The following is a 58,989-nucleotide window of genomic DNA, read 5'->3' as shown; positions in this document are numbered from 1 at the left end:
ATAGTTATAATATCATGCAACAGCCACCCAGAGTATTGTAATAAGATTAGATTTCACCAGGGCTGTTGAGACCAAAGTGTACTGTAAATCTGAGATGGGAGACTCGTTCTCAGAGTTGGACGTCAAGCGGCTGTTATGCAACTTAATGGAATGGGATCCAACCCCCAACAGATGGTGCCGTTTCAGCCTGGATGAGTCAGATGCACACCTGGCAACTACCTTGAAAGGTGTGAGAGCTTTACTTAGTTTTTGGACAACACTTGCAGAAGTTTGCCATGCCAGGGAAATTTCTCCCTGCACTGAAATGGGAGGGAAAGTACATTTATTGCTCAATTTATATCCTTCTGTGTGAGCCATTGGAAACCACATTGCATTGCAGGTAAGGGCAAACCTTGTGCAGGTATATTGTCTTTATTATTTTCTCATAGTCACTGTTCTGTAAGAGGCAGTTCTGTAAGAGGCAGTTGGCTGTACATCTGGGAGACTTTGAGGTCGTTCTCATGATCAGCTGGGCAGGGCGGCAGGCATGCAGAGGGGAAGGCAGCAGAAGCCCGCCTTCCCCACAGACTATCTGGCTGCCGGGTCTGGATGGGTCAGGGCACACAGAACAATCTGCTGCTTCCCCAGGCGGCGTGGAGGTTCGGGGTCCAGGACATGTTGTCCTGGCCCCCCGGAAATCCCACAATGCACTGCCCAAGTGCGTGGCGCATTGTGGAGATCCCCCTGGTGACAGACGGAAGCCCGCTCCTGTGACAGCACCGGTTGGGAGCAGCTGGCGCTCGCACATGAGCAGTTAGCCCACATTAAGGGCACACTCACACCAGTGTTCCCTCTAACAGTGCTCGGTTCTCACACCCATTCTTTTTAACATCTACATGAACCTGCAGGGACACATCATCCGCCACTTTTGGGGTGTGATTCCATCAATAAGCCAAGGAAACCCAGCTGTATACTGCCACCCCAGGCCACTCCGGAGATGCTGTTTCTGGGCTTGCCCAGTGTCTGGAGGCTGTTAGGGTCTGGATGGGTTTTGTTTTAATGTAAACCACCCTGAGCTATTGTGGAAGGGTGGTACAGAAATCAAATCAAATCAAATCAAATCAAATCAAATCAATCAATGCAGGCAAGATAGGGTGGGAGATGGATGGAGATGGAGTGGAATTTTGTAGCGTTCTGGAGACGGAAGGAATTAGAAGGCTGTCCATGTCACTGTAGTGTCACCCTGAGAAAGTCTCAGTGTCGTATGGTGAATCAAGCGCTAAAATTGGGTTGGGGAGAGCTGGGTTCAAATCCCACCTCAGCCTTAAGGCTGGTCTTGGGTGAGTCAAAAATCTCTCAGCCTAACCTACCTCATTGGGCTGTACAGGCAACATACAAACGTGATAAGCAGTAATATTGCCCCAGGCTATGGAACTTGGGTCCGCTGGGACCTGCATGGCTTCGTCTCTCCTGGCCTTTAGGAGGAAAGTTATCCTTGTTATCTAGGCTTTTGGCCAATGAGCTGCTGTCTCCTGCTCTTTTTAAAATTTGTAGCTCATTTGTTTTGCTTTCATGTTGTTTTTATTGAATCTTATTGTTTTTATCTTGCTGTTAACGGCCCTGGGGTCTTAGGATGAAAAGCAGTATGTTGTTGTTGTTGTTGTTGATGATGATGATGATGATGATAACAAGGAGGAGGAGGAGGAGGAGGAGGAGGAGGAGGAGGAGGAGGAGAAGAAGAAGAAGAAGAAGAAGAAGAAGAAGAAGAAGAAGAAGAAGAAGAAGAAGAAGAAGAAGAAGAAGAAGAAGAAGAAGAAGATACCGCCCTTCATCCTAAGACCCCGGGACAGTTAACAGCAAGATAAAAACAATAAGATTCAACAACAACATAGTCCAAACTCCCACAGAGAAGTCTACATGAGAAATAGGAGGAGCCAGGTTGCTTCCCACTTGCCACCAGTAGTGACTTCATATCTGTTGAAAGTTGAAAGCTGTGGGCTTTTAGTTGTCTGCCATTAGCTCTGTGCTTGAATTACAGAGGGGCAGTGCTGTCTGTTGAACTTTGACTCAGGCCTCACTCAGGTGTTGGTCACTTCCTTTATCTATTTACTAGGTTATCTATAACTCCCCAGAAGGGTTCCTAGTACAGGTCTGCAGCAGGGTTTCTCCTAATCCGGGGGAGAGAAAGAGATGAAGACCAGATGGTATTTAAGGGGATGGAGGTGAAGCCTGGAGGTGAAGACTGGACGGTATTTAAGGGGATGGTGCCTAAATTCAGTGCACCCTTCTGCTCTTGCCTGGTTCACACAAGCATTCACATCTAGGTTTAATGTGGGTTACCAACATTTACATGGTTGGGTGGACTCTCACCGAGGTGGTTTGTGGCCTGAAATGAAGCTGAGATTTACACCTTGGCATGGGTTCACACAAGCACACTAATGTTGGTAACCTACATTAAACCTAGATTCGAACAATTGCATGAACCAGACCAACTCTGTTTGTGATGGCCACCTTGGCTAATACTTTAGAAGGCCTAAGAGGCGAGATTTGGCTGACATTTGGAGGAATCAGGAAGTGATGCTTCTCAATTTTGTCATGCCACCCTATGTTTCTCCTCATAATTTAAGCACTGCCTTATACTGAATCAGACCATTCATCCATCTAGCTCAGTATTGTCTTCACAGACCGGCAGCGGCTTCTCCAAGGTTGCAGGCAGGAATCTCTCTCACCCCTATCTTGGAGATGCTACCAGGGAGGGAACTTTGAACCCCCTGCATGTAAGCATGCAGATGCTCTTCCCAGAGTGGCTCCATCCCCTGAGGGAAAGATCTTGTAGTGCTCACACATGAAGTCTCCCATTCAAATGCAACCAGGGTGGACCCTGCTTATCAAAGAGTACAATTCATACTTGCTACCACAAGACCAGCTCTCCTCTCTAGCTGGACAAAATCTACTCCACATAATTCAACAACCAGATGCATTGCAGGAAGGGGTTTACTGAGCAAATAAGTCCAGTGGATTCGTTCAAGCGAGCCAAACTGCAGATGTGCAAACTGCAGAAGACAAATTATTTTTTAATTACTGAAAAAAACCCCACGATATCCCGCTCTTCCTCTAAGGAGCTCCAAGGTGTACATGGTTATGTTTATCCTCACAACAACCCTGTGTGGTGGGTTAGACTGAGAGAGAAGTGCCTGGCCCACTGTCACACAAGTGGGTTTCACTGGCTGAATGGAGGATTTGAACTCGGTCTCCTCGGTCCTAGTCCAACACTCTAATCACAACACCATGCCCAGGGGCGGATTAAGCTTTTTGCCGCCCATAGGCAAAAAGGCTTTTGCCACCCTTTTACCTTAAACAAAAAAGGTTTGCCTTTTTAAAAAATTTGGTAAAAAGGGGGACTTTCTCCTCGCCCACTCCACCCTTGCTGCAGCTGCCGCTGTCCACAGAGAGGGGCAGCAAAATTTGAGAAGGGGCAAAATTTGCTGCTTCCCAAATTTTGCCGCCGTAGGCAAATGCCTCCTCTGCCTCTCTGTTAAACCACCACTGACCATGCCAGCTTCCAAATACAAACACTAGCCCCACCCACCCCACAAAGCACCCTAACCATTAGGTCCCCTCCCCTGCTTACAACTGGAAGACTCTGAAACGACAGTGTCCGGCCATCTTCTTCTGAGAATCCCTTTTTGGTCCCAGAAAACCAGATTCTTCCCATTCATCGCAAGACGTGTTCGGAAGCCGCCCAGATTGCTAGCGTCTGTGCCCTCTCCTGCCCACCCTGTCGCTGAGCGCAGAGAAATCGCTTCCAACAGAAGAAACCCAATGGGCCAGACAAAGTGATGTTTCAGCACGCTGGCCCACTGAAGCAGCAGGCCGTGCGGCAATTTCCTGGGACTTAACCCAGCTGGATGGTAGGGAAGCTTTTTCTCAAAGCAAATGTATAGTTCCGAGAGCTCCTGGGAGCTGGAGTAGAAAGAGACAAATGCAACTTCAGCTGGCAGCAGGAAAAGGACGTAGGAATATAGGAAGCTGCCATATACTGAGTCAGACCATAGGTCTATCTAGCTCGGCATTGTCTTCACAGACTGGCAGCGGCTTCTCCAAGGTTGCAGGCAGGAATCTCTCTTAGCTCTATCTTGGAGATGCTGCCAGGGAGGGAACTTGGAACCGAGATGCTCTTCCCAGAGCGGCTCCATCTCCCGAGGGGAATATCTCACAATGCTCACACATGGAGTCTCCCATTCATATGCAACCAGGGTGGGCCCTGCTCAGCTAAGGGGACAAGTCGTGCTTGCTACCACAAGACCAGCTCTCCTCTCCTCCTATCTCTAGTATGTAAATACTCATTGTAGTAGTCACTTGTACTGTCATAAGATTAGCCCTGCTGGATCAGGCCCAAGAAGGCCCATCCAGTCCAGCATCCTGTTTCACACAGTGGCCCACCAGATGCCTCTGGGGAGCCCAAAGGCAAGAGGTGAGGGCTTTCTCTCTCTCCTGCTGTTGCTCCCCTGCAACTACTATTTAGAGGCATCTTGCCCTATAGCCACAGGCTAGTAGCCATTGATAGACCACTCCTCCATGGACTTGTCTAAGCCCCGCTTAAAGCCATCCAAGCCTAGAGTCCATCACTACATCCTTGGGCAGAGAATTCCATAAATGAATTATGCACGGTGTGAAAAGTGCTTCCTTTTGCCAACCCTAAATTTTCCAACCTTTAGTTTCATGGTATGACCCCTGGCTCTAGTGCTGTGAGAGAAGGAGAAAGTTCTCTCTCTCTCTCCCTCCATGACATACAAGACCTTTTAAAATGATTAAAATTAAATAATTGTAAAGACCTTTATCATGTCCTCCATTATTGGTCTTTTCCCCTCACCCCAACCCCCAACCCCCCAACCCCCCAGATGCTGTAACTTAATAAGAACATAAGAACGGCCCTGCTGGATCAGGCCCAAGGAGGCCCATCTAGTCCAGCATCCTGTTTCACACAGTGTCTCACCAGATGCTGCTGGAAGCCACAGGCAGGAGTTGAGGGCATGCCCTCGCTCCTGCTGTTCTTCCCCTGCAACTGGTACTCAGAGAGGCATCCTGCCTTTGAGGCTGGAGGTGGCCCACAGCCCTCTGACTAGTAGCCATTGATAGACCTCTCCTCCATGAAGTTCTCCAAACCCCTCTTCAAGCTATCCAGGTTGTTGGCTGTCACCACATCTCGTGGCAGAGAATTCCACAAATTGATCATGTGTTGTGTGAAATAGTACTTTCGTTTGTTGGTCCTAGATTTCCCGCCAATCAATTTCATGGGATGACCCCTGGTTCTAGTGTGATGGGAGAGGGAGAAGAATCTCTCTCTCTCCACTTTCTCCACACCATGCATGATTTTATAGACCTCTATCATGTCTCCCCGCAGTCACCTCATAGGAAGGTGCTTTAGGCCGCTGATCAGCTTGATTGCCCTTTGCTGCACCTTCTCCAGTTTGGCAATATCCCTTTTGAGATAAACTGACCTGACCTGACAAGATTTGTATGAGGGCCCAAGATATTGTGGTGTCTCAGGCAGGGCAGTAAATACTGCTTTCTCCCATGACCCTGGTGGGGGCCAGCCCATTTTCAAAACCAATTTTTGCAGGCTTTGAAAGTGGCGTGGAGGATGGAGAAGAGGGCAGGCCACAAGCAGCCTCCTCGTCTCCCCTCCTACTTCCTGCAAGGAGGGCGAGGAGAGTGTCTCCTTGCAAAGCTTGTGAGGGTCAGATGCCCCCCCCCCTGCAACTGTTCTCATGGCAGTAGTTGTTGGGGGATCTCACCACTCGGCTGGCCTCCCACAAATAATCTGCCACTCAATGGGACTGCCTCACCTGGCCTCATAAATGGGCCGCCCCTGTGTACTGTCCACAAACAAACACAGCCCTGAAAATGGCTGCTTTTCCTCCTCAAAGATGTGCTGATATGAAGCCTCATTTGCAATCCTACCTGTAACTCGTCTCAGGAAACTAACCATAGTTCTCTTCCTCTCCCTGCCCTCCCCACGCCTTGTTTGTTCACCTGTGCCAGCAAGTTATTTTTTGCTGAAAATTGACTCATCGCTGTGGCTCTCGATGCCTTCCCTGCATCGTTAAAATACAGGATCTCGGTTGCTGATGCTTCGCTTTGCACTGGCATATTCGCCCAGGCTGATAAGGAAATCGAATCTCCGCTCTCTGAGCATCGTGCTATCTCGATCCAGATTGCCCGGCATCCCACCGTGGCGGAGGGAGCCAGCCAACAAGTGAACACCTTGTTCGAGCAGAATGTTTTTAAAATGCCATTTGCAAAGCTGAGAGATATCTTGCGAACCTGCTCCTTCCCTCTTTCCCATTTGTTTGGTCTCTGTTCAGGATAGGGCTGTTGGTAGTGAATTATTCATCTGATGACAGGAGATGGGAGTGTTGTGGTGGGGGGAAAAGAAGCAGGGCGAAAGATCCATGCCTGTCTCCTACAGGTTTTAACCAATTTTACTAGGACTTTTTTGTCCTTGAGAATTTCGGGTAATGGTCTTCAGTCCCCAGAGGAAGGCTGCATTGATTGTATTTAAAATATTTATGTTGCATAATGGTGCAGAGATGCATATCAGCCAAGGAAGGCAGTTGTGCATATTCATAACAAGTTTCTGCTGAAAGAAGAAGTTGAGAAGGTTGCATCTGCAAACATGAAACAGGCTCGTTTGCTGTTAATTACAGACACCTGCAGTGGAAATAGCTTTTCACGAAAAAGAAGCGTTGCAGACAAGTGTGTGTGTGTGTGTGTGTGTGTGTTTGTGTGCTGTTGTTAGAGATGTAAGATGTGCATTTCCCTACTGCCAGGGAAAGGACGTCTTTCTCATGCAACACACGGCAGAGGAGGAGGGGATGATGCTACTGGGTCTTGGTGCTTTCTGTGTCATTTATAGTAGGAGGGCAGCCAGAATAACTTTCCATGCTGTGGTTGTTTTCCTGTACAGGACACTGGCGCTGCCTGGTAATAAGGCAGCCGTGGCATAAACACGCACAGCTATTTGTAATCTTCCGCTGTTCCTGCCAGGCTGTGGCCAGAATTCTGCAGCCCCTGCTGGGGATTTGCTTGACAATTGACTGCGTCTCTAAGAATCAGGGGCTCGGGTTTTCATTCAGAAGCTGCAAACGGCCAGAAAGGCACCTGGTGGCCCAGGCAATCTTCTAGAAAGGGAGCTGGACCTTTCAGCCCCAATTGTCAAATCAAGATGAAAACAAGCGGGCATCCTGTGGAGTTCAGGTACTGATACTCGGAGGCTCTGTCAAGTTAGGAACACAGGAAGCTGCCTTGTACTGAGCCAGACTATTGGTGCATCAAGCTCAGCATTGTCTACACTGACTGGCAGCAGCTTCTCCAAGGTTTCGGACAGGAGCCTCCCCCTGCCCTACCTGAAGATGCTACCAGGGAGTAAACCTGGGACCTTCTGCATGCAGTCAGGCACTCTGCTCAGAGCAACGGTCCCATCCCCTGAGGGGAATATCTTACAGCACTCACATGTCAGAGCCAGTGTTGTGTAGTGGTTAGAGTGCTGGACTAGGACCAGGGAGACCCGAGTTCAAATCCCCATTCAGCCATGAGACTTGCTGGGTGACTTTGGGCCGGTCACTTCTCTCTCAGCCTAGCCTATTTCACAGGGTTGTCGTGAGGAGAAACTTAAGTATGTAGTACACTGCTCTGGGCTCCTTGGAGGAAGAGCAGGATATAAAATGTAATGAACAAACAAACAAATAAAGTTCCAGCAGACCTTAAGGTCGTTCAGATGACCTAAGGGTGTGGGGCTGGAGAGCAGGGGAGGAGAGGCAGGATCATACCCACCGTCCCCCCCAGAAGATCATCTTCTTCTTGGCAGTGCCACCCACGGTTGGTTGGTTGGTTGGTTGGTTATTTATTTATTTATTTATTGTTAAATTTATATTCCGCCTTTCATTAAAACAATCCCAAGGCAGTTTACACAGAATTTAAAAACAAGATTGTAAAAAAAAAAATGACACCATTAAAATATTAAGCTAAAAATAGAAAACAAAATCTGATCAAAAATTTAAAACACAAGCATAAAAACAGTACAAAATACAAAGCAGCAGCAGCAGCAGCAGCAGAGACAATCCTATAAAAGCCTGGAGAAAATGCCGAGATTTAACACGCTTTCTTAAAAAACATGATCTGCACTGTCAGGAAACGAATCCCGGCCTCCAGAAATCCCACAATACACCATATGCGGAGTAGAGTACATTGGGGGATTTCCCTGCTGCTGGACACTCTAGCTGCCCAGCTCTGTGGCTGCCCAGGCTGCAGGCAGACGGAGCAGCCACATGATTGGGTACTGGGGTAGAATGGCATGCTGGCACCCTTCTACCTCATTAAAAGCCCAGGTTGGAAAGTGCAGGCTACCTGGCACGTTTGAGCAAAAAAACAAAACACCTTGATCCCAGTGCTCTACACAAGCAGCCCTACCCAGGTAGGTCTGTGAAAGCCCAGGGAGGGCTGCTCGTGTGAACAAGCCCTCCCTCCCTCCTCCCTGCTTAGCAAAGGGGACGATTCAGGCTTGCTCCTGCAACACCTCTCCTTCCCAAAGTTCTGCATTTGGAAATAAAAAGGCTATGCCTTCTATTGACAATGGAGACGTTGAAGTGGTGGGGAGCTTCTGCCTTTTAGGATCAACCATCAACTGTAAAGGATCCAGCAGTCAAGAAATATGCCGCAGACTAGCACTTGGTAGGGTTGCAATGAAGGCCTTGGAAAGGATATTTAGATGCCGTGACGTGTCTACACCTACAAAGATTAGAATCGTTTGGACAATGTTTTTTTTTTTTCCTGTGACGCTCTATGGATTTGAAAGCTGGACTTTGAAGAAGCAAGACAGAAAAAGCATTGACACTTTTGAACTTTGGTGCTGGAGAAGACTTTTGAGACCATGGTCAGCCGGGAAAACAAACAAATGGATCCTAGAATAAATCAATCCAGAATTTTTTCACTCGAGGCACAAATGACCAGGCTCAAACTATCATGATGCCAAGACCCAGCTCCCTTGAGAAGTCCACCATGCTGGGAAAGTTTGAAGGAAAGAGAAGAAGAGGATGACCAGCAGCAAGGTGGATGGACTTGATTACAACAGCAGTGAATGCACCACTGACTGAAAGACCTTAAAGACCAAACTGAAGACAGATAATCCTTTAGAGAATCTACCTATGTGGTGCTAAGAGTCAACACCAACTTGACGGCACTTCATCAATCAATCAATCAATCAATCAATGCCTTCTGGGGTGGCATGAGACTCTGATGTGGGGAGGATGTTTTCCCAGCCTTGAGAGTCCTTGTGCCTCTTCTACCCAGCTATTGGCACTCAACAAGCCCTCCGCTGCATGGAAATGATAGAGAGCTGTGCCCAGAGTAGCCGCCACCAGCGGACAAGCTACTCTGTCCAGCGCATTCTATGATCCTGAAGCTGGAGCAGCTTTGTCAGGGCTTGCTGCTACCAGCTGTGCATGTTCTATCTGTTCTTCCCCTTGCTCTGAGTGAAGGAGAGAACAAACAAAACATTCAACCAGCAACAAGCACAGCTAGGAAATGAGCTCTGCGGGGCTTGGATGGCCTTTCTGGGGCTCTGCCCATGCCCCCTTGTGTGTGAAGTCTGCATAAAACAGTATGTGGGCAGGCAGGAAGGAGTGTTTGGGTACGTACATCTGAAAATGGATTTCCAAGGGGGGAGAAAACCATTCCAGACAAAGAACTCTAGCAGAATATGGAAGCAATGTTGATCTGGATGTGGTTTTTCCCACTTCAGTCATGGCTCAAAGCTGTAGTTATTCAGTTAAGGTAGGATCGTGTTCTGTGCCGTTATTCCATCGGCTTCCATGGGCCACCCAGGCAATTCTGCGGTTCAGCTTCCCTTTGCTTGGGATGAGCGTCAACAGCTTCCCCTTATTGTATTTATTCATTGTTAGCTTTATATATTGCCTTTCATAATCAAATCCCTAGGTGGTTCGCCACACATACATTAAAAAAAAACCTATAACATCTATAAAAATTAAAGCTACACAATCAACAAAACAATAAAATGCTGCACACAAAAACAGCACCATCAGCAAGAAAAGGGAAACGGCACCCCTTAAAGGACAGAGCCATGAGTAAACGGCCAGGCTTTCACCTGCCTCTTAAAGGCAACCAGAGAAACTGTCCATCGGGAGAGCATTCCAAAGCCTGGGGGCAATGATGAAGAAGGCCCTGTCCTGTTCACATGGCAACTGAGCCTCCCTCAACTATGGCACAGGATTACATGTAGACTTACGAATATTCTAAACAACATCTGGAATTTGCAGGATGCCTTTCTGAGGTCGTCCAATGAGCATGTGGCATTGGCAACAAGTTCTGCTGGAAATAAAGTGACCGTATCCTCAGGTCATAGGAACACAGCAAGCTGCCATATACTGAGTCAGGCCCTTGGTCCATCTAGCTCAGTATTGTCCGCACAAACTGGCAGCGGCTTCTCCAAGGCTGCAGGCAGGAATCTTTCTCAGCCCTATCTTGGACTTGGAACCTTCTGCTCTTCCCAGAGCGGCTCCATCCCCTGAGGGGAATATCTTACAGTGCTCACACATGGTCATGGTATCCTCCCCCAATTTTCCTCAGGCCGTGGCATTTCCCCAAGTTCCCTCCCCCAATATTGTGTCCCCCCCCCATCACCCAATTTTCCTGCTGCACTCCAGGCCTGATGTCACACACAAGGGGCAGGGGCAGATTAAGCTTTTTGCCACCCTTTTATTTTAAACAAAAAAGATTTGCACGTGTGTGTGTGTGTGTGTGTGTGTGTGTGTGTGTGTGATAAGGTAAAAGGGATGGACTTTCTCCTTGCCCACTCCACCCTTGCTGCAGTGGCCACTACCCACAGAGAGGGATGGCAAATGCCTACTCTGCCTCTCGGTTAATCCACCACTGACAAGGGGGCGTGGCCAGAGCCCCAGAAGGGCCACAAAAGACCTCGGGAGCTCATTTGGGGTCAGTGGGGTATGTTTCCCTTTCTCTCCCTCAAGCTACCCTTCTGAGTCTCTGTCCACACCCCTTGCATGTACTGTTACACACAGGAGGCGTTGCTGGTGCATGTACACACACACACACACACACACACACACACACACACACACACACACACACACCATCCCCACTGGGGATGGGGGTGAACAAAGGGCCCCCCCTCTACTAGCTACGCTACTATTCCCACGCTCAACTGGTCATTCGAACAAGCCTATCGTGCTCCTTCCTCGTGTTAAAATGAAGCATGTCTTCTTTCGGAAACCTTCCCTGAGTCTCTGTCTTTCTGAACGCCGATCTCCGACTGATAGCTCTCTGCCAGCATCCAGCTGGCTGTGATCTTAACATTTTTTGATTTGTTTTGTGTCTGAACATAACTTCTCCCCTGCATGTGTAAGGCCTGCTTTTGCAAATGATTATAAAGCCGTCTATGATCACTAATATGAAACATGTTGCATAAAATAAATGGTGTCTGTATTTTGTACTTCTTATTTCTTTATCGTGCTTTTGAGCCCTCCATCATTTTTAAGAACCCCTTTGTTTGACAGCTAAGTGCATTAGTGTACGCTTCTATGCGGATTGGGAATCTTTTTCCTCTGGCAAAGTAATTATTATTTCCTCCGGTACTTCCTGTGAATTATATCATGTGCGCTAATGTTATTCTATAGCTCCTACATATATATTTTTTCATTATGCCTTTTAAGGCACAAACCGATCTCGAGAATGGAGCTGCATCGCTAAGCAGATGATATCGGCTAAATTGAGTTGCCCTATGCAAATAACTTAATAAGGAATTTGAAAGAAATAATCACGTTTAACCACAGTGGAACGGGGCACGTTCCTGCCACGCAGGAAAAGATGTTTCCGAGATTGTCACCGTTTGCCAATCTAGCAGGGACCACTAAACCAACCGGAGTGTCAACATTTTGGGCAGCTTGTTAACATCTTTAATTATAATGTAAATCTTTATTGCTCTAACCTCATTATCACTTACAGCATGCTTGCTTATGCAACGTTTTAAGAGTCGCCAAGGAATTCTTCCACCCCAGACCTTTAGAACATTTAATGAAATGCCACACACTTTGGATCAATCTTCCACAGAGCTGAAAACAGATCCCTGCTCACAAAACACCCATATGGCTGAGGTTGCTCTCGAGTCCATGCACACATGCAACAAGCCGTCCCTGTATGTCCCTGCCTGTGACGTTGATGGATATTCATGCTTGCTCGAATGCCCCTGAGCCCATTAGATGGCACTCTTGGGCTGCTAATCTTGCGGGTGTGTCACTGAAGCAGTTTCTAAACAAAAGGTGGCCTGCCGAGAGCTTTATGGTTATAGGGAATGAAGCAAAGAGACTGTTAAATAAACAATGACAACAAAGATGTTGGAACATCAGCTCTGGGAATATTTTGGAGCATACAAACCAGCGAGTGCAGTTTTCTAACAGCCCGGGTGGAACCATTTGCCGTTATATAGTTGATAGTAATTCTAAGAACGGCACCATTCTTCCTTGGTAACGGACTCTGCCACAAGGGTGCCCAAGCACTTATTCATGCTTTTGTTTACATACAATTGAATCTGGTACAATGTGACGCTCAGCCGTCTGATTCCCCACTAGATTTCTTGATCACTGGGTTCGCTCTGTGGCTGGCAGCTGAAGATGTCAGTTGACTCTTTTGGAAGTCCTGGGGAAGGATAGGGCTGTAGTTTCATGCTAGAGCATCTACATTGCATGCAGACGGTCTCAGGTTCATCTCCAGGTAAAGGTGGGAAAGACTCCTGCCTGAAATATTGGAGAACCTGCTGCCAGTCATTGTAGAAGATGCTGAACTAGATGGACCAATGGTAGAAGGCAGCTTCCTATCCTCCTATGAAAGCATTGCATCTGTGGTGATGGGACTGTTCTCTCTATAGTGTCATACCTACACAGCTCCATCCATGCACATGTGAGAAAAAAAAATCACTGGATGCGGAATTCATTCAGTGCTGAACATGCAAGTGCGAACCAACAACCTCCACCGTTGTTTCCAGGTTGGGTTCTCATCACCTTCCACATTGCACTTTTAGGACCCTGGACTCCACACCTGGGGGATCAGGTGGACAGTTTAGGGGGTGAGACAGGGTGGGGAGCCTAAACCTTGCAGGGGAGGCAATTCAGTATTGGGGGGGGGCATGGAGGAACACCATGATCCAAGGTGCTCTTACCCCTGGACTTCGGGGCTGAAGTCCAGGGCCTCCACACCCCCTGGGGGCCTTCAAATCCTCTTTAGTCTGTCCTGGGTGGTGTGGTCATGTTAAAAATATGTTTAAAATACTGTTTGTGTGTGTGGGGGGGGGGGGGCTCTCCAAAAGCCTTTTGGTCCAGGCTGCAAGATTACCTAGGCGCACCTCTGACCATGACCCAAGGAAAATTGGAGGGACACCATGACCTAAAGACACGGTCACACTGTTTCCAGCAGAACCTGTTACTAACACCATGTGCTCATTAGACGACCTCAGAAAGTCACCCTGCAGATACCAGATGTTATTTAAAATCATCATAATTCTGCATGTAATCCTGTGCCATAGTTGAGGGAGGCTCAGTTGCCGTGAGAACAGGACAGGGCCTGCTTCGTCATTGCCCTCAGGCTTTGGAATGCTCTCCCGATGGACAGTTTCCCTGGTTGCCTTTAAGAGGCAGGTAAAGGCCTAGCTGTTTACTCAGGCCTTTGTCCTTTAAGGGATGCTGTTTCCCTTTTCTTGCTGATGGTGCTGTTTTTGTGTGCAGCATTTTATTGTTTTGTTGGTTATGTAGTTTTAATTTTTATAGATGTTATGAGTTTTTAAATGTATGTGTGGCGAACCACCTAGGGATTTGATTATGAAAGGCAATATATAAAGCTAACAATGAATAAATACAATAAGGGGAAGCTGTTGACGCTCATCCCAAGCAAAGGGAAGCTGAACCGCAGAATTGCCTGGGTGGCCCATGGAAGCCGATGGAATAACGGCACAGAACACGATCCTACCTTAACTGAATAACTACAGCTTTGAGCCATGACTGAAGTGGGAAAAACCACATCCAGATCAACATTGCTTCCATATTCTGCTAGAGTTCTTTGTCTGGAATGGTTTTCTCCCCCCTTGGAAATCCATTTTCAGATGTACGTACCCAAACACTCCTTCCTGCCTGCCTGCCCGCATACTGATGTGGGAATTAGATGTTACACTTGTGTGGACACCGGAATATTTATTGATATTTAATGTTTCATATTCTCTGGATGCATGTTTGTCTGCTGGAACAAAATAACCCGGTGTCCTGCAGGTGCACTGGAAGATTATTTAGCAAGAATGCCTCTTTCTCTGTTTCGGATTCACTGGGAAATGAGAATCAAGATCCCTGGAGACCATCTCGGTGGATAAATGGAAATGAATTATCAACATACAAATAACTTTGTCCCGCTTCTCATTGGTGCGTGCTGATTTTGGTTTATTCTCTGATTACTGCTTCTAATTTAAAGCTCTTAAAACATTTAGGAAGGCCCCTTTGAAATATTAAAATACTTTTCACAAAAATCAATTTTCAGAAGGCCCACCCGTCACCTCTAGGATGATGGTGCCCCTGCGGGTCCCCACCGTGTCTAATTCCCGTCCCTCTCCCCAGCTTTATCAATCTGTTGTGTGAAGATAGAGAAAGAACGAGCAGCTGAGCCGGGGAAGGGCTGGGATCAATAAGCACCAAGGAGCTGTCAGAGGGTTTTGGAAGTTTTCTATCCACTTGCTTCCTTCTCCACTTTTTTTATTGCTGGGAGCGGCGGCAGCTGAAAGAGGAGACAGTGTCAGCCAAATGAAAAGCACTTCAAAATCCGGGCAGGAACTGATCAGGATCACTCAGGCATGTAACAAAGCTACCCCATACAGGTCTCGGGTAAGAGGCAGCTGATGCTCTGGAAGGACCTTGAGGAGAAATAGCAGGGGCACCTCCATTTCGGATTCCAGGGCCATTTGAAGAGCTCCCGAGAAACTAGCAGGGGTGTATTAGGGAAGCAACATCTGAAATATGAGGGAAGCACTCAAGGATACAAGCCTAGCTAGGAGCTGAAGTGATGTTCTTGGGGCGGGGGGAGGGAGAATTCTCAAATCCTTCGAATTTCTGCTGTCAACGTTGACCAAAGTGTGTCCTGGGATGCAACGTTTAATTGGTCAATAGATTAGTCAGTTAGAAATCTTTGCTTAACCAAAGCGTCCTTGATCGATCAGACAGCATTTGAAAAACAACTATTCAGAGTACTTAAAGCCTGCGGATGGCAAGCACCATCTCAAGAGGCATCCATTTGCAAGGGGGAGATGGCAGCAAAAGACATGGGTTGCTCCCGCCGCCAACCTTCCCCTCCAAAATCAACCCCGGGACTAGAGGTGGTGGCAGACCCAGATAATAGGACAGATAATTCTTATTATCTGGTGACAGACCCAGATAATAAGAACATGAGAACAGCCCCGCTGGATCAGACCCAAGGCCCATCTAGTCCAACATCCTGTTCACACAGCGGCCCACCAGATGCTGCTGGAAGCCACAGGCAGGAGTTGAGGGCATGCCCTCTCCCCTGCAACTGGTACTCAGAGGCATCCTGCCTTGGAGGCTGGAGGTGGCCTTTAGCCCTCCGACTAGTAGCCGATGATAGACCTCTCCTCCATGAAGTTATCCAAACCCCTCTTCAAGCCATCCAGGTTGTTGGCTATCACCACTTCTTGCGGCAGAGAGTTCCACAAATTGATTATGCATTGTGTGAAAAGGTACTTCTGTTTGTTGATCCTAAATTTCCTGGCCATCAATTTCATGGGATGACCCCTGGTTCTAGTGTGATGGGAGAGGGAGAAGAATTTCTCTCTATCCGCTTTCTCCACACCATGCATGATTTTATAGACCACCATCATGTCTCCCCACAGTCACCTTTTCCCTAAACTAAATAGCCCCAGGTGTTATAGCCTTGCCTCATAAGGAAGGTGCTCTAGGCCCCTGATCATCTTGGTTGCCCTCTTCTGCACCTTCTCCAGTTCTACAATGTCCTTTTTTAGATGTGGTGACCCTCAGTTATGGCCCCATTCTCCCAGGATAGTAGCCTTCCCTCTTGCCTTTTTGATAGAACCACACATCTTTTCCTGGTGCAGAGAGCGCTTCTGCTTCTGCTTCCCACACTGGACACCAGCATCATACCCTCCAAGATCTCACTGATGTTAATGGATCTGCTTCACGTTGTGGCCCTCTCATTCTAATACCAGGGATTGCTCTCTAAGCCACCGTCCCCATTAGAGACTGCAGAAGGCTCGGCTTGGTCCGTACTGCATCCATTTCCTCTGCAAAAGCGTTTCCTAAACTGTTTTAGAAACCAGGGAGGTGTGTGTGCTTTAGCTTAATGATATGCTAGGAAAACAAAATTGCCCTACCATCTGTTATCAAGAGTTCAGAAGGAGCCTCAACAGCAGGTGAGATGGAGGGTTGTACATTACACGATACCTTCGTGTGTCTGCCTTTGTATGTCCTTGCATGCGTACTGGAGATAAGATGCACCCACCACCCGCCATTCCGAGAGTTAACTCCTGAAGATGCTTTTCTATTTCGCTCCTGAAAGCTAGGAGCTCAGATAACCAACCTTTTAACAAGGCATTTCCAGGAGTTAGAATTATTGTTTTTCATTTCAAATGTATTGATTGCATTGTCGTATTCTAAAGATTTTGTCTTTTGCAATGCCTTGCGCTTTATAGAGAAAGGGGAAGATGGGCGATAAATTTCCTCAATAAACAAATAAGAGGTAAAAATAGGGGCCATAATTTACTTGGTGCGAGGGGCGGATACCAAAAAGCTGGCGATGGGGCTGTAACTCAGTGGTGGAACATCTGCTTTGAATGCAGAAGGTCTCAGGTTCAATCCTTGGCAGCATTTCCAGGTAGGGCTGGGAAAGACTCCTGCCTGAAGCCTTGGAGAGCTGCTGCCAGTCAGTGCAGACCTCCTGCAAATGTTGTTGGGCTACAACTCCCAACACCCCTGATTATTGATCACTGAGACCGGGGATTATGGGATTTGTAGTCCATAAACAGCTGGAGGGCCCAAGTTGTGCAGCCCTGGTCTAGACCAAGGATTCTCAGCGTTGGGTCCCCAGATGTTATTGGACTTCAACTCCCATAATCCCCAGCCCCAGTGGCCTTTGGTTGGGGATTATGGGAGTTGAAGTCCAACAACATCTGGGGACCCAGCGTTGAGAATCCCTGGTCTAGACAATGGACTCAATGGTTGAGATGGACCAATGGTTTGACTCGGATTAGGGCAGCTTCCTATGTTCCAATGTTCCTAATTTATTGGGAGATTATGAGAGTTCAGCGACAACAGGAGAGCCAAGGTTGCCTTCTGCTGGGTCTAGAAAATGTTTGGCTCGGGGAAGAAAAAGCTGAAATGCTGAAGGTTACAGGAGTACTTATCGAATGAGGGGAATGCCTGGCCATTCATAACAAGAGCTTTGCTCTTCCTGGCATCTCTGGCTGGATAAATATTAGCTATGTGAGCTGGAATAAAAGAGTCTATTGTGTAGAAGGATGACATGTCCAGCTGATAAGAGGGAGGTCAAGATCAATTCCTATTTACATTCAAATTAGGTAATGTTTCCCTCTCCATGCACAGGGAAAGAGAAAAGACACACTTCCCAATGTCTCCCCAGTTTGATTCAGCTGCCTTTCTAGGTGGAGGCCTCCTTTCTCAGGCACTAATCTGCAGAGCATCCTGAGCCATTCAAAACCAAGGCCAAGGCAATCCAGAGAACGTACCACTTGGCTAACCAAAGAAAATGAATCTGTGTAGCCAGTGCTGCGTGCAATAGGGGTATGCAGAGAACCGGCTGGCCTGGTTCGGTTCAAGTCCAAACTGAACCGAATCGGACTGGGTCAGTTCGGTCCAGCACCTCCTTGAACACCCCCCCCCCCGGCAATTTGGTTCAGTTTGGGGGGAGGGTTCATGAATAAATTTTTAAAAATAAATTTAGTCACTTACCCCCTCCGGGGGTCGCTAGTGCAGCTGTGGGAGGGCCTCTGGAGGCATCTTCCTCCCCCAATGCTGGCCTCCAAAACTGCCCCCTTTGCCCATTCTGGGTGCTCTTCTGGGCCTCATCCCTGTCATGTGCTAGCGATCTCCGGAGGGGGTAAGTGACTAAAAATTGTTTTTTTTTAATGTTATTTGCGAAAAACCCTGAACACTCAGGGGTGTTTGGTCCAGAACTGAACCGGGGGGTGGGGGTGGCCTTCAGTCCAGAGCTGGACCATCGAGTCAAACAGGTTCCATGTCGAACAGGTTCCACCTCAAACCTGTTTGCACACCCCTAATGTAGAATGCTGTGGAATTCAGGAGCTCCTCATTTGGGGGCGGGGGCACCTATTCCCGTCCCACCACTGCTCAAGTTCCCACCCTACAAGTGAGGTTGGGGAGTTCTCCAGAAGGCCAGCAGCAAGCAAGGCTCACAGAACAGGAAGAGAATCCCAGCCATCTTTATAGCCAGTGGCTCACCTTTTCATCCAGATTGTTGAGATTCTCCTCCTGTTCTTTTACCCCCTTTTATCCCTTTTTAAATGCCTTCTATACCTTTATGTCTTGTATGCCTACGTTATGCCCTTGTATGCGTTGAAATGCCTTTTAATGTTTCTATAGGCCCTTTAACGTATCGTCATGCATTCTATTCTGCACTGTGTAATCACTCCATGAATATTATGCCGATCTATGACCATAATAAAGATGACTGATTGATTGATAGACATAACCAGCCATTCAGAGCAGAATTCAGAAACAGAGGCGGCCTTTTCATGGGCAAGGTGAGGTGCTTGCCCCAGGAGGCAGTTTAGTGGGGCGCCAGGAGGGAAGCAAGATGCTCAAGATGCTGCTGCCAATGGAGAAGCTCTTCGGGACCAAACTGACCCTGTCAAGCTTTGCAAGGAGCTCCTCTCCTGACACTCCTCGCAAAGCTGGCGAGAAGCACAATGGGAGAAGAGGAGGCTGCAAACCACCTGCCCTCCTCCCTATCCCCCACGCCATTTTCAAAGCTGGCAAGGGCCGGTTTGAAAGGGGCTGGATTTTGGGCAAGGCAGCATAGGTGCCTTGCCTGAGCAGCTGGGACATCTGGGGCCTCCCCGGCTCAGGAATGGGGAGAGGGGGACTCAGGCAGGTGGTAGTGTCAAGTGATGCACATTGGGATGAAGAACCCCAACTTCAAGTATACGTTGATGGGATCTGAGCTGTCGGTGACTGACCAGGAGAGGGATCTTGGGGTCGTGGTGGACACTACAGCTCATTGAAAGTGTCCACTCAATGTGTGGCAGCTGTGAAAAAGGCCAATTCTATGCTAGGGATCATTAGGAAGGGGATTGAAAATAAGACGGCTAATATTATAATGCCCTTATAAAAAACTATGGTGCAGCCACACCTGGAGTACTGCATACAATTCTGGTCACCACATCTAAAAAGGGACATTGGGAAAGGTGCAGAAGAGGGCAACCAAGATGATCAGGGGCCTAGAGCACCTTCCTTATGAGACGGGGCTACCACACCTGGGGCTATTTAGTTTGCGGGGAGACATGATAGGGGTCTGTAAAATCATGCATGGTGTGGAGAAAGTGGATGGAGAGAAATTCTTCTCCCTCTCACATCACACTAGAACCAGGGGTCATCCCATGAAATTGATGGCCAGGAAATCTAGGCCCAACAAACGGAAGTACTTTCTCACACAACGCATAATCGACTTGTGGAATCTGACATCTCTTGATGCCAGATGCAGGGGGTGTTATTTCGAGAGCTGAAATCGGCCCATGCTGTGTCGGCAGCATGGCCAGAGTGACTCTCTCTGCCTTTAAGGCAGGGAGAGTCGCTCCGGCCAATGCTGCCCAACGCAGCGTGGGCCGATATCCCTTCCAAACAGGGCTAAGTGACGTCAGACGCGCATGGCTAGCTGGTCCCCTACACTGCTGGGAAGCTGCCTTATACCAAGTCAAACCCTTTGTCCATCTAGGTGAGTACCGTCGACACAAACTGGCAGCAGCCTCTCCAAGACTGCAGGCAGGAGTCTCTGTCAGCCCTATCTTGGAGATGCTGCCAGGGAAGGAACTTGGAACCGAGGTGCTTTTCCTAGAGTGGCCCTATCCCCTAAGGGGAATATCTTTTAGTGCAGACACAAGGGAGGAGAGCTGGTCTGGTGGCAGCAAGCATGAATTGTCCCCTTAGCTAAGCAGGGTCCACCCTGGTTGCATATGAAAGGGAGACTAGAAGTGTGAGCACTATAAGACTTTCCTCTCAGGGGATGGAGGCGCTCCGGGAAGAGCAGAAGGTTCCAAGTTCCCTCCCTGGCAGCATCTCCAAGACAAGGCTGGAAGAGATTCCTGCCTGCAACCTTGGAGAAGCCACTGCAGACCAATGGTCTGACTCAGTATATGGCAGCATCCTATGTTATGTAGTCTCCCATTCAAATGCAAACCAGGGTGGACTCTGCTTAGCAAAGGGGACAATTCATGCTGCCACAAGACCAGCTCTGCTCCCTGCTTCTGCACTCGCTCCTAGCATAGCTGCACAAACTCTGCTCACGCCATCTCTGATGCAACCTCCCTGTCGACTGACAACAGGGTTTAATTTTGGCTGTGGGCTTCCTAAAGGACTTTCTTTGGTGAGTATAGACAGATTTCCGGCCTCAGCCACTAGGGGGACTTAAAGATGCACTGCAGCGTGAAAATTACAGCAGTCTAATCAGATATGCAATGCAGAAGCATCTGAGTATATGAATCTCACTCTCCAAAACTACCAGTTAGCGGGCGGAAGTGCACGTTGTTGGATATGAAGTATTACTTTCGAGCCTTGAAGAGTCACATTGTTTTCAGTACTGAAACAGATAGGCTATTACGTTTCGGTGCTTTTTTGCATACCATATGCCAAGAGTGCTGTAAGCAGAAGGAACTGGCCAACCAGAGGGATGGGTAAGCCTCCTTTTTGTGAATAGCGCTGCAGTGTTCCACCCTGCAAAGATGTCAGGGCCAACAGAGTGCCCCCATACGCTGTCCTGTCTGGGTGTGCAAGTTGGCGTGGTTCGAGCCGGACTCGACATCGAACCGGCTCGGCTCAACAGGTTTGGGGTTGTCCTGGAACTGCCTTGGCTGGGCCAAATTTGAGCCGAACCGTGCCCGATTCGAACTGAGCTGGTTTGGAGCTCTACTGGTAAGGAGGATTCTAGTGAGGATTCCCCTTTACCAGTAAAGGGGCTTCCCTAGACCTAGAGGGGAGTCATTTGGTACTTACAACTACTAGTGCCAGCGGCAGCCACAGTGGGGGGGGACAGCTCCCCCCTACACCTGCCAGCCTCCCCCAGAGTATAGCCCGGGCCAGTGGCAGCCCGGTTCCGGCCTGTGCGCATGAGTGGAGGCCACTTTAGTGTTTTTGAGAACCTGCTGGGTTCTCTCAATAATGTAACTTCTTCCTTAGCTGCAGGGTGAAAGCAAGGACAATCAGTGCATGGAGCAGGCAGTGGCAAACATTCTGTATACGTTGAAAGAGACATTTATAATATGTCAGTGGTTTTAGACATGCCAGACAGCAAAGGAAAGAAATCACTGACTCTTCGTCCCTTAATGTGCATGAAACCCATCTGTGCTCAAAGAGAGATTGACACAATCAGACTTTAGACTAAGTTCTTGTTCTGCTGTTTTACATTCCAAACGTCCCCCTGAACTTATCTTCTTAAGTATAGCCACCCTGGGGTCTGTGACCTTACATCCAGGGTGGTTAAAACACTCATCAAAAGGCTTCATGGTATTCTGGGTCTTAATATCGGATTTGTGTATCACAAACATGACATCTGTAAATATGTATATCACAGAATATCTGTTGGGGCAGAGGGGTTTGACTAACCCCAATTATAACAGAGCCAGCGTGAGCAGTCAAAAGTAAGCCCATTATTGGGGAAGTCACATACTTGGCTAGAAAGCCTGTGTGCCTGAACTTTCTATCTTCATAGTACAGAGGAGGGAGAGGGAGAGAAAAGGAGAGAGAGAGATGGTTATGGTTATGGATATGGTTAATGGAATCTGCACCAGGGAAGAGAGCCAGAAGCAGCCTGGTAGGGTGGGGCAGATCATTCTACCAATCATAGAAAGCCAAATCGGACCGAAAAACAACAAGCGGGGAAATAAAGAGGAAGACCCTTCTTCGCTCTCACTAGTCCTAACGCCCCCTAGTGGTCACAAGGATAAAAGGTGCTAAGAGTCAATGCTCCTGGAGTCCCATTTCCAACCATTTCTTATAATTTCTGCTGTGTGGGTGGGTGAGTAGGGTCATCCGTGGATTGCACGAGCTACTTGAGCATCTTCTCTGGGTTTTATGGCATCGTGACAACCTCCTGATGGAGTTACAGCCTCCAACATTCATACAGCTGTAGGGTATTTATTGCAGAAATGCACATGCACAGCTTATGGAGTATGTGCGTGAGAGCATGGTGGTTTTGCGTTTTGGGTTTGGTGGGGGGGTTTTGTATTGTTAATAACCTGGCTCACCAGCTTGCTTTTTTTTTAAAGTTCTACTGAGGTGCTTTCTCAACAGAACACTTTTATAAAGCACAAGACAGAGAGATAATATCCTACCATGCCTGGCATTATTCTTCAATCAGCGTTATATTGTTACTAGAACAGAAAAAGCTTTTTGCAGACGTTGGCCATGCTGAGGAGCGTGATCTACAAAAAACATTACCTAATGAAAAGCCATTCAAAGATGCAGAGCTAATAATGATGTTAAATGGGTCAAAAGTGGCAATATATATATAGCGCCCACCAATCCCCAACTTCAAAGCAAAGGGAGGTACTGTACGTTCGCAGTGCTTTGGAGAAACCAAACTACCTCTGTTCCCCTCTTGCTGTGAGCAGCTTGCTGGAAGCCGACTGTCAAAGGTCTGGGCCTTAATTTTGTTATAGCTGGAAAATCAGGACATAATTTGCAGCAGGCGTGATGATCTCTGAGGATACATGTGTTACGTGATTGTGCTCTGCATGCTTGGGGTTTTTTTGTTTTGTTTTTTTGTTTTTAAAAAGATTCATTTTTATCCCGCTCTTTCCCCAAGGAATTCGGGATCGTGTTGATGGTCCCCTCCCCATTTTGAACCTCACAACAACCCTGTAAGTTAGGTTAGCCTGAGAAAGAGTAGGGCTGTTCTCACAACTGGCATTAGCATAGGAGAAGGCCCTGGCCCCAATTCAGGAACTATCTGGGAGTCATGCAGAGCCTTCTAACTCCTCATTCTGGGGTTCAAGTTCTGGGCTTGCCGCTACAGTATTGCCAACCTCCATACCCAGCTTGCAGACGATCAATTTTCCCTCCCCTTACCTTGCTTGTAGTATTCTCACAATCGCCAATCAGGAACGTGCATGCTCCCGGATTAGACTAGGAGGCTTCTCCTACCCTATTCCTGCTTGTGAGCCTACTGTCTAACTCGTGGTCACCCGGTGAGTTTTATGAATGAATGGGGAATCGAACCTGGACCTCTCATGTCCCAGCCTTATACTCTACCATGATGGCTCTTGATCCTTTGGGTTCCTAAATGCAAGGTCTCATCCTCAATGGTTGCTGCATTATCTGGATTAGTAGCTCAGAGGTGGAACATCAGATCTGCATGCCCCCTCTCCACAAACAGGGCCATGGGAGGCAGTAGAGGGAATGAAAGGCAGGAAGGGAAGAGGCACCCAAGACAGAGACAGAGCAGAACCGCCTGTTTCGGAGACTTTGTTGTCTCTCTTTCTGTGTGTTTCCCCCTCCCTGCTCCCTCGAAAACAGGCAAGTGAGACCATGAAAGCAGAGGAAGAGATGTTGCTGCTGAGAGATGGCCAGTGCTGGAGACAGAGTACTTCATACTAAATGCTCCTTTGCAAGAGGAGGGTGGTGGAATTCACCTCCTCATTAAGGGGATGGGGATGAACATGTTGGCGGAGGTTGATTTCGGGGAAGAAACAGCAAGGAGGTCAGGGAGGGGACTCAGAGCAGTTAAAGATGATATGATGTGAAACGTTTCAGTTCCAAAGGATGTGGATATTCCATATGCCCTTTTGGATAACATTGAATTTCATTTGTATATTTTTAATGCGATGCATTGTTCATATTACTGTACGTTTTAAATGAATAAATGGGAAATATTGGCTTTTCCACCCCACCCCAAATCCCGCCATGCTACAGCCATGACAAAAATGGTTAAGCTGGGAACAGAAGCTTCCTTTGGAACCCACAGAAGGGGAGGAGAGAGCTGGCCTTGTGATAGCAAGCATGAATTGCTCCCTTGTATTGATACCCTTGCATTATCTGATACCATTGTATTATTTGGTTCTGCTGTGGTTTCCACCTTGGAACTGTAGTCTCCTGTCCTCTGTTAATCTGCTGCACTATATTACACGTGTCCTTAATGTTCTTCTGCAGCAGAGACATGGGGCCAGGAGAAGGAGAAGGCGGCAGCGAGTGGCTCATTTTAATATCTCGTCTCTGGGCCCACTCCAACCTTGGTATGCCCATGATACTGAGCTGGATGGACCAAGGGCCTGACAGTATAAGGAAGCTTCCTTTATAAACCTGGCTCCTGCTATGGTCTCAATGTGGATTGGAGCTCCATGCCTGCTTTGTCCTTGAGAGAAAAGCTCTCAGTTGTGCCAATGGGGTTTTTCCTTCCTAGGCAAATATCCGTGGCAAAGAGGCAATCCCAGGTTGTTCCAGCAAGGATCCAAAGGGTTAAAGCATCCCACCTCCTGCCTCATGGGACGTAGGAACATAGGAAGCTGCCATATACTGAATCAGACCAGAAGTCCATCTAGCTCAGTATTGTCTACCCAGACTGGCACAGCTTCTCCAAGGTTGCAGGCAGGAATCTCTCTCAGCCCTATCTTGGAGAAGCCAGGGAGGGAACTTGGAACCTTCTGCTCTTTCCAGAGTGGCTCCATCCCCTGAGGGGAATCTCTTCCAGTGCTCATACTTCTAGTCTCCCATTCATATGTAACCAGGGCAGAGCCTGCTTAGCTAAAGGGACAAGTCATGCTTGCTACCACAAGACCAGCTCTCCTCCTACAATCCAGGACCCCTTAGCTCAGGGGTTGTCAAGCTTAGGCCCCCAGCTGTTGCGGGACTTCCACTCTCATCATCCCCTGCCTTTGTGGTGGGGTATATGGGAGTTGTAGTCCAACAAAAATGCTGCAGACCCAAGTATGAGAACCCACTGCAAGTAAAGAAGGATCTTTTACTATTCAGTAAACAAAACCTAAGCACATCGGGAGCACAGCATATTAATGTAATGTATCATTTGGCCCCTGGGAGTCTGGACTCTGGAGAAGGAATCTGTGCTGTTTTTGGTTAATCCGTTCCTGATCCAGGCCAGCTTTTGAATGGGGCTTTAGCTACTGGTCTCCCGGTCTTGGAATAGAGGTGGGGCTAATGAACAGCCAGCAGCAAGAGCACTGAAAAGCAGTCTGCACTTGCCTCTCTGAGCCAATTCTCACATACACTTTAACTGCAGTTGAAGCTGCCAGAGCTTTTGGCTGTAGTACAACTGAATGCACAAAACCCCTTTTAAGCCTCAAAAGTTAACTCCAGTTGGGACCTGAGATTTTCTCAATGGTTCGTCGCCAATAACTGCGGTTTTGCCGCCTAAGTGTTATGCCCGAAGGCAGACCCTAACTGGAGTTAAGTGCATCTGTCTGACAGCCATCACATCTCAGAGATTCAGCCAACCCCCCACATCCTTCCCTCTCTTCCCTGTTCTGTCTGGCAACAGCGACGTGTGCCGTGAAATTTAAAGAGACACAAACCGCCTACTAATTCCTGCTGCAAGGCGCTGTGAAGTCTTTTGTTTCCTAGTAAAGAAAAATTATTATTTCTATATCCATTGTGTACACACACACACACACACACACACACGAAAAGCAAGCCACATTTCTACAGCTGCGATCCTAGGCACTCTTATTTAAGAGGAAGCCCATTGAACTAAATCATTTACTTCTGAGTAATCCTAGCAAGCCTGCACTCAAAACTCAAAAAAACAGCTACTATTTCATGGCCCGGGTGGTCGCACAACCCGCCCCCACCTCCTTTCTCACAGCCACAGCCCGTTTCGGATCTTTTCTTGACGTTTCAGGCTTAACAAGTTTATGTGCGTCAGTAGCTGTTTTTCTGCTTTTTGAGAACAGCTGAGATTACTCAGAAGTAAATCATTTAGTTTAATGGGCTTCCTCTTAAGTAAAAGCAACCCTTCTCTCTCCCTGCCCTGGACTGCTCCATTGTACATAGCTAGGAGCAGAGTGAGGAAAGAGTTATGCTGTCATCGGCCCGGAGAAACTAGCGTGAAGGACATGCCCACTTTGAGATTGTGGCCAGTCACAGCCACTTTGCTGATGTGGTGAAGCTTTGCCTACAACCAGGCTACAGAGCTTGCTGGGACATCCTGAAACTGGAGTTTTGCTGTCCACAGTTAGTTGTACGTCTGCAGCACACGTTGGGGTTTGAAACTTTAACTCCAGTTAGTGTTAATCGCAGTTACAGTGTACATGTGAACTGGCCCTCTGTATATATAAAAATTATCTAAGGTGTACTCGTGGCTAATCCCGTGCGTGGCAGCTCTTGAGAGAGTTTGCGAGCAGAAGCACCAGATTGGGCAGTGGGGAATCCATATGCGGATTGGGAGGAGGAGCCTGTGATGGTTAAAGTCAGTTGGAATGCAACTGTTACCGGTCGGAAGATGTTCTTGATTGTAGAGGAGAGGAATCCATAGATATAAAAGGATAGTGGGCAGGGGTCTGCGAAGAGAGGGGTTGTGAGGGAGGAAAAGCCTCTTCATGAGAAGGAGGCTGCTGCATGAATTAGATGAGGAACAAAGATGAACTAGATCTGTTAACTCAGGAAGGGGGGGGGGAGAGAGAGAGAAGGGAGGGGAAGAGCGAGTAGAGGAGAGAGCAAGAGAGGAAAGGAGGAAGGGTGAGGGATGGGCCCAAGCCTGTCAGCGGCCTGAGGAGAATGAGCGGCCATGGCATGGCAGCACCTATTGGCAGCAAGGAAAGGCCCAGTGCTGCTGTTTGGGGCTACCAAGGCCATTGGTGGAGGGAGGCAGGCAAGCAAGGGACAGGCCTGGGCCTGTCAGTAGCCTGAGGGGAACGAGCAGCCATGGTAGTGGCAGCAGTGAGGAAGGGTCCGGTCAACCGCTGCTGCTGCTCCTGTGAGGAGGAGGAGGAGCGGGGTTCAGGTGAGAGTGGGGAGGTCTCTGGGGATAGGGGGCTGCAGCTTGGCCAATAGGCGCCAGCAACGCTGCAGCCGCGACCAAGAGGGTGAGGGGGATGGAGCAATGGGATGGAGGTGCAACCAAGAAGGGTGAGGGGATGAGGGGGATAGAAGCAATGGGGAGAGGAGGAGAGGAGGAGCGCAGCTCAGATGAGAGTGGAGAGATCTCTGAGGTGAGGGGGCTGTGGCAGGGGGTGAGGGGAGCATTCATGATGGGAGTTGTTGATCGATGCTCGAGCACGGAGAAGGAGCGTTAGAAATGAGGATTCTAAAGCCATGCTCTTAGCACCGCAGTAACTTCTTCTGGCCACTAGAGGGATGATGAGGTGTTAATAGGTCTGTCTTAGTCAGTTAGAGACAGTAATGGATCAGGTAGCCAGTAATGGGCAAAACCTTTGCCTGAGGCCCTGTAGAGCTGCTGCTGGTCAGAGCAGACAGTACTGGGTTAGCTAGACCACAGATCTGACTCAGTACAAGGTAACTCTCTCTATTGAGTGGATGGGCCATTGTTCAGTTAGAACACATGCAGAAGGTCTCCAGGTTGAATCCAGTAAAAAGCAACTTGGATAGCAAGAAAGGCATTGAGATCTTGGAGGGCTGCTGCCAGTCAAAGCTAACAATACTGGGCCAGACAGAACAAAGGCTTGACTCGATATAATGCAGATTCCTTCAGTTCTGTGTCTCTGTGAGGACTGCAGAACTGAGTTTGTCCGCAATAGCAATTGCTGATGGTTCCACCCAGCACGGAACCCATAGGGAACTTGGGGAACTGCCTTCTACCGAGTCAGTCCATCTAGCTCAGTATTTTCGACCCAGACTGACAGAGGCTCTTCCAAGGTTGCAAGCAGGAGTCTCTCTCAGCCCTTTTTTTGGAGATGCCAGTGAATCTGGGATGCAAGCATGCAGGTGCTCTTCCCAGAGTGGCCCCATCCCCGAAGGGGAATCTCTTGCAGTGCTCACATGTGGTCTCCCATTCAAATGTAAACCAGGGTGGACTCTGCTTAGCAAAGGGGACAATTCATCCACAAGACCAGCTCTTCTCTCCTGAACTCCAATCTCTCCTGAACTCCAATCTGGTGGGAGAAAAAGAAACACTTTTATTTCTGTAGCAGTTAATGTTCACTGTAAAATTGACACAAGTTAGGCAATGCTGCATTATTGCTGTTGAATTGCTCTTTACTTCTACGGTTTTGCATGGCAGAGAAGGAGCTCTTTCCCCTTCTGCAATACAGCATGCTAAGGAGGCTGTCAGTCTTAACTTTGAATTTCCTGATTTCCGGCAGTTTAAGTGAGACCTTTAATGCTCTTTAAACACAGATTTCTGAAAGTAATAGAATCATGGAGGAGAAATGATGCCATATGTCACATCAACCTGGATGATAAAAGGTACTATAATATAATAATGTGGTTCCCAGTCTGCCAGGATCCCCTACTTAAATGAGAATTGATTTTTTCTCTCTCTCAAGGATTCTTCACTGGGCAAAATAAATTAAATCTACATTTAGTTTTATTTGTTTTAAAACCTCCTTGTTCAAAGGAGGACGGAGACAGAGAGACACACTTGCTAATAAATTAAAACAAGATAAATTATAGCCCAACAGCTTGCTGAGTGCTGCCAGTTATGAAATGCTTTATATCTGAGGGACCAGGAAGACTGCAGAGGTCCCATAGGAAGAAAGCCTGCGGATGCCTGAGAACATTTTGATTAATTGGCATTTCTTATAACTCTGATTGCAAGGCTGATGGGTCAGGTTCTCTTCTCGCCTCCCCTTCCCTATGCTTTTTGATTTTGTGCTTTGTGTTTGATGGGAATTGCATCCTTTTGACATTTAAAAGCCCCTTTCCGAGTCAAAGGAGCACCCTCAGTCTACCAAGACCCTGTGTTTGACCTTCAGAACTGAGCATTGCTTGATTTAGAAAGCCCCAAGAGGCATACGCGGTCCAGAAGAAATAGAGAGTTGGGACTGGAAATCCTGGGTTCCGGTATCAGCTGAACTATGAGATAACTGAGTAGCTTTCAGCAAGCCATCAACGCATGGCCTTAGAGCCATTTCACACAGATCACACACGAGGCAAAGCTGGGCTTGTCACGCAGTGCACACCGAAAAAAGATGCTGGCCAACTTAGTCAGAAAGTATCCCTAGCAGGGGCGTAGCAAGGTTGGAGTGGGCCCAGGGACAAGATTTTAAAATGCCCCCCCCCTCACTGAAGCTCAGCTCATGAAATGGTAACAAACGATGCAAGTCATTGAATGGTGCTAGAAAAAGACCTGCTGTTCTGGTAGCTCCAGGTCTGACTCACATCAATTTCGGAGGATGAATACAACTGAAGGAAGCCCAGGCAGGTGCATGGCTGGGGGAGTCAGTCATGTGACTTGTCTCTGAGGGGCCCCCCAAGGCAGTGGGCCCCCAGACAACTGTCTCCCCTTGCCCTGTTATAGTTACACCCCCGATTCCTAGAGACTCTTTCTCCAAACTTTCCCACAATATCAAGCTGTTAAGATCTCCAGAATTGCTGGGTGTTTTCCACAAAGCAGACTTCACCGCAAGTTTACTGCGTGGCTTTACTGTGAGTTCAAAGTTGCCCCCCCCCCAACCGATGCAAAAAGTGGATGTTTTTTACCCTGAATATGAATCGGGCTGTGCTCTTAAGCGGCAATGAAAAACCCGAATCACGTGTGAAGTGCTCCGTGATAGCTCACAGAGACTTTGGGGTAAATCTGGCCGATATGTGAACGCACACCCTCCATTCCAGAGGAGATGCAAGCTAAAAGCCATGTGTGGAAAACGCACGGGAAATTGATGCTAATTTAGGATTGCCAGTTCAGACTGAAGCTATTCCTGGAGTTGTTTCCCCCAATATCTCACCCAATATCAAGCTTTGAAAATATCTAGAATTGTTTTCACCTGAAGAATATTGATTTCTGGAGACTCCAGACCAGTCCTAGTAATAATAACCCTAACAATAGGGCATAATAACCCTAGAAATAGGGAATGGAATTACAAAAACGCATATTTATCATGGCCAAATACATATGCATTGTATTCACACATTTCATTTGTAGGTGTATGCTCAAAACATAGTGGACCTGTCTGCACAATTGTTTGAATCTAGGTTTAATGTGCATTACCAGCATTGAAGTGATTGTGTGAACCCATGCCCAGGTGGCAATCTCAGGCCATAAGCCACCTGGGCATGGGTTCAAACAATCACTTCAATACTGGTAACCCACATTAAACCTAGATTCAAACAATTGTGTGGTCATGCCTATTCGCTGATAGATGTTTTCAGAAAAGTGTTCCTGAAAAAGAGAATAATTCTAGAACAACATTAAATCCATTGATCTAAGGAATTTACATGCAGTTAGGAGCAAATATGGAGACCACCTTCCTTTCTGTACTCTTGACCATGGAAGCATTAGCATCCCAGAAGGTTGAAAAATAGCATAGGAGGGTGCTTGCTTTGAAAGTGTAGAAAATTTCTTCCCAAAAGTAGTTTTCACAGCCAGCTGAAGAAGTCTAATTAATCACATTTTACTCTATTAGATCCGCATACATTTGCATGTGAATTAAAGTGATAATTTTGATGAAAAAATATGTTGTTTCTGGATGGTGTATATATGTGCTGCATTTTAGACAAGTGGGAGGGAACCCACTCCTGTGTGTGAGAGGAAAGATATTTTCTGAGGTGGCATCTGCTGTATCCAATTTTTTAGTACTTGTTTTAAAAATAAACAGCATTAGGAATATAAGAGCAGCCCTGGTGGATCAGGCCCAAGGCCAGTCTAGTTCAGCATCCTGCTTCCCATAGTGGCCCACCAGATGCCTCCAAGAAGCCCACAGGCAGGAGTTGAGGGCATGCCCTCTCTCCTGCTGTTGCTCCCCTGCATCTGGTATTCAGAGGCGTCTTGCCTCTGAGGCTGCAGGTGGCCCCTAGATATTAGACTAGTAACCATTGATAGGTCTTGTGGTAGCAAGAATGACTTGTCCCCTTAGCTAAGCAGGGTCCACCCAGGTTGCATAAGAATGGGAGAGTTGATGTGTGAGCACTGCAAGATATTCCCATGTAGGGGATGGAGCCGCTCTGGGAAGAGCAGAAGGTTCCCAGTTCCCTGCCTGGCAGCATTTCCAAGGTAGGGCTGAGAGAGACTCCTGCCTGCAACCTTGGAGAAGCTGCTGCCAGTCGGTGAAGACAATACTGAGCTAGATAGACCAATGGTCTGACTCAGTATATGGCTGCTTCGTATGTTGCAATGACACCCCATCAATGATGAGCATATGAATTTCTAGGAGACAATTCCTTCAAGGAGGACAAGCGATGTGACTGTCAACACTTGTGTCGCTAGGAATGTCAGTTTGAAAAATACATCCCAGTGGCGAGGAAGCGAAAATGTTTCCATTTGCTGGAGGCTGTATTAAAGCTCTGAGTCTTAATGATGCTTGCTCCATTTAAAGGCATTGTGTATGTGTGTTTACAGCTACGTCTTAGTTAAATGTTCGGCTTGCATTATTTATGGAGGCTCAAAACTCAATAAGGCAAATTTTGAAAAACAAGCAGCAGAGTGATGAACCCAGGGACTTAGAAAATATACGTGTTCGAGAAATAATACGACAGCTTCACAGCTGAGTTGCAATGCAGATCAAACAGGGCCAGCTACACAGAGTCAGCTACTCAGTGAGTAAATCCTCCTAACCTGATATTCAGAGGCGCTCTGACCCCTGGACCCCGGGGCCAAAGTCCAGGGCCTCCACAGACCCAGGCCCCCCCAAATCTTCTTTAGTCTGTCCTGCGTGGTGTGGTCACCTGGCAGAGCTTCCAAAGCAGAGGCGGAGCCACGGGTTCAAAGAACCCGGGCCGTTCCCAAACAGGGGCCACGCTTTGTGGTCCCGACACGCCCCCCTCCCGTGTCTGACATCAGACGCGGCGGTGCTGGTTTAGCTCCCGAGCAGGGGCCGTGCAGCCCCTTTGGGAGCTAAACTAAGGCTGGCGCTGTGTTTGTAGCACAGCCAGGATCAGCTCTTCCCTGCATCTGACGTCAGAGGCAGGGGGTGGGGCCAGTGGGGGCCACCGGCGGTCAGGCTCCGCGCCTGCTCCAAAGGCCTTAAGGTCCAGGCTCCAAAATTACCTAGGTGAACCTCTGCTGATATTGCAAACATTTGCTCTGTATAGCAGCCATCCTCGGAGCAAAGGAGCACAACATAGGCGGGTGCTCATGTTAGAGAGTTCCTGGTCCTCTCTGCCGAGCTTGTTCTGAGCTTTTGATCTGAGTGTCCAGAGGACGGCGGCGAATATTTCTATACTGCTCGTTGAGAACTAAATTCTCAAAGCCATTTACGTACAAAAATACATAAATAAGATGGTCCCCTGTCCCCAAAGGGCTCACAGTCTAAAAAGAGACATATAAGCTAGACACCAGCAACAGCCACTGGAGGGTTGCTGTGCTGGGGTTGGATATGGCCAGTTGCTCTCCCCCTGCTAAATAGAAGAGAATCACGCCTCTTTGCTCAGTTAGCAGCGGTTCGACATGAGTGCATCCAAGACTCTCTGATCTATGTAGGATAGGGAAAGGCTCAGTGGTAGCACTGATGCCTTGCATGCAGAAGGTCCCAGGTTCAATTCCTGGCATCTCCAGTTGGAGTAGCTCAAGGAGCCGGGAGGGGGAAGGCTTCGGCATGGAATTGGGGGGGGGGATGCTAAGATAGGCCCACAACAATGTGGCATGGGTCCTGCATCCCCTATTAAATTTCTTAATGCCAGCCAGCCAGCATTGCTATTGATGCTGGAGTTATGGGAAGAGGCGCTCTTACCACTGGACTTTGGGGCCAAAGTCCGGGGCCTCCACACCCCCTGGGGCCTCCCAATCCTCTTTAGTCTGTCCCAGGGGGTGTGGTTGCTGAGTGGCCGACCCACGCTGTGCTGAGCATGACCTCTGCTCTAGAGACAGAGGGGGGAGGGGGGAAAGAAATATGGGGGAGGGCGAACAGAGGTGCACTGGGGTAATTTTGGAGCCTGGACCTAAAAGGCCTTTGGAGCTCCCTGCCACTGGAGGCTCCCTCCACTGCAAGTTAAGCATCATCATCTTACACACACACACACACACACACACACACACACACACACACACACACAGAATTTTTAACGAGTGGGTTCTTGAGGGCACAAGCAGCAACTGAACTCACAATCATGTAAGAATATAAAACCGGTATATTGATGCAAATATGCAGTCGCAGAAACATTTCAACACGCAACTTAACATATTCCCATCCCACATATTTCTTTCCTCACTCCCCCCTCGGTCTCTAAAGCGACCGGCAGAGGTCATAATCGCACTAAGTTGTGTGTTGAAATGTTTCTGCTCATGCATATTTGCATAAATATACCTGTTTTATATTCTTACATTCTTGGGAGTTCAGTTGCTGCTTGTGCCCTCACGAACCCACATGTTAAAAATACTGTGCTTGTCATGGTGTGTTGTGTGTGTGCGCGCGTGCAGGAGATGATGCTTAACTTGCAAACGGTGGGGGGGGGGGCGGTGTTCCCTCTAAGAGGGATTCCGAGATGTTGACTACAACTCCCAGAGTCCCCAGCTGCAATGGCTTTTGCTTGGGTATTATGGGAGTTGTAGTCATTACTAAACAAAGACTGACATATTTTGGTCATGTCATGCGAGCTGATTCACTCGAAAAGACAATGATGTTGGGAATGATCAGCGGAAGAAGGAGACGGGGACGGCCTTGTACTCGGTGGCTGGATATTATTAAAAATGACCATGGTGGAATTAAAGGAAGCTGTCCGAGATAGGGTGGCATGGAGTGCATTGATCCATAGAGTGACTGAGAGTTGGACATGATTGAACGGATAAGAAAAGCCAACAACATCTGGGAATCCCACTTAGAAGGAACGGGGGGGGGGGGCTCCAAAGGCCATTAGGTCCAGGCTCCAAAATTACTGAGGTGAACCTTTGCTTTTGGGTGAAAGTCCAGAGCCCACCCACCCCCAGAGCCCTTTACCCCCTCCCTAGTGCATGGAGGAGCCCTGGAAGATAGGCATATAGGAAGCTGCCATATACTGAGTCGAACCTTGGTCCATCAAGCTCAGGATTGTCTACACAGACTGGCAGCGGCTTCTCCAATGTCACAGGCAGGAATCTCTCTCAGTCCTGTCTTGGAGATGCTGCCAGGGAGGGAACTTGGAACCTAGATGCTCTCCCCAGAGGGGAAGATCTTACAGTGCTTGCACATCACATCTTCCTTTCATACGCAACCAAGGTGGACCCTGCTCAGCTAAGGAAGCCCCACCCACCCCCCGCCGCCACTTCCTATAAAGCCATCAGGTTCAGAGTCTAAAGTTACCTAGCCGCACCCCTGCAGACAGCTGGCTAAAGGTATAGGAGCAGAGCAGGGCTTCTTTAAAAGGAGCATGTGGAAATTGTGCCATGGTATGCAATGGTCATTTGCACATATGGCTCATTCTGGTTATTGAGCTCTGATGTTTAGAGACCCTTTCCTCCAGCAAATCTCATAGGCTCTGGTCACCACAGATACATAGATAAGGAAACCAGTTTGCATAAGCACTCTTAAGAGCATGATCTCCTGCAACTAAACTTCAGATACTCTCATGGTAATGTGTTTGCTTGCAGAATGAGGGCCTTGTAACTCCTTACAAGGACTTTAGGAGCATAGGAAACTGCCATATACTGAGTCAGACCATTGGTCTATCCAGCTCAGTATTGTCTTCACAGACTGGCAGCAGCTTCTCCAAGGTTGCACGCAGGAATCTCTCTCAGCCCTGTGTTGGAGATGCTGCCAGGGAGGGAACTTGGAACTTAGATGCTCTTCCCAGAGCAGCTCCATCCCCTGAGGGGAATATCTTGCAGTGCTCACACATCATGTCTCCCATTCATATGCAACCAGGGCAGACCCTGCTTAGCTATGGGGACAAATCATGCTTGCTACCACAAGACCAGCTGCTCTCCTCTCCTGAAGAATTTTGAAGAAGCAAGATAGAAAAAGCTCAGAAGCATTTGAAGTTTGGTGCTGGAGAAGACTTTTGAGAAGACCATGGACAGCCAGGAAAACAAACAAATGGATCATGGAACAAATCAATCCAGAATTCTCCCTCGAGGAACAAATGGCCAGGCTCAAACTATCATATTTCAAACACCTTATGCAAAAACCTAGCACCTTTGAGAAGTCCATCACGTTGGGGAAAGTAGAAGGAAAGAGAAGAAGAGGACGACAAGCAGCAAGGTAGATGGACTCGAGGACGACAGCAATGAATGCACCACTGACTGAGAGACCTTAAAGGCGAAGTGGAAGACAGATCATCCTGGAGAGAATCTATCTATGTGGTCACTAAGAGTCGACACTGACTTGATGGCACTTCATCAATCAATCAGTCTCCTTATACAGGAGGAGAGCTGGTCTTGTGGTTGCAAGCATGAATTGTCCCCTCTGATAAGCAGGGTCCACCCTGGTTTGAATTTGAATGGGAGACAGATGAGCACTGCAAATTAATCCCCTCAGGGGATGGGGCTACTTGGGGAAGAGCACCTGCGTGCTTGCAGGCAGAAGGTTCCCTAGTAGCATCTCCAGATAGGGCTGGGAGAGACTCCTGCCTGTAACCTTGGAGAAGCTGCTGCCAGTCCGGGTAGACAGTACTGAGCTAGATGGACCAAAGGTCTGACTCGGTATATGGCAGCTTCCTGTGTACCTATGACTATTGGTCCATCTTGTTCAGTCTTGTCTACACTGATTGACAGCAGCTGTCCATGATTTCAGATGGGTCTTTCCCATCCCATCTACCTGGAGATGCTAGACCTGCCTGCAAAGCAGATGTTCTTCCACTGAACTTGGTAGATACGTGCCCTTTGTCTCTCTGGCAAGGCAGGCTCCCCTCCCAGAAACCCACATAAACACATGCGGAGTTTTAATACGTTGACTAACATTTCTGGAGGTTTAATCAATGCAGAACTGGAAAGGCAATTTAGGGGGAAGATGAGAATTCTAGGAGGATAAATTATTATTCAGCTGGCTTGAATTAGTGTTAACTCTACAGTGTTAAAGATATAAGCCCTAGCTAAATAAAGAATGCGAGAGAGAAAATGTATTCTGCCAGTTCGCTCAAAGAACCATAAAGGAGTGTTCTGTAAATGAAACAACAAAGACCATCTGGTCAGCCTCTGGCCAGGTGGCATTAAATGTATCTTTGGAAGAAATGTGCTTGAAGTGGACCAGAAGTGGCCCTTTTATAATGAAAAAAACCAAGTGTAGGTGGATTCACACTTTCTCCCTGCATGGTTTTCATCCCGCCAGTATCTTCATTGTGTTGTGAAATATCAGTCTGAGATGGTCCATGGATATACCGGGAAAGGTCCCACCACTTCACCTAGTTACTGGAACCCAGCAGCAGATCTTTTAGAAAAGCCCCAGAGCAACCATTACTGTTTCTTTAATAGCTTTGCCCTGAAGGCCTCAGGATGAGAGAGGCCATGTGAGGGGACTGGGGAACAGTTTCAGTTTTACAGCCGAAGCTTGTGTGAGTAGCTGGACTTGCATGACCCCTGTCAGACACCTGAAGAATCCTAGGCCCAGATGGACTAGGGTCCAGAGACAAGTCTGCAGATAACTTGTGCTTGCTAACCTATTCACCAGTTTAAACTTTATTCACTGGGTTTCCCGGTGAGTTGTAAGCAACAAATGGTTATATGTTATTGAAAGATGACTGGAGTGTGTTATAGTTCCCGTATATCCAATACATGCTTGGAACAGAAATAGATGCACAGGCATTTGGGAATTAATCCAAGTTGCCCAAATGTGTGCCACCAATAATCTGGGCTTCATAGGAATACAGGACGGTGCCTTATACCATGTCAGCACACCAAAAAAAGCAAAAAAGATCCACCAACCAAACTGAACACACACAACTTAGTCCAATAAATCTATAATAAAAATATATGCAATCTACAGCAAGACAAAGCCGTGAGAAATGATACTGGAGAAACAATCGTATAACATGGGAGAAATAATAAAGTCCACGTTGTGGAGAATGGTAGAATGCATAAGAAAAGTCCACACAATGGAGACCTCTGATTTGAAATGTCTTTTTCAAGTGGAAGTTTGTCCTGGTGAAATGACACTGGTCCACATACTTCAAGGTCCACAGTTTTCTCTCTTACAAACCCATCTGGAATGTTCTCTCACTCAAGCAAATTCTCATCCGATACAAAGATACCGTATCGGGTTTTTTGTTTTTTTGTCGCTGTGTTTTCATAGATCCCAGGACGCTTCATTTATCTGCTTATACCACGTCAGACCATTGGTCCTTCCAGCTCAGTTCGGTCTACTCCAACTGGCTCTCCAGAATTTCGGACAGGAGATGCCAGAGGCTGAATCGGGAACCTTCTGCAAGCAAACAGATGCTTTACCACTGAGCTACAATGTTCAGCTGCCATTTCTGAATCATTATTCTAGGATGATTTTTACGCTTTTAGCTAATTTTGTCAGGAGATCTAGAAACGTGTTTTATTTAATACACTTCTTTTAAAAAGACGCAATCTTACGTTGCCTAACACAACTGTGGCTCTGCCGTCTTTCTTCCAGATAAGGTTCGCCTGAGTACAAGCAACTCAAAAGAACTTGTCGGCGTTGGGTTGTATCCAAGTGTAAAGCCGGCATCATGCAAAAATAAAACCAAAGAGAAACTGTATTTTCCTTTCCACCCTGACAACATGTTTTAATGTCTTTGGCAATACCAGTAGAGCCGTATGCATATTTATATCCTCTTAGGGCTTGGCACAGCTGCCTTGCAAAATGTAACTGCGAAACACATGACAATTATGGCAACAAAGCACAAACACATGCAAATAAAACCCACGAAACAAAAGTTTTAAAAGAAACAGCATCCATAGCCTGAAGTCAGCCTAAGGGAAACACAGGAACATCAGAAGCTGCCTTCTACCGAGTCAAACCCTTGGTCCACCTCACTCAGTATTGTCTACCCAGACTGGCAGCGGCTTCTCCAAGGATGCAGGCAGGAGTCTCTCTCTAAGCCCTATCTTGAAGATGCTGCCAGGGAGGGAACTTGGAACCTTCTGCTCTTCCCAGAGCAGCTTCATACCCTGAGGGGAATATCTTACAGTGAGTCGCACCCTCCTGGGTGCGACTCAGCCTATCAGGCACCTCCGCCGCCCAGCCAATCAGCTGGGCAGTGGGACGCACATTCCAAGGCACACCCGAGAGAATTATATATATAGATGGGGATGGGGTCATAGCTCAGTGGAAGAGCATCTGCTTACATGCCAAAGGTCCCAGGTTCCCTCCCTGGTAGCAACTCAAGAAGACTCTTGTCCGAAACTCTGAGGGGAGCCAGTGCCAGTCAGTGTAGACACCACAGTGTTGTCAAAATCTTAGAGAACGCTTTCTTCTGCACAATCCCCACCGCACGTTAGGGTCATCTGAGGAGGTCGATCTCCAGTTACCACCAGTACGTCTGGTGGTGACTCAGAGGCGGGCCTTCTCTCCTGGGCTGTGGAATGCACTCCCGGCAGAAATCCATAATTTGAGTTCTTTATTGTCTTTCAGGAGAGCCCTTAAAGCCTATCGGTTTGGCCTGGCCTTCCAGGGTTTTTAAACTGCTTTTAAACCATAAAAGTTCAGCCTGGGTTTCCAGGGTTTTCGAAACTGTTTTGATTGTTTTAATGGGGTTGTACGTTGTTTTTACAGTGTTTGATTTTAATAGTTAATTCAGCTTTGTTTTGTTTTAATGTAAAATGCCCTGAGCCATTTTTGGAAAGGCGGTATGGAAATCAAATCAAATCAAACAATAAAATGTCCCGTCCTCCTATTTTCTTCAATCCAGCCCATTTTGAAACGAAAAAATTTCCAAGACCTGTTTTCCGCGGGCAAGAACAATGCCTCTCTCATCACTTTCAGCACTCAGAAAAGACCTCTCTTCTGCCTCCCTGCACTTTGAGCGGCTTCTTTTCAGTCCTGTTTGTTACTATTGCCACAGCAGCCTTTAATGTTATGTGTGATTATGAAGCACTGGCTCTAGTACGAGCTGTGCTTTGCTGCAATACCTGGAGGCAGAACATCCAATAGCAACAGAATGCGATAATTAAAAGGATACTCTTGGAATGGTAACTTCATAATGGAAAAAGAATATTTACCCCAAAAGCAATTAACTTGGCTGGAAATTTTTACATATTTCAGCTGTGTTTCTGAAGACAGATTTCTGAATAGGAGATTCCTGCATCGGTGAGCTTGCTTTCCTCTCTGAGCTGCCTGATTCTCTTTCCCAAGTTGGTTGCGAAGACGTAATGGTGGATGGTAGGATTTCACCCATTCACAGTAAATGACTCACAGGCCAATGCGGGACGGCTGGATGCTGTGAATTAGCAAGGACTCCAAGTGAACGCGATAAAAAATAAATCAAGGATGCCGCATTGCCAAAATGGGCTTTGTTCATTTATTTCTGACAAGTTCGAGTTTGGCTTTAATTATTCATCAGGCTTCGCCGGGTACTAGCAAAATGTGCCGCAGCGTACTTTGTTAAAATAATGAAGTCCGTGGAGCAGGAGGCCACATGGCAGAGTGTGCGGTGGTGGTGGTGGGGGGGTGTTGGAAGGAAAGGCAGGGCAGGGGGAGAATGCATCAAGTGGGTTTTGCAAAAGTGGCTGGGATTTTCAAGAAGGGAGAGTGTGAACTCTGCAGTCTCCTTGGACCCAATTTCACTGCAGAACATCAACCGTACTGAGTCAAACAAATACGTCTAGGAGCATCAGAAGCTGCCTCATCCTGAGTCAGACGAGCAGTCCATGTAGCTAAGTATTGTCTTCACTGACTGGCAGCAACTCTCCAGTGTTTCTGAGAGGAGTCTCTCCCAGAGAGTGAACCTGGGACCATCGGCAGGCAAAGCAGATGCTTTTCCACTGAGCTATGACCCCATCCTCAAGCTCTCTCTTTCTGAATCCGGTAAGGACTCTGAGAGGTGGTGAACATAGGGAGCTGCCTTATACTGAGTCAGGCCCTTGGTCCATCTGCCTCAGTATTGTCTACACTGACTGACAGCAGCTCTCTAAGGTTTCAGGCTGGAGTCTCTCCCAGCCCTGCCGGGATGCTGCCAGCAAGTAAACCTGCATGCAAAGCACATGCTCTTCACAAATGGAGCTTTGGCCCCATTCTCTAAGGGGAATATATCTCAGGGCTTTTGCTGTGCTACAGCACCACCGCAGTAATGGCCAGAGATGGTACTGCACCTTATCAGCCCAACCAGGCCAGGTGATCTGGGGCACCCGAGTGGTATTCTATAACCACAGTTTGAGGCTTGGTTCCCCACTCTGAACAACTTTGCACTGAAGTAGCCAGAGCCAGACGGACATGTGGGCCTTGCCTCGCATCTGACCATCTGCCTGACCTTGACCGTGCTGCTGCCTTTGGTCCCTCAGTTCCATGATGGCTGCTCTGGATCATGACTTGGGCCTAAATCAGACTACATACCCACCTCTGGCCCGTCTACTGGACCACTTACAGTCCTGACCCTGCAGGTTCAGGCTGAGTTACAGATGTCTTCTCCTTCCAAAGATCTTATGTGGGCATGGGAAATCCTAGATTTTTATATTTCTCTCTTCCCTGTCATCAGGGAGACACTGCAAAGACCTGTGAGGAAAAGAGTCCTTCACGGGAACAGAAATGTTACTTATAGGTGGAATTGCAGGGAACAGCACTGCGTTCATGTTACGAAATCTCAAAATGAATTATGGCGCATTTAAATGGCTATTGCTCTCTGTCTCCTTAGACTGGAAATCCTCCTTATAGTCTGGGCGCCCTTAATTTTTACGATGGGCTTAAATCTGCATTTTTTATCACTCTTTTCAATCCAGAGGTGTGATTTTTGCGGCTGTGCATTTTTAATGTTTTCAAAATGGTCTACGGTTGGAATAAAGAGAGCTGACATGTTGTTACATTATCCCCTGCAGATAGAGAGGAGGAAGCACCGTTGGCCTTTTTTCTTTACAAATCCTCCAACATTTCACGGGCAGAAAAAGGGCCCATTCCATAATTACTGCACCTCTGTGCACAGTAAGGAGCATTCCCTGAACTCAATCCCACTGCAAAATGCGGAAGGCTCTTTCCCACATACAGTATAGACCTTTTGTGTGGCCTTTTGTGGTAAAAAATAATTGGATTATTTCTATATATATTTCAGTATAAATCTCATACTGTGTTCATTTGCTCTGCATTAATTTCCTTCCTGGGCAGTCGGTGGAAGGCCTACTCTGTGTGCCTGCCATGAAGGTAGCAAGCATGACCTGTCCCCTTAGCTAATAAGCAGGGTCCATCCTGATTGCATATGAATGGGAGACTAGATGTGTGAGCACTGGATGATATTCCCCTTCGGGGGTGGAGCTGCTCTGGGAAAAGCATGTAGGTTACAAGTTCCTTCCCTGGCAGCATCTCCAAGATAGGGCTGAGAGAGATTCCTGCCTGCAACCTTGGAGAAGCAGCTGCCAGTCTGTGAAGACAATACTAAGCTAGATGGACCAAGGGTCTGACTCAGTATATGGCAGCTTTCTATGTTCCATCCGGGGTCCCTTGGGAGGTTTCAGCCTGTGTAGCCCGTGACACCATGGGGATACATAGGACCTTAGGAAGCTACCTTGTAGCGAGTCAGACCATTGGTCCATCTAGCTCAGTATTGTCTACACTGACTGGCAGCGGCTTCTCCAAGGCTGCCAGTCAGAGGAGAGCTGGTCTTGTGGTAGTAAGCATGAATTGTCCCCTTTGCTAAGCAGGGTCCACCCTGGTTTGCATTTGGATAGGATACTACATGTGTAAGCACTGTAAGATATTCCCCTTAGGGGATGGAGCCACTCTGGGAAGAGCAGAAGGTTCCAAGTTCCCTTCCTGGAAGCCTCTCCAAGATAGGGTGGAGAGAGACTCCTGCTTGCCACCTTGGAGAAGCCGCTGCCGTTCTGGGAAGAGACTGGTACCTAACTGGGGAAAGAGGTGCCTCTTAAAAGTGGTGATTCTCTTTATTTAGCAGAGGTACTCCCGCACAGTACCCCTCCAATGACTGTTGCTGGTGTCTGTCTTCTATTTCTTTTTAAGATTGTGAGCCCTTTGGGGACAGGGAGCCATCTTATTTATTTATTATTATTTTGCTGTCAATTTTTAAATCTGTTACTTCTGTCCATGTGCCCAAGTTTTGTTTTGTTGCATCCAAACTTCGTAGAGCTTGTATTAGCAATCTGAATATTTTGGAGATTATATTATTTTAAATGTTAAGCTGGTCTAAGGACCGTAATAAATCTACTTACTTACTTCTCTATGTAAACCGATTTGGGAACTTCTGTTGAAAAGTGGGTATATAAATGTTTATCGTATTCGTAATAGAAGGGACCTTTCCCACGGCATGCCAGGCCTAGATATTTTTGTTTTTCCCCTCCTTTGTTTTTCAAGGAGGGGAAACTTGTTTTTCCCCTCCTTTCTTCCCAAGCTGGATAAAAGCAAGAAGGGCCTCTTGTGAGCCCCAAAGTGTCCCCTCCATGGATGGATTTATGGAGAGTCAAACGCAGATCTGTCTGCGATCACAAAGAATCAATGTACAGATGCTGCATCTCAAGGATATGCCAGAGAGAATCAACTCTGCCTTCCGGAGGACAGTCTCTCAGCCCGGGACACTGCAGTGTGTGTGTGTGTGTTTGTATAAAATCACAGCATGCAAAGTCTTTTGTTACGTTCCTTTTAGAAACTGCAGAGACTAAGTGGATGTAGTTGCATTCGCCCTAACAAAAGAACAGTGAAATGCTACCTCTTCACATTCCGACATCTCCAGGTCCTAAAACCCATTCCAAAAACTAAGACCCAAGTACAGGTACAAATATCGTGCTTGAATTCAAAATCCAAAGCGAAGCGAATAGAACTTAGAAAGCGTGAATTGTTGTGTTATCTTATGGTTGCTTAATGCAACTTGGTGGTTTGTATCTCCAGATAATAAGCACAGCCGTACAAAAGTCACCTTGTCTCCAGTTCTGCTTCCTGAGCTACAGGGAATATTACCTGAATTAGAAATAATGATTACTGATTGCTTCAGGTCTCCAGTGATTCAGAGATCCCATTTCAGAAACGGCCAGGACGAAATCCCCAAATCCCAACCCTTCTGTTTAGTTCTATATGGGGACATAGGAGGCTGCCTTATACCAACATAGGAAGCTGTCATATACTGCGTCAGACCATTGGTCCATCTAGCTCAGTACTGGTCCAACTAGCTCCATATATATCTCCAAACTTCTGGCGCTGCTGGGGATTAAACCCCATAGGAACACAGGAAGCTGCCATACACTGAGTCAGACCCTTGGCCCATCTAGCTCAGCATCGTCGACACAGACTGGCAGCGGCTTCTCCAAGTTGTATTACATGCACTCTGTCACTGAGCTACAGCCCGCTCCTCAACATCTCTTCAATTGTGCTGCCCTCTAGTCTGCCTGTATGATTATTGTTACTATGATTGTTTAGTAACAATCATTGTATAGTAACAATAGGAGGAGAGCTGGTCTTGTGGTAGCAAGCATGTCTTGTCCCCTTAGCTAAGCAGCATCTGCCCTGGTTGCATATGAATGGGAGACTAGAAGTGTGAGCACTGCATGATATTCCCCTCAGGGGACGAAGCCACTCTGGGAAGAACATCTAGATTCCAAGTTCCCTCGCTGGCAGCATCTCCAAGATAGGGCTGAGAGAGATTCCTGCCTGCAACCTTGGAGAAGCCACTGCCAGTCTGTGAAGACAATCCTGAGCTAGATAGACCAATGGTCTGACTCAGTATATGGCAGCTTCCTATGCTCCTAACAGTATAGGGATTATGGGGCCATAGCTCAGTGGTGGAACATCTGCTTTGCATGCAGGGGGTCCCAGTTTCAGTCCCTGACAGCATCTCTGGGTAGGGCTAAGAGAGACTATCTCTTTAAAACCTTGGAAACTGGCTGCCAGTCAGTGTAGACCAGGACTGCCCAACATCAGTCCAGATGTTGGACTACAACTCCCATCACCCCTGCCTAGTGGCCATTGTGGCCGGAGAGGATGGAATTTGTAGCCTAAAAACAGCAGGAGAGTTGTAGCTGAAAGGTCCTGGTGTAGACAGAAGCACTGAGCTAGATGGACCAATGGTGTGACAGCTTCTTATGTATGGGGTACAAGAAGGCAGGTCCCTGCCCTGAAGAGACTGCAATCCAGAACCTGATACAGGGGAGACAACAGGGGAAAGGAAAAACAATTAAGGTGGGGCAAACAGGGGACAAATATGTGATTATTGCAATTCCATGCACTTAGGTGCAGTTACAGTAGAGTATGAGGGTTAGGGAGTTGTGTGAATAGCTTTATTGAAAAGGTAGGTTCTGTTCAGTCACTTGATTTATTTCCCACTCTACTCGACTAGCTTACAGCATTTCCCCCCTAGATGTGAATAACCTTGTCCCTAAAAGACTCACTATCTTACATAATAATTAAAGGTAAAGTTGTGCCATCAAGTCAATTTTGACTCCTGGGGCCCACAGAGCCCTGTGGTTGTCTTTGGTAAAATCCAGGAGGGGTTGACCATGGCCATCTCCTGTGCAGTGTGAGATGTTGCCTTTCAGCATCTTCCTAGATCGCTGCTGCCCGATAGAGGTGTTTCCCAGAGTCTGGGAAACAGCTGTATGTCATGGGAAATGTCTGGGAAACATACCCACGGGGATTTGTACCAGCAACCTCTGGCTTGCTAGGCAAGTTACTTCCTCACTGCGCCATTATTACTGCAGTAATAATTAGAATATTTATATACCATGGATCTGGCAACAAACATTCTCAGAAGCAGTTTATCTAGAAACAGGAAGGTGGCCCCCGGTCCCAAAAGGACTCGCAGTCCGCAGAGAAAGCAAGCAAGACCCCAGCATAGCAACAGCCACGGAGAAGGACCCATTGCTTGGTTGAAGGGAGACCATTGCCCCCCCCCCGCTGCCAAATATCAGCAGACCACCACTTGAAAAGGTGCCTCTTGGTCCAAGCCATAGGCATAACTGAGCCCCTGACCCAAAGTGGTTCACAAACGAAAAGGGAAGACACAACCACTGGGGGGATGCCGGGCTGGGCTGAAGAGGGGCCGTTGAGCTCCCCTGCCAAAGATAAAGAGTCACCACTCAAAAAGGTGCCTTCCTGCCCAGTGAGAAGGGGCTTGAGGAGCCACTGGAAGGCAATCAGAGAGGTTGCATCTCCCAAGATGTCCGGAAGGGCCTCGATGTCCAAGTCTCTTGTTCCCCCAAAGGGTCTGTACAGCCTGGCCTTCTGGTTCCGGCGGTCTAAAAATAGGCATGGGTTTCACGCTTCCATAGCTCAAAAGTTGAGATTTCTATCGCCGAAATGGCGACGCCTCTGGTATGGACCGCTTCATCCCGCTTACATCTAGCCAAAATGTTAACAGCCCAGCTTGCGGTATGCTTGTATTCCCCCCCCCCCCGCCCGCCCCCCAAATACAGTACTATGTAATGGACCGATAAACCATCCCATTATTGCCTTGTCCGATGTCAACTGCTTTCTCCCAGGCGTTGGCAAGCCAGTATAGGGCCAGCTGTAACCACCTCTAGCATCTATAAAAGCAAAATGAGAAACGACACTTTTCAATTCAGCAAAAACAATCCCCGGGGGGGGCGGTGGCGGTGGGGGGGGAAGCATCAGAAGCGAGACCCCACGTTGCCACCCCGCCTAACACTTGTACCTTCCCTCACAGGCACAGCTGTCACTTCAAACTAGGTTCGAGAAGGAGCAGGCCCATGCCTCCAACCCCTTGTTCGTCTTTCTTCTCACTCCTTTCCCCCTTGTTAACGTCTGATGAGCAATCCTCTTTTTCTCCTCCACCCTCTTGTCCCCGTGTGATCTCCAGCTGTTCTTACAAACCCTTCCATCGGAGGAAAATAAAGCGAATACTCTAATCACCAAGCCCCGCAACAATAGCGAAAGGGCAAAGTGTTATTTTGTCTTGTTAAGGCTGTCTCTGGGAGGCGTGAGGGTTTTTTCCCAGCCCGGCTGTCGTCCCCGTACAATGAGACGCCGGCATCTCTCTGTGTCCAACATCGCTGGCTCTTTGTCTTGGGGAGAAAAAATGGCAACTCTTCACTTTTGAAGAGAGCAGGTCAGCAGGGAATGCCTCTCCGCAACATTTCCTTCTTTGTGTTAATACACGGCGTGTTGGAATCAGTTGTATGGGGAGGGGACAAGGTGGGGGTGCTTCTTGGGCTCTTGGGTTTCTTTTTCTGTGGCTGGTTGGCTTTATTCTGTGTTGCCTCACAAACTTCTCGGCCTTCCTCCTACTATTAGGGCATCGGGAGGTGGGGTGGAAACTGGTAATAAAAGCATTGTGAGTATGCTACGTGAATGTCGTGAGCATCTGCATGCAGAAGGTCCCAGGTTCCCTCCCTGGCAGCATCTCTGGAGAGGCCTGAGAGAGACTCCTGCCTATAACCGTGAAAAAGCTGCTGCCAGTCTGGGTGGACAATACTGAGCTAGAGTGACCAATGGTCTGACTCTTATAAGGCAGCTTCCTAAGTTTCTCCTTCCATGTGCCCATGGAATGTACTGAATTTCCAAATGGCCAATAGCCATTCAGAAATTCCAGGCATTCCTATGGGCCCTTGGGAAGGAATCGGGGCTTTTCAGTGGGCGTTCCCTGTCATTTTATCACATGTCCTAGGGCATCTGCTTTGCATGCAGAAGGTTCCAAGTTCCCTCCCTGGCAGCATCTCCAAGAAAGGGCTGAGAGAAACTTGTGCCTGCAACCTTGGAGAAGCTGCTGCCAGTCTGTGCAGACAATACTGAGCTAGAGGGACCAAGGGTCAGTCTCAGTAGACGGCAGCTTCCTATGTTCCTATGATTGCCCCTTTGTTCTCCCTTGTCAATGTCTCTGCTCGTCTCTCTCCTGATTGGTAGACTGATACTCTCAAAACACTCCTTTCTTTGTTCTCTCTGCTCTTCTTCCTTCCACTATGAGCTAAGCTAGTACAGGGTACATTTCTATCTAAGTCTGTAACTTCTTCAAATAAACAGCTTAGGTCCGGGTTACCTTAGAGAGCACCTTCTTCTGAATGATCCCCATCACACATTGAGGTCATTCGGAGAGGTCTCTCTTCAGTTACCACCGGTGCATCTGGTGGAGACTCAGAGCGGGGCCTTCTCTGTAGCTGCCCTTGGCTTATGGAATGCACTCCCGGCAGATATCTGCAGTTTAGGCTCGCTGTTGGCCTTCAAGAGCGCCCTAAAGACTTACTTGTTTGGCCTGGCCTTCCAAGGCTTGTAAAGTGTTTTAAAGTATTTTAATTGGTTTGATAATGTCTCTGAACTGTTTGAGATTTGTATTTATATTGTTTTAACCTGTCTGCTTTAAATGCTGTTTGTTGTAGTATTTTACCTGTTGTGCACCTCCCAGAGCCTTTGGATGGGGTGGTATAGCAGTGTAAGTAAGTAATAAATACATATAATCTTTATTTGTTTTAGACTTTAAGCTATTGTCTCCAGATCTCCTCCCAGACTTCTGTTCTCATCCACCTGGGTTTCTCTGCCAAACAAGAGGCTGACTCAAATTCTCCCCTACAGTTTTCCATCTCCCTTCCTCCTCACTTGCTTTTTGAGTTCACACATCAGGGGATCAGGAGCACACGTGGTTCTCATAGGAATATAGGAAGCTGCCTTCTACTGAGTCTGACCCTTGGTCCATCTAGCTCAGTATTGTCTTCACAGACTGGCAGTGGCTTCTCCAAGGCTGCAAGCAGGAGTCTCTCTCAGCCTGATCTTGGAGATGCTGCCAGGGAGGGAACTTGGGACCTTCTGCACACAAGCACGCAAGTGCTCTTTCCAGAACAGCCCCATCCCCTAAGGGGAAGATCTTACAGTGCTCACACATGGAGACTCCCTTCCAAATGCAAACAGAACAGACCCTGTTTAGGGTCATATGAACAAGCCTAGCATGAATCCTTGGGTTGGCCAGGCATGGCATAAATGCTAGGAGCCTGGTCTTCTGTCTTTGCCTAGTTAACAGAGTTGTAACTTCCACCTGCTATGCTTTAGATTCCAGACATTCCCTTCTATACGCAGATCCAGCAACGGACATCAAAGGCCTACGGTTGTAAAACGCACACTTAATTTAAGATATAGATTCTGACAAGGCTTCCCACAGCCCCAGTCTGGCCCTGACAGCCAGTACCTCCAAGAAGCAATCTGAACTCGATGATAAATCCGTCTCCAGGCTACAGAGCTGATTCAGAGCGTCTTAGCAGACAATGCACAAACGAAAGCACTGTTAGTTTCCGGGGTCCCAAGAGAGGGCATCTGTCAGCGTCTTGACTGCATTTGGGTGCCCATTTGTTTTGGTTCCACCAACCAGTGACCCTGGCCATCTGGTTTGTTGACGCTGCTGGCGATCTGGCCTGAAAATCGCATCAGCCTAACAGTTCCCAGCCCCTTCCAAAACCAGGTCTTTTATTTCACTGTTAACTAACTTTCCTCTTCTCTGTGGGTTCCATTTCCATAGAACAGAGGCGGGGGGGGGGATTTGGTTTCAGGAGTTCCTGGGAACTCCAGGCCTTATCTGAAGTAGCTCATCAGGCGTTTGGTCTTGCTTCTCCCTCACTTGCCTTCCAGCCAATACTGACATGTCCATATCATTCTTCATCTCTCTCCCTCTTTGAATGATCAGGGGTGCTTTTACTCTCTCTCTGCTTTCTTCCACCCACCCCCAACAAAGCAGCGTCTCTCCTACCCTCCTGTCCTGCAACAAAATTCTCCAGGAATCCAGCAGTTTTAGTGCCAAAACATACTCTAGCAATATGGTTTTTTGTACAAGCTGCCTGCCTTCCCACACCACCATCGTGATGGACTCTGCCCCCCAAAGCTGCAATCTCATGGTGGCAGCATCTAAGGCTCTAGCAAATAAACAAAAAAAGAAAAAAAGGGGGAAAGGAGTTTTCAGAAACATTAAACCTTCCCATCCCTGCCAGAGAATAAGAGAAGGGCACTTGGTATTTCCCTTGTTACAAGTCCTGCTTTTTCAAGACACCCCTTGAGTTGCTCAGATTCAGCCCACACTTTCAGTCCTTCCAAATAAAGTTTCCACCAGCAGAAGTGATATTCCTGAATCTAAGGTAGGGTTGTGCACGAAATGCATTTTTCTGTTTCAAATTCAAATCAAATTCCAAAAATTCATTCCGAATTCAAATCATTTTTGAATCTGGTCCAAAAATTTGATTTGAATTCAAATTTAATCAACCCTTTTTTAACCAATCCGGGGGCCTGAATGGGTCCCCCCCAAAGATGCCAAACAGCTCTCAAATTGAATTTGAATAGAGTTTCAAAAATTCATTTCAGATTTGAATCGAATTGCGCTTTTAAGGGGTGATTCAATCCAAATCCAAATCACTTGAATCACCCAGATTTGAGTTGAATCAATTGGCACATTCCTACTTGAGGCCACCCATGGAAGCCTGCCATTAGTTCCTCTACAAACAGGAAGGGTGTCTAGAGCCTCTCCCTAGTTTTGCTATACATCTCTTTGCTGTTTCTCCTGACTCCATGGTCTGATATCAGACCTGTTTGCGACCTCTGCCTACCTGCTCAAAACCTTTGGCACTGGACCACTGATCTGGCTTCAACCTTTGGTGTGGCTTTGACTCCTGGCTCTGTCTTGACCTTCTGACCTGATGGACACTTTGACCCTTGGCTTGTTCTGACTTTCAGTTCCCTATGACTCCTGACCAGCTACCTGGATCTGCTCCTGGCTCTCTCTGTCCTGATAGTATTGCAGTGCTGGGAGGTGGAAAGCTGATACTTGTCCCTGAACCATTTTTCTGGTGAAAATGCCTCCTGCTGGTACCGTATGAGCAGACCAGTGCTAGAGCAACCCTCCCTGCTTGCCTGAAATCTGCCTTGATCTTGAATCCAGCCCACAGAGAGCTATCCATGGTCCTGACCATCTGCTGCCTGCCCTGTCCAGAATGCTCCATATGCCCCATCCTGCATCATGAGACCAGGTTCCGTGCAGTGTCTTTGTGCCTCCCACTTATTGCTCCAATGTTTTTCTTCTTTCTAAATGGATTTCCAGTTTTGTAGCCAGGATTAGTGGGAATCAGCCTGCAATTTTGTAAGTAGCTAAGGATTAATGGGATCTGGCAGAACAAAGGCACTATTAATATCAAAACATCATTTAATTTAATGGCACTGAACAGGCATGCCTAGATCTTCCACCCTCTTTTCTTTTGTTCCAAAGAGGACTATTTGAAAAAGTTCAACACGAGGTTTGACATTTATGAGTTAACAAATAGCTTCCGTATAATTTTGCATCCAGGTTTAATCCCACATAACTATAATTATCAGTGAAATATGAGTACTATTTATAAGCAACCTGAGAACCTCTCCCAACGCATGTTGACTTTTGTTCCCGAAAAGGAAACTGAACGGTAGAGAGGAGAAAGAACAAACAGCACCAGCGATAGGCATCAAGCAATCAAATATACTAACGTTATAATTGTGCTCGCCAAACATGACTTTCATCCCTGCTCACTTAACATCTAGGACTTATTTGGATAGCGTTGCGAAGTCATGGAGGAAAGCTCATGTTCTTGCATTTCAGGATCCTTTAAAGTGGTCCATGGTTTTAACTTCTATATAAGCTGCCACCCTATGTGGGGGGCAGGTAGCCACCCAGGTACGGTACCCAGGTAGGGTACCACTACCTGCATTAGAGGGAGGGGCAAAACAGCAAGGCCCCTCCCATTGGCCTGGCTGGGACCAACTACCATTTAGCTCCTCCCATCTCAGAATGATTTCTTGCAAAAATGCTTATACCTCTTCCTTATATAATTGTATTATATAACAGCATGAGGATGGGGCTGTCAGCTCAGTAGTAGAGCATCTGCTCTGCATACAGAAGGTCCCAGGTTCAGTCCCTGGCAGCATCTCCAAGATAGGGCTGAGAAAGACTCCTGCCTGCAACCTTGGAGAAGCCGCTGCCAGTCTGTGTAGACAATACTGAGCTAGATAGACTGATGGTCCGACTCAGTATATGGCAGCTTCTTATGCTTCTATGAAACTCTTGGTATCCAAATTGGCATATTTACATATATATATAGTAAATAGCTAATATAGACCATTAATTTCTATGGCAAATTTAATTCCTAAAATGTATCATAAGATTGTTATTGACATCTGCCCACATACTTTGTGAAAGTGGTCACTATGGATGCATATTCACCAGAGGTATAAGTTGGGTTAAAACCCATTCACTTTCCCCAGGGGACCCACAGTTTGGTCTGGGGATCTTAAGTTCTCTGACAGACCCTCACTCAACTACAATCTCCAAGATTCTTTAGGGAAAGTCAAAGCAACAAAACTGATATTGGTCTGGTGTAGATTAGTAGTTTCGATATGCCCTTAGAAAAGGGGTCCCTAACTTTGGGTGCACAGATGTTGCTGGACTACAACTTCCATCATCCCCAGCCCTGATGGCCTGCGATTAGGGATAATGGAAGTTGTAGTCCATCAATATCTGGGGACCTAAGGTTTGGAATCCCTACCTTATTACTTCAATTTTACTAGTGGCAAACTGAAGAGGAAAGATAGCAATTTTCCCAGTGGTAAAGGTAAAAGGTAAAGTGTGCCATCAAGTCAGTGCTGACTCCTGGTGACCACAGAGTCCTGTGGTTGTCTTTGGTAGAATACAGGAGGGGTTTACCATTGCCTTCTCCCGCACAGTATGAGACGATGCCTTTCAGCATCTTCCTATATCGCTGCTGCCTGATATAGGTGTTTCCCATCTTCTGGGAAACACACCAGCGGGGATTTGAACTGGCAACCTCTGGCTTGCTGGTCAGGTCATTTCCCCGCTACACCATTAGGTGGCTTCTTTACCTTTCCCAGTGGCACAAAGATCTAAATAAATCATGAATCCATGGCAAAGGTAATAACTCGCGTCTTGAAAATCCCAATCAAACTCTTTGTCAACTTTATTTTTGTCAGACTCTTCAGACACATGTATTCTGCAATACATGCCATGGTGTGAAGAAAAAGATATTTTTGCTTTTGTAGCTACTGAGAAGTCTTTATTACATTACCGCTCATTGATAGTGTTGGTGTCTTAACAAAAATTAGGACTCACCGATTTTCTGCTATAGGAGGTTGGCTGCAAATCAAATCAAAAGAGAACACTACTGTTTCCGCTAACTAAATCTCATCCTCTTCAGGTTCCCAGAGCTTTAACAACCTGAAGAAAAGCTGTCCTTTTCTATCTTGACTATGAATCAGGGCCCACAGGATTTGGAGAAGGTACGATGGGTGGACAAGACCGAGGAGGGCAGACTCAGCAAGAAGAAAAGATGGACAGGGCTTCCATTGTGGGTGGTATATACATGTTTTAAATAAATAAAAATAAAATTTTACAAAAAGGGGCTTGAGTGGCAGTACCAAGGACAGCTCCAAATTGCCACCTTGCTCTGACAACATCTGAAGCCCAACCAAGCCCTTTATTTTTACATGTATATCCTGCTCTTCCTCTAAAAAGCCCAGAGTACTGTACATAATTCTCTTTACATAGGAAGCTGCCATATACTGAGTCAGACCCTTGGTCCATCTAGCTCAGTATTGTCTACACAGACTGGCAGCAGTTTCTCCAAGGTTTCAGGCAGGAATCTCTTTCAGCCCTATCTTGGAGATGCCAGGGAAGGAACTAGAAGCCTAGATGCTCTTCCCAGAGCGGCTCCATCCCCTAAGGGGAATATCTAACAGTGCTCACACTTCTAGTCTCCCTTTCGTATGCAACCAGGGTGTATCCTGCTTAGCATAAGGGGACAAGTCATGCTTGCTACCACAAGACCAGCTCTCCTGCTATGCTCTTCTCAGTCCTATTACTACAAATAGTTATCTACTGCTTTTCAACCAAAGTCCTCAAAGTGGTTTTATGAATAAAGAAAGTTTCTTGTGGCAAAAGGACCCATCACCTAAAAAGAAACATAAGGCAGATACCAGCAACATCCACTGGAGGGATGCTGTGCTGGGGCTGGATAGGGCTATCTGCTCTCCCCCTGCTAAATACAAGAGAACCACCACTTTAAAGGGTGCCTCTTTGCCCAGTTAGCAGGCATCAGTCAACTTTGCCAATAGCCTAACTTGCCCGGACAGAAAAGCTGGGGAGTTTGGAAAAACCACTGCTCTGAACATGGCGTTTTTGTTGTTGTTTGTTGAACATCATTTCCCTTCTCAAAAGTATTGTTTTGATCTCACTATATAATTATGTTGCTGTGTGTTAATTATATTGACGACAATGTTGATTCTGTCTTTGTCATCAGTCCCAGTGTACGCAGCGCTTCAGAGAGATCCCCTTCCTCCCCACCTTTCTGCTCAGCCTTTCTGGAAAGGGTTCTCAAAGTTGGACTACAACTCCCATCATCCCCTGCCAAAGTGGACAAAGGCCCCGGGGAAGTTTGAGAACCCCTGCTTTGTGGGATCCAAATGCATGAGCCTATACTAGAGTATTCCAAAGCTCTCACCGTTTTGTCTTCATTTGCTCCCATTAACTTAAATTTTAATTGCTAATAAAAAAAGAAACATTGATCTATGAAAAAAGATAGCAAGCCTACAGCTTCAAAAATTAACTTTTCCGAAGCAAAAAGGATGCAGCCCAGAACTGTGGATTGGGAGCTCTCTTCCATTCTTGGGTGTCAGATGCTGCAAGGGGAAATTCATTCCACTTCTGGCATCATTGCCACCCTCCATAAACATCATGGGTTGTGCCGACATCATGAAAGTTGACCAAGTCCTAATCCAGGGGTTCCCATCCTTGGGTGCCCAGATGTTGTTGGACTACAAATCCCATCATCCCCAGCTGCAATGGCTTTTGGCTATTGCAGATGGCAATAATGGGAATTGTAATCCAACATCTGGGCATCTCGGTCCTGGGCTGATGTCTGAAATTTTGCAAATACTGGGTTTAAAATGCCCGTGGGATCCAAACTGTCCTCGCAGTTCAAAGAAGCAGGAGTCTACATGGGCAGGGCTTTGTTCTTTGTGAGTGGAACATAGGAAGCTGCTATATACCGAGTCAGTCCATTGGTCCATCTAGCTCAGTATTGTCTACACAGACTGGCAGCGGCTTCTCCAAGGTTGCAGGCAGGAATCTCTCTCAGCCCTATCTTGGAGATTCCAGGGAGGGAACCTGGAACCTAGATGCTCTTCCCAGAGCGGCCCCATCCCCTAAGGGGAATATCTTACAGTGCTCACACATGGAGTCTCCCATTCAAATGCAAAACCAGGGCAGACCCTGCTTAGCACAGGGGATCGCTTGTGCTTGCTGCCACAAGACCAGCTTTGCAGTGTTTGAGGAGAGGCTCTCTCTGCAAAGCTTGCAAGAGTCAGATCCATCCCAGGGAGTTCCTCTGATGGCAACAGCAGGGAGCATCTTAACCTAAGAATCTAAAAAAAGCCCTGATGGATCAGGGCAAGGGCTCATCCAGTCCAGCATCCTGCTTCACACACTGGCCAGCCTGGGAAGCCTGCAAGGGAGCAGGGGGAGAGGACAGCCACCCCTTCCCATTAGTTTGCCCCAGCAGCTCATGGGGCATGCCTAGGGTTGTTGCCACATTATGGCTTTCCAAATCCAGGTGCCTAATTTGCAAATGGGCTTCAAGATACCTTTTGAGCAGACTAGTGACTGCACATTTTGCTACCACAAGACCAGCTCTCCTCTTCCTCTTTGGTGGAGTTGCCTCCACCCAAAGGAGGCACATTCGGGATCTCTTTCCCCCCCAGTTCCGACTCGGGTCGGTTGCCCAGCTCGACCCACTCAGCTCTTCCCACTGGGCCTGACAGCTGCCGAGGCCGCCACTCAGATCTTGGCTGGCAAGATCTGCTTTTGGGGCCAAGGCAGGTGGAGAAGGAAGAACAGCTGCCGGCAGAGGCTCCAAACGAGTCCTCCAACAGACTCCGCCCGAGTCCCACCCCGACTGCAGGCAGCCAGCTGCTCCTGCCAGCGTATTTGGCTAGCAGCAACCTGACAGACTGGGCCAACCTGCATCCAGAACGTGCCGGCTGCCAGGTGTTCAGGTCCATGTGCTGCTGGCAAGGACCTGGAGCAGACAGGCGGGAGCCTCTCAGGCACACAGCACAGGGGCTTGGCCCAGAGGCTTCTCCCCACAACTCGTTCCCACGACTCCTGCCCTATAGCAGAGGCAGCATGGGATTGGCTCTCTCTGCCGTCATCCGACTACCCAGGACAGGAGGAAGTCCCACTGTTGTGCCAGCACCCTAGCTCAAGGCAGCATAGCGTAGTGGTTAGAGCGTTGGAGTAGGACCTGGAGGACCCGGGTTTGAATCCCCATTCAGGTGAGCGAGCTACAAGTTCAAATAAATAAATAAATAAGCAAGCAAGCAAGCAAGCTGCCTACTATTCTTATGTACACTTCTGCATTTTATGTATCTCACAGGAAAACAGGAAGCTGCCTTGTACCAAGCCAGACCCTTGGTCCATCTAGCTCAGTATTGTCTACCTAGATTGGCAGCATCTTCTCCAGCGTTATAGGCAAGAGTCTCTCTCAGCCCTCTCTTGGAGATGCTGCCAGGGAGGGAACTGGGAACCTTCTGCTTGCAAGCAGGCAGGTGCTCTTCCCAGAGCGGCCCCATCCCCTAAGGGGAATGTCTTACAGTGCTCACACGTGTAGTCTCCCATTCAAACACAAACCAGGGTGGACCATACTTAGCAAAGAGGGCAATTCATACTTGCTACCACAAGACCAGCTCTCCTCCCACCTCCCTTCCTTCATGGAACTCAAGGTTAGGTACCCAGGATTGTCAAGCAGCCAGCCATTCAGGCAATGACCAGACACACCCCTGCTCAGCCTCAGCTATGTTCCTGAACCAGCCAGGTGTTGTTCAAACCCCACCCTGGGGCATTCCAAGCATGATCTTACTCCCCATACACACACTGTAGCAAGCTTCTCCCCGCCCCCCACTTCCTAATGCAGCCTTATCCTCTGCACACATTGTGAGCACGGACCTCGCACAATTTGAACAGCACCACCTGCTTGGGAGTGCTTGCATTCCGAGACAAAACCCACCTTTCCCCCCAGTGGGCACAAAAGTAGTAATGAAAAATGTGGGTTCTCGGAATGCAAGAACTGGCCAGCAGGGGGCACTATGAAAAAAACACAAGGTCCCTGCTTGGCAGGTTCAGAGACGGTAAGATCACACCATGAAGAAGTGTAGAAACTTACAGCAGTGTGTGCACAGCAAGCAAGATCATGCTTGGGACCTGTGCCAAAGCTTTTAACATCCCCTAGCTTGCCATTTGGAAAGGCCCTCTGCCAGCTGGGCAGTCCTATCCCTGACAGGCAGTTTGGGTAGCTGTTTCCGTCCCGTCACAGATGCTGAGTCTTCACAGCAGCCCTCTGAGGTCACCCTAAACACTGGCCAGGTTCAGACATAACACAAAATAGGGATGTGCATGGAACCTGTTCAGAAGCCCTTTATGGGCCTCCGAACCAGTTTGAACGGCCGGCAGTTCCGCTGACTCAAAGGTGTGGGGGGGTTGTCTTTAAGGTTGGGAGAGGGAGAACTTACTCCTCCCTTTGCTTCTCCACCACCAGCGCTCGTTTTTTTGCAAGTCTGTTGGGGTGGCAGTGTACCTCCCTGCCGCCCCATTGCCCCCTTGACTGGAAGTACCCGACGTGCCTGTGAGCATCAGGTGCGTGCGCACATGTGTCAGGCATGTTGTGCATACATGTCCGATGTGTGCACTCACAAGTGTGCTGTGCACGCTCACACACCCAGCGTGCGCAGACACATCGGGTACTTACGGTTAAGGGGCAACTGGGCATCAGAGAGGTACGCTGATGGACTTTAAAAAAACGCCAATGGACTTTAAAAAAACTGAGCACCGGCAGGGAAAAAGCAGAGTGAAGGGTAAGTACACCCTCCCCCACCCTTAAAGACAATCCTCGCCTTTGAACGTCCCCCACCCAGTTCCATGCACATCCCTAGCACAGAACCACAGTTCCAATGGACCCACAGTTCTGCCTGCTCTACCAGCAAACTTTTGAAAGTTTGACGGGAGAAGCAATCTTCTGCAGTCTCCCATCAGACTGCAGAAAGGCAGGGGAACTGGCTGTGTGAGCTTCCTTCTATCAAGGAAGCACGCACAGCCAATCAGGCTGGAGTGAGGGAGGAGCTTGAACTCCAGTCCTGCTGGGACCAAACTGCGGTGCCACAAAACGCTGGCACCACAAAACTGGAGTTAAGGGCGGCCAAACTCCACTCCGCCCAAAGGTACAGAGTGGAGTTTGGCAAGGGAAACCACAGGTCCCTTTTGGCCCTTAACTCCGGTTTGCCAGATTCGGACATATCGCTTCGGGAACCAGCGGTGAAGGGACCTCCAGTTTTCCAGTATGTCCGAACTCGGCCTCTGTCACAAACCCAAGCTACTTGATTCAAACAGGGACTCACCGGGTCGCACTGGGGCTGCAGCAGGCGTTGCTTGGTTTGGAGACTGAGGAAGTGTTGTGAGTGGAGGATCAGAGGGCTGGGTCTGAAGCGACACGTCAGCTTGCCAGGGAGGCTATAACTCCACAGAGGGTCCGGCACACACAGGAAAGCACTGGATGCTTTGAATCAGGCTGGACTTGACACAGCAGGACTAAGAAGGGTGCTCAGTAAGAGCTGTTGTCTCCAGCACTGACCACTGCCATCTTCTTCATCACCACCATCTTCTTCTTCTAGGAGGAGAAGGGCAAAGCAGGGCCCAAAAAGCCCATAACCACCCCTGCACAAAACAAACTGTGTAGCATAATACAGAATTACAGTCTCAAGGGAGGATCAGAGAAATGTCCATAGCAGCTGAAGGGCCTGGTTCCAGTTATCCTTCTTCTGAAAAATACCTTGCATAGATACTGTCAAAATAGGAAAGAGCCACAAGGAGCACTTCCCATTCATGGCTGTAGACCAGTCAGTCAGCCCCACCAAACGCAGCCAGCCACCTTCTCTGGGGTTCCACAAGAGGTGCATCAACAACCTTCTCTTAGCACCGAGCCTGTTTCAGGAAACTGCTCATAAAGGCTCAGAGAGAGCCGCTCCCATTCCTGTCAGCTGACAGCACTCCCAGCTTTACTTCTGAGTAAACAGAGGTTGGCTACTTACTCCTCCTCCTGAGTAGCCCCATTGCTCAGCAGGTGCCTGGCAGCAAGGCACAACACTTCTGTGTTTGGTCTTCAGTATCTCCTGGATGTCTCTTCTCGGAGCTTGTCATTGAGGAAGTGCTGGAGTGGGTTCTAGGGGCTATAAGGCAGGATCTGAGAGAGGTCCCCTCCTCTCCATGTAGTCCCTCTCCATATTACGGTCACCGCACTGGTTGCCTGTTCGCTTCTGGGTCCAATTCAAAGTGCTGGTTCTCACCTACCAAAACCTTATGGGCTTAGCGCCTGTATATCTCCTCAATCGCCTCTCTTGGCCAGTTGTATCCCAACCTACGAGGTCTTCTCAGCTGGCTGGCCCTCCTTAGAGTCCCAGGCCCTGGCATAGTGCGTGGTGCCTAGGCCCGTAGGAGGGCCTTCTCTGTGGCCGCCCCTCTTCTTTGGAACACTCCCCGCCCCCAGATTCGTTCAGCCTCTACCCTGGCTGATTAA

At 47.8% G+C, this 58,989-nt stretch overlaps 1 long non-coding RNA gene across 2 annotated transcripts; it reads right to left on the bottom strand.

The window, feature by feature from the left end:
• Positions 1-37,237: 37,237 nt before the first annotated feature.
• On the bottom strand, positions 37,238-58,374 carry LOC128336768 (uncharacterized). Of its 2 annotated transcripts, XR_008312075.1 has the most exons (3): positions 57,815-58,374; positions 39,481-39,698; positions 37,238-37,714 (listed from the first exon to the last, which is right to left on the bottom strand). It is a non-coding gene; the product is annotated as an uncharacterized LOC128336768 (long non-coding RNA). The 2 variants fall into 2 exon arrangements; XR_008312074.1 differs by lacking the exon at positions 39,481-39,698.
• Between the last annotated feature and the right edge of the window lie 615 nt (positions 58,375-58,989).

Source organism: Hemicordylus capensis, chromosome 13 (genome assembly GCF_027244095.1).
Source record: "Hemicordylus capensis ecotype Gifberg chromosome 13, rHemCap1.1.pri, whole genome shotgun sequence".
Lineage (NCBI taxonomy): Eukaryota > Metazoa > Chordata > Lepidosauria > Squamata > Cordylidae > Hemicordylus > Hemicordylus capensis.
Note: the sequence above shows the minus strand (reverse complement) of the source record. Positions and strands in the feature narration are given on the sequence as shown.